This window comes from Scylla paramamosain, chromosome 9 (genome assembly GCF_035594125.1).
Source record: "Scylla paramamosain isolate STU-SP2022 chromosome 9, ASM3559412v1, whole genome shotgun sequence".
Taxonomy (NCBI): domain Eukaryota; kingdom Metazoa; phylum Arthropoda; class Malacostraca; order Decapoda; family Portunidae; genus Scylla; species Scylla paramamosain.
The window spans coordinates 1,464,224-1,535,695 of record NC_087159.1 but is presented as its reverse complement, the minus strand read 5'-3'; the positions used below and the strand labels follow the sequence as shown (position 1 = coordinate 1,535,695).

General features: G+C 43.6%; 3 protein-coding genes across 6 annotated transcripts; 1 reads left to right on the top strand and 2 right to left on the bottom strand.

The window, feature by feature from the left end:
* Positions 1-19,238: 19,238 nt before the first annotated feature.
* LOC135103379 (uncharacterized) lies at positions 19,239-34,196 on the bottom strand. 2 transcript variants are annotated; one of them, XM_064009507.1, is made up of 8 exons: positions 33,588-34,196; positions 29,923-30,009; positions 28,009-28,189; positions 26,443-26,655; positions 24,821-25,091; positions 20,601-20,716; positions 19,773-19,902; positions 19,239-19,309 (listed from the first exon to the last, which is right to left on the bottom strand). In XM_064009507.1, exons 1-7 carry the CDS (start codon positions 33,662-33,664, stop codon positions 19,897-19,899), a joined length of 951 nt encoding a protein of 316 aa, XP_063865577.1. In that variant the 5' UTR covers positions 33,665-34,196; the 3' UTR covers positions 19,239-19,309; positions 19,773-19,896. The 2 variants fall into 2 exon arrangements, with proteins under 2 accessions (XP_063865577.1, XP_063865578.1); XM_064009508.1 differs by lacking the exons at positions 19,239-19,309; positions 19,773-19,902; positions 20,601-20,716 and having other exon boundaries at positions 21,859-25,091.
* Positions 34,197-34,320: 124 nt separating this feature from the next.
* Positions 34,321-41,557, top strand: LOC135103377 (protein arginine N-methyltransferase 5-like). 2 transcript variants are annotated; one of them, XM_064009504.1, is made up of 12 exons: positions 34,321-34,481; positions 35,322-35,440; positions 35,754-35,977; positions 36,268-36,380; positions 36,523-36,609; positions 36,732-36,933; positions 37,372-37,574; positions 37,780-37,939; positions 38,675-38,813; positions 38,940-39,143; positions 39,566-39,747; positions 40,109-41,557. In XM_064009504.1, exons 1-12 carry the CDS (start codon positions 34,393-34,395, stop codon positions 40,259-40,261), a joined length of 1,875 nt encoding a protein of 624 aa, XP_063865574.1. In that variant the 5' UTR covers positions 34,321-34,392; the 3' UTR covers positions 40,262-41,557. The 2 variants fall into 2 exon arrangements, with proteins under 2 accessions (XP_063865574.1, XP_063865573.1); XM_064009503.1 differs by having other exon boundaries at positions 37,366-37,574.
* Positions 41,558-43,137: 1,580 nt separating this feature from the next.
* LOC135103378 (ceramide kinase-like) lies at positions 43,138-69,733 on the bottom strand. Of its 2 annotated transcripts, none has more exons than XM_064009505.1 (9): positions 69,227-69,733; positions 50,624-50,956; positions 48,834-48,967; positions 46,087-46,294; positions 45,865-45,942; positions 45,429-45,745; positions 45,087-45,269; positions 44,509-44,633; positions 43,138-44,233 (listed from the first exon to the last, which is right to left on the bottom strand). In XM_064009505.1, the coding sequence occupies exons 1-9, from the start codon at positions 69,321-69,323 to the stop codon at positions 44,134-44,136; spliced, it is 1,575 nt and encodes a 524-aa protein (XP_063865575.1). In that variant the 5' UTR covers positions 69,324-69,733; the 3' UTR covers positions 43,138-44,133. The 2 variants fall into 2 exon arrangements, with proteins under 2 accessions (XP_063865575.1, XP_063865576.1); XM_064009506.1 differs by lacking the exon at positions 69,227-69,733 and adding an exon at positions 67,604-67,637.
* Between the last annotated feature and the right edge of the window lie 1,739 nt (positions 69,734-71,472).

The following is a 71,472-nucleotide window of genomic DNA, read 5'->3' as shown; positions in this document are numbered from 1 at the left end:
GAAATCCAAATATGTAGCACATACTAATTTCTCATTACTCATGTTTTATTTTTCCTGCTCATTCGATTGTCATTTTCCTCCTCCTCCTTCTCCTCCTCCTCCTCCTCCTCCTCCTCCTCCTCCTTCTCCTCTACCTCTTCCTCCGCCTTTGTGAAGTATTCCTCACACACCTACACAAGTAACACATCTTGTTTGTTTTCTTCCTTTTCACAAACACCAAAAAACTGGTTACACTTCGACATTTTTCTGTTCATCACAGTTCCTGTGAACCCTCCCTCCCTCCCTGTCCCCGGCACTCACTTGACAAACATGTTGACTCCTGTAGGCTCGAAAGCTCTGGATATGCCCTTCCAGGACTTGATGATGTTGAACCTCTGCCGAGCCGTGAGGGGCAGGCGAGGGTCAGGTGGCGGCGGCTCGGGAGGCTCAGGAAGGTCAGGTTCTTTATTTTTGTTCTTACTGAAGAGACAGCCCATTCTGGCGCCGAGGTCGCAGGTGAGATCACCCCGCCACCACTTAGTCGAGCCTTTGTCTCTCTTCTCGCTCCGAGTCCCAAAACCTGCAGGGTGTGCACGTCTCTACCAGCGTCGGTGTCTCGCTCTGAGCCGCCCTGGTGCTGCACCGCCGAGTAAATCCTGCGTCACCACCACCACAGGGGCGGACGGAAAGTTCTCAGAGGATAGCGGCCCCGCACAGTCAAAAAAAGGCCACACAGTGCATCACAACGCGTCCTGTCCCTCGAGCCTCGCCAGCGAGCGAGGAAGGCGAGCAGGTGTGTGAGGAGCGCCGCCGGGAGCGACAGCCGGGCACCACTCGCGCCCACAGCTGAGAACGGACTGACCGCTTGCCCAGTGCCCCAATCAATCTTGCCCTATCCTACACTTTCCCTGCCTCACACTTCCGCCGCGCTCGCACCCCGCCCCCACCACTCGCTCGTCACGTATTCTTGCTGCCACTGCCCGATCGGTTCACGCAGTTTGGCACTACGCGGGTGCCGGTGGTGCTAGTACTAGTGGAGGCAGAGGTGTTAGTGGTGGCTTCTTCTCCCTTTCACGACGCCAATATCGCACAATAACCCAAAGCACGCAGCTGGCAAGAACTTTCAAGTGCCATAAGTCTCCAGTAACGTATGAGGTAAACAGTGCCGAATGGTGCCGCGTCCTGGCGTGTGTGTCGGGAGGGCGGGGAGGAGGGGTCAGGAGGGCACGACCTAAGCCCTGAGTGGTGTGGCTTTTCCTTGAACTTAATAAAGTTATCCACAGAATTATCAGACCACACTCTCCAATGACGCCACCAACAGCCAAAGCAGTGAACGAGTAATTCAAATCTTTTCGTACTTGGTTTTATTTCTATCCAGTAAAAGTCAAATATTCATTCAGTAAGCAGGTGTCATTGTGTCATCAGCGGCTACATAAGGGACCTGTCAACGTGCATGACGCCCACCTGACGCCTACACCCCACCACGCCCGCGATGGACTGGAACAAGCCCAGGTGAACCAGATTCATGTTGTGCTCATTTCTAAACCAGAGCACATGAGCACATTGTAACGAGACGCCGGAAGTGTGGTTTTTTGAAGGCAAACTTCCTTAATGCTTAACACGCTATAAAGATAAATAAAATAAAATAACTAGAAAAAACTAAACGCGTTACGGAAAGAAAAGAAAAAAAGAATAGGAAAATAGCCAAAATATAAAAATATAAACACATAATTTAACCATAACTAAACCAGTACGGAAATATTACTTAGTGGAAACAAACATATACTTTTTTTCTCTCTACCTCTCTATCTCTCTCTCGGTTAGCGGATGAGTCATGGAGGAGCCTCGCAGCGAACACAGCTCGGGCCGCGCTCTCCACACCCTCGTAAATAAGCCATGACGCAACACTCGCAAGAAACACCACAACGCTAGCAACACCACAACATCAGGCAACGGAAGCATCAGTAGCGGGGCAGCGGGTACGTGAGGCGCCGCTGCTGCAGGAAAGGTGACGCGTCCTGCTATATTTAACCGATGACGCCTTCCCGTTGCTAAACACAAATGTATTCTACTTAGATTAATCATACAAATAACAGAGGAATGAAGTAGATCTTTTTTTTTTTTTTTTTTTGTTTAATATAATCCAAAACTTCATTCCTTGTAATAAAAACCACCTTGATTTCCAGAGGGCTTTCAATACGCCCCCTTCCAGACTCAAATAAACACGAGTAGGGGGACAGAAGCTTAGTGCATGAGAGACTGGCTTACTGGTGACGGGCTGCGGGCGGTATTGAGTTGCCTTACTTCGAAACCCGCGACGAGAGAGAGAGAGAGAGAGAGAGAGAGAGAGAGAGAGAGAGACTAGATCACTCCTCATCTATCACCTCCTCTACTTCCATTCCTCTCTTCTCTCTTGAATGTCTTCCTATTATCACATCTCTTTTCCTCTTCCTCCTCCTCCCCCTCCTCCTTTTCTCTCCTTCCTTCCCTCTCTACCTTCTCATCTTAACGCGGCCGAGGTGCAAAATTCAATCAGCCAATCAATGCCTTCCTTTCTCAATACGTCTGTACAGCCTCTCTCTCTCTCTCTCTCTCTCTCTCTCTCTCTCTCTCTCTCTCTCTCTCTCTCTCTCTCTCTCTCTCTCTCTCTCTCTCTCTCTCTCTCTCTCTCTCTCTCTCTTTTCCTCCTCATTTCCATAAACTCGTCTTCTTCATCTTCTTCTTCTTCTTCTTCTTCTATTCCTCTTCCTCCTCCTCCTCCTCCTCCTCCTCCTCTTCCCCCCACATTTATTTATTACAAAGAATACAGTTCAAGGTTCTTTTTCATTAACTTTCAATGTCAGTTTTCCGCAACATTGGAGAGAAGCATTATATTTCATCCCTCCTCCTCCTCCTCCTCCTCCTCCTCCTCCTCCTTGACCTCCACCCCTGCTTGACGGACGCGCGATCCCAAATATAGCAAGATCAGCGAGGTCACCATTATATATTCATAAGTGGGACTCACTATCATCATCATCATCATCATCATCATCATCATCATCATCATCATCATCATCATCATCATCCTCATTATCATCATCATCATCATCATTATCGTCATTATCATTAGAGTCGTCAACATTATACATTCATTAGCAAGAATGATAAAGCCTCCTAAGTCTCTCTCTCTCTCTCTCTCTCTCTCTCTCTCTCTCTCTCTCTCTCTCTCTCTCTCTCTCTCTCTCTCTCTCTCTTCCAGTGGTTAAAAGTTCGAACCTTAGCCAGGCGTGACTCCTCCTCCTCCTCCTCCTCCTCCTCCTCCTCCTCCTCCTCCTCCTCCTCATCTTCCTATATTGCCTACTTTCCTCCGTGTCCTTGTTCTCATCTCTTTCTCCTGTATAATGTCCTCCTCCTTCTCCTCCTTCTCCTCCTCCTCCTCCTCCTCCTCTAACCTAACCTAATCTAATCTCCTTAACTTTTTTTTTTCAGTTACCCATCCCTCTACCCTTCCATCTGCCCATCCTCCCCTTTCCTTCCACAATATAGGAGATGTGTCCTTCTCTTCCTCCTCCTCCTCCTCCTCCTCCTCCTCCTCCTCCTCCTGTCCTATTCTGTTTGAAACTCCATTTTCTTCACCATCAAACAGCCAAGAGGGATTTAAAATGTCTGTTGTTGTTTGTTTTCTTTGTTTTTGTTTTTTTGTTTTTTTGTATTTCTTAGTATTCCTCCTTCACATCCTCCTCCTCCTCCTCCTCCTCCTCCTCCTTATATCTCTTCTATTTCCTACTTTTCTCCTTTTTTCTCACGTTTCCTCTAATTTATAACGTCTCACTTCTCCTATTCTCCTTCTTCCCCCTTCTCCTCCTCCTTATCTTCCCTCCTTCTCCTCTACTTCCTAATTTATCCTCCTTTTCCTCATGTTTCCTTTAATTTATAATGTCTCACTCCTCCTACTTCTCCTTCTTCCTCCTCCTCCTCTCCCTCCTACACCTCTCCCCATCCTTCTCTCCTCTAATTTAGCCTAATCTAATCTCCCTTACCCTCTCAGTCACCCACCCCTCACCCTTCCATCTCCTCAGGCCTCCCTCTCCCTCACAACACAGGAGGTGCTGCGCCAAATGACCGCCAGCCAGCCTGCCAAAAGATCAAGACTAAGAGGACACAATGGCGTAGGGGGAAGGGAGTCCTGTCAGTGTCCTATCATTTGTTATCAGTGGGTTATCAGAGTCCTAGTAGTCGTTGGCTAGTCTGCGGCGCTTGCTTACGTCAGTGTGTGTGTGCGTGCGTGTGTGTGTGTGTGTGTGTGTGTGTGTGTGTGTGTGTCAGCGGTTTCTCTCCATTTAACGTGCATGCGGTTGAGTTATGGAATTTTTTTGCACTCTCTCCTTCTCTCTCTCTTGGTCTCGTTCTCTCCCTCTCTCCCTCTCTCTCTCTCTCTCTCTCTCTCTCTCTCTCTCTCTCTCTCTCTCTCTCTCTCTCTCTCTCTGTATGCATCCATTCAACCATCTTCCTTTCTCTTCCCAGATATCTTTCCACCTTTCTTTCTCTCTCTCTCCCTCTCTATACATCTTTCTTTCTTCACCCAAGAGTCAGTCAGGCGAACATAGTAGAGAGACAAAAGGAAGGGATGCAGAGAAAAAAAAAAGAAAGAAAAAAGGAAGAGGACGAGGAAAGAGGGAGGAGGAGAAGGTGGAGCGGAAAACAAAGGAGCAGCGGAAAGAGACGGAGAGACAGGTGAGGACGGGAGGAACAGGTGGAGGGTATAACATTTTAACTTCCTTTCAATAAGAACATGAGAACACAAGGGGAAGCTGCAGGAAGCCATCAGGACTACACGTGGCGGTCCCTGTATATAACATGCTTACGTATATCCCTCTCTCAATTCCCTCCATAAATCTATCTTGTGTTCTTCCAAAACTCAGTGATGGTGACACACTCTCTCTCTCTCTCTCTCTCTCTCTCTCTCTCTCTCTCTCTCTCTCTCTCTCTCTCTCTCTCTCTCTCTCTCTCTCTCTCTCTCTCTTGTGTTTGTGTTCATATTGCGCCAAGGAGTTTTGTGTTAGTAAATACTAGAGGTGTGTTGTTCACCTGCCTCGTCACTCGTAATGTTTCAATCGATTTTTTTTTTTTTTCGCTTCTTAGGATCATAACTGCTAATGTATTAATTCCAATGCATGCCTTGTATTTTGTAAAAGATTAATTTATTCTTACTGAATGGTGTAAAGTCCGTGGTTGCAACATATATTTATCTCTGTTTATCTATTTATCTATCATTCAATCTATCTATCTATCTATCTATCTATCTATCAATCAATCAGTCAACCTATCTGTCTATCTATCTGTCTATCTATCTATTTATCTATCTATAAGTCTATTTATCTATCTATCTCTCCCTATCTATCTCTATCTATCTATCTATAAGTCTATCTATCTATCTCTCCCTATTTATCTATCTATGCATGGACGTGGCGGCGGCGTCTTTTATCCCTTAAGCACCGAGGGAGAAGGAAAGAAGCACGACTGTCAGGATAAAGATATGCACTGTGCCTCGTCTAGCAGGAACACATGTAGGCTTGTGATGCAACATACGACACACACACACACACACACACACACACACACACACACACACACACACACACACATGAGTTCACAGGGTCCCTAAACAACCTGATAACGCAATACTACTACTACCACCACCACCACTACCCACCCGCACAACACACGCGTCACAACACCAACTGCACACTGACTCACACACACACACACACACACACACACACACACACACAAGGTAACACATGACTTTCTAAACCAGAAGATTACGAACATAAGAGAAAATGCAAACGTGCGGAGGTTAAGAGACACAGGAGGAGGAGGAGGAGGAGGAGGAGGAGGAGTGATATGAAATTTTCTCCCACCTCTCTTCACACGATACCTCATCACCAAGGCATTTACTCCCCTCCTCCTCCTCCTCCTCCTCCTCCTCCTCCTCCTCCTCTTCCTCCTCTTCCTCCTCCTTCATCCAGTCACTAATTCTATTACCGACTCTTTCCTTCAAACTTTTAATCCTTTACATTGCTCATCTTCCTCTCCCTCTCCCTCTCCCTCTCTCTCTCTCTCCCTCCCTATTCCTCCCTTCCCCAAGCATCCCCACTGACCCACAACACAACCTTAATGCTATACACCCTTCCCTTCCGTACCTCACGCCTCGCCTGCTTCCCTACACGTCCTCTTCCCTTGTCCCCTGCCGTCCCTTGTAAACACAGCCACCCTCTCCTACTCATTCCAAAAAAAAGAGGAGAATTTGCAAGGTGAAAGTGGATCAAGGAGAGAGTGGACAATATTACTAAAAAGATGTTCAGTATTACCCTCTCGTTTTCTTCATGCTCGTAAAATATGTAAGTGTCCCCCTTATCCCTCGAGTGGTGGTGGTGGTGGTGGTGGTGGTAGTGGTGGTGGTGGTGGTGACGAAGTGCATATTTTTTTTTCTTCTCTCTCTCAAGGAAAGGAAAATTTTAATGCCACCTATTTGATACAGTTAAGGCTTTGTGCTCTTTAACTTTTCAGCCTATTCTCCTTGCTGGTTGAGGGTATTTTTTTTTCTCTCTCTCTTATTTATTTATCTTTTTTTATCTAGGTGGCTTCCCTTCATGCAAGTATATATATATATATTCTCTCCCAGATTTGTTTCCTTAGCTATAATCTTCTTTATCACATGGTCGTATCCTCTCTCTCTCTCTCTCTCTCTCTCTCTCTCTCTCTCTCTCTCTCTCTCTCTCTCTGTAACTGCGTGATTCCTATCATACCACATACACCACCACCACCATCACCACCTACTACTCCTCCTCCTACTCCTCCTCCTCCAGCAACTCCTATCAACCTTCTCCGACACGCCCGGTCTTCAGCGCCTCCCTCAGTCACTACAACAAGCACTACACACGCCTTCTTCCACCGCCTCTAAACCTTCCCTCACGCCTCCCTCTCCTACCGAGCTGACCATCCCAAACACCCTCCACACAGACGCCGCCATGCATACAGGTCTCACCATGCAGGGGGTGGGGACGGGGACCAGTGAGGCAATGAAGCGGGCGTTTGATCAAGCAGTGGAGAGCAGTGGGTGGTGGTGGTGGTAGTAGTGGTGGTGCATGGGAGGTATATCAGTAGTTTTGCAATATACATGTAAGTATATTGTGTTCTGTATTCATGTATGCTTTAAAAATGACAGTAAACACTTTCTTTACTTATTTATTAACTACTTATCATCCTTATCAGTCTTCTATATGCCAGAATCTACGTGAATAATGTACTAGATCTACATACCTTATGAATATCAATAAACACTCACTCACTCACTAAACACCTACTCATCATCATCACCATCAGTACCTGAATATACTCGTGCAATGATAACAAGAGCCAAACTGAGGCCAGAACAAAACCTGCTGCTATACACGACACACTTCTGGGACAACAGGGCAGCTCCAGCCACCTGTTGCACAATGGAAGGCGAGGGACAAGTAACTGTATTCAGGTGCTGGGAGGCTGTGCTGGCTGCGAGAAGGACGGGATGGGTAAGACAGGGCACAGAGCCTTATGATGTAGGAGGAGGAAGAGAAGGGAGCGAAGATGGGAAAGAGGATATGTGTAGGATGGATGTGGGAGAGAAAAACAATAAGGATAAGAGAGGTGGTACGTCATGACATGTAGGGTAAAGAGTGAGACACATGAAAGGCAACAAGAATAAAGGGGAAAAACGCACCATGATATGCAAAATAACGAACGAGGGAACGGAAAAAAATGAACAGGAGAGAGAGAACACACCGTAGAGAATGAGAGAAGAGAAAGAGCAGGGATAAAGAACAAAAAACACACCGACACATGCAAGATAAAGAATAAGAGACAAGAGAGAATAAAAATAGGAAGAAAACACCACGACATGTAGGATAAGGAATAAAGAAAGAGAACAAGAATAAATAAAAAATAAAAAAACAGAACAACAAAACACACTATGACACAAGAAAAGGCAGCATGAGAGAGTGGGAAGACTGAAGGAGACAGTGTAAAGGCGAGAGGCAAACTACCCCATCATCCTGCCTACCCAGTGGAACTCCATGAACCCTTCTGAGTGCATGCACCTCTCCACGTCCGCTCCTCGGCCCTACGTCATGCACCACTGGTAGGTATCGAGTTTAGCATCTGGCGTGGAATGAAGCTCTTCTTACACACTTCCTACATACGTATACACAAACACGTAGTAGTGGTGGTGGTGGTGGTGGTGGTGTAATAGTAGTAGTAGTAGTAGTAGTTTATTGACAAAAACACAACTAATACAAAATATGATATCTCGTTTCTGTTCAATTTAAATACTCTCTCTCTCTCTCTCTCTCTCTCTCTCTCTCTCTCTCTCTCTCTCTCTCTCTCTCTCTCTCTCTCTCTCTCTCTCTCATACACACACACACACACACACACACACACACACACACACACACACACACACACAGCTGGCCTCAAGGGAGACTTATCACCTAAATATCCCTCCTGGAGCATCCATTAGGTTCCGCCAGAAGATAACTCGAGAGAGAGAGAGAGAGAGAGAGAGAGAGAGAGAGAGAGAGAGAGAGAGAGAGAGAGAGAGAGAGAGAGAGAGAGAGAGAGAGAGAAAAAATATTGGAGGTAATGGAGGGTAGGAAAAAGGAGAACTGGCAATGGAGAAATAGGATGAAAGGAAGAAGGGTCATAAAGGAAAAAGGAGTTAGAGAAATATGAGGCAATTCTGAAGGAAGATGAGGGAAGGAAAAGAGGAGAGGAATGCTGCAGCGAGGACATGACGCAGGAAGGAGATAACGAAAAGTGCAACGAAAGCTAGACAGAGAGGAACACGCAAGGGGATCATGAGGGGAAAAACCAGCTTAGACCACAGAGGTGAGGAGAATGCGACAGTGAACCAGACACACAAAAGAGGCACAGAACATACTTTAGGTCACAGGGAAGAAGTAGGTAGAGGTGTGGAAAAGGGAAGTATAGACGGGAAAAACTAACTTGTGGCACAGAAAGATAAAGGAGAGTGAGATAGAGTGAATCAGAGACACAAAAGAGGCACAGAACATATTTTAGGTCACAGAAAAGAGCAAGGTTACTGAAAATACAGAAAACGAAAAATAGAAGGTAGAGAAGTATAGAAGGTAAGTAAAGGAGAGGAAAAGAGGGAGAGAGTGAACCAGAAGAACAAACGGGGAAGAGAATATAGGACCTTAGGTAAAAGCAAGGAACGAGATTACGGAAAAGAGAAGTACAGAGGAGGGGAAGTTTGTGGGACTGAACGAGGGGAACAAGTGGGCAGAAATGAGGTTACAGAGTGATGTGAAAGGAGAAAGAAGCAAAGAAGCGACTGAACAAGAGGAGAAAAGGGCACTGATAGGGAAAAAGATAAAAGATAAAGGATAATGTGGCCTAGAGAAGATGAGAAAGAAGGGGTAATAAACAGAGAAGGTTACAGGATGATGTGAGAGAAAAGAGAAGCAAAATAAGGAGGAGGAAACAACGACAGAGTAAAGATAGAAGTTAAAGATGAAGTGGCGAACAATGGACATGGAAAGATACAGATTGACACACGAATGGGGAAAAAAAAACATAGATGAACCAAACGCTGCAGGGTTGATAACGTGAGGGAAACCAAAAAGATACAACCAAGGAACAGCATGACGTGACGAAGACAAAAAAAAAATCGACGCAGAAGAAAGATCAAGGACAACATGAGATAAAAACAGAAAAACCAAGGATGCAGCAGACAAACCAAAGGGGAGAAGAGAGAACAAGACTAAAACAAGAGTAAAGAATAACAAAACTGAAAAAAGAAAGAGAAAAAGAATGGGCGGAAGATTACAGAGCAACAACAAAGTAACAAAACAAAAAGAAAAAGAAAAAAGAGCAAAAGATAACAAAAAAGCAAGAGGAATAGAAGGAAAAGAATATAAACAAACAAGAGGAAAGAGCAAGAGGCGGTGAGGCTGGGGAGAGGGAGGAAGTCAGACTGGGGTGAGGGTGGGGACTTGAGGTTAGGGAGAGGGTGGGGAGAAGACGGGGGGAGATTTCATGGGTGGGGGAATGCAGAGATGGATTGCTCTACGCGTTACCCACAATTCCTCCCAGATAACGGTGAGCTGCTCTCCTCAAGGTCACCCTTTGTCGGGGAGATATAGAGAGAGAGAGAGAGAGAGAGAGAGAGAGAGAGAGAGAGAGAGAGAGAGAGAGAGAGAGAGAGAGAGAGAGAGAGAGAGAGAAAGAGCAAAATGGACACAAATGCTGGAAATAATATTGAAAAATTACTTTATTATGGCTGCCACTGTGTCTGTCTGAGTGGTGGTGGTGGTGGTGGTGATGATTGATTATTGTGGTACTGAGGACGGTGATGATGATGGTGGTGGTGATGAGTAACTACAGTGAAAATAGAGATAATAGTGGTGGTGGTGATGGTGGCAGTAGTTTAAGTAGTAGTAGTAGTAGTAGTAGTAGTAGTAATGGTGGTGGTGGTGGTGGTGGTGATATCTCTTATTCATCCTCGACTGACCGTTTCGCAACATCCGTTTATTCTTCCCCTCCTCTTCCTCCTCCTCCTCCTCCTCCTACTCCTACTCCTCCTCCTCCTCCTACTCCTCTCCTCCTCCTCGCGGGCCACGGAACAAAAAAAAGAAGGAGAGCAATAAACATGGGTGTAGAATCTCTCTCTGAAAGCAAAATACAAAGCAATTCTCCATAGCCACTGATCCTCCTCCTCCTCTTCCTCCTCCTCCTCCTCCTCCTCCTCCTCCTCTTCCGTTATCCCTTTGTTCCTCCTTTTCTCTTCCCTCATCTATCTTTTCCAGGGTACTTTTCTTTTTCTTTTTCCCCTTTCCTCTTCTTTCTCTTCTTCTTAAACCTCCTCCTCCTCCTCCTCCTCCTCCTCCTTTTTCTTCTTTCCCCCTCTCCTCATATCTTAACGTTCTGTACCTTCCAGTTCTACATCTCTCTCTCTCTCTCTCTCTCTCTCTCTCTCTCTCTCTCTCTCTCTCTCTCTCTCTCTCTCTCTCTCTCTCTCTCTCTCTCTCTCTCTCTCTCTCTCTCTCTCTCTTCCACATCCAGTTCATAATAATAATGAAAATCTTGTATGATTGAATGGGAGGGATGGGAGAATAAGGGAAAAGGATGAGATGCGCTGGAGGAGGAGGAGGAGGAGGAGGAAAGAAAGGAAAGTACTAACGAGAGGAAGAGGAGATGGATAAAGGAAGGAGGGAGGAAGGAAGAAATAAATAAAGTTTCGTGATATCGAGACCTGTGTAATGATGGAAGGAAGGAAATAGAGGAGGAAGGAAAGGGAGAGAATAAGGGAGGATGGAGAGCAATTAAGAAGTGAAAGGAAAAGAAAACGAAGGAGGAAGGAAAGAAATGGAATAACTAAGGAAACTAAAATAGGTCAGCTTTCTTGAAAATTGAAATCTAGATAATAAATAAAGGCAGGAAAAGACGAAGGGAAAAGAGTAAAGAAAGGAAGAGGATAATGAAGGAGGAAAAGCAAAGAAGACGGACACTGTGAAAGCAGAAACAAAGAAAGAGGAAAATGAGGGAGGAAGAAGCAAAGAGGAAATGGGTAAGCAGAAGGAAGGGAAGAGCAGAATCAAGGAGAAAGGGAAGCAGTGAGAAAGTGATGAAGAAAAAGAAGAAATTGAATAAAGAAGTAACAGACCCATTGAGTAAGCAGAAGGATAAAGAAAAATTAGGAATGAAGCAGACAGACAAAAAAAAAGGGAGAAAGAGAGAGAAAAGGGGGAAAATGAAGGAAAGCAAAGAATAGATCAGCCTTCATATGGTGACGGTAACAGTAATAGTGAAGGTGACGGTAATGGTGATAATGGTGGTGGTGGTAGTGGTGGTGATAGTGGTGGTGGTAATGGCTCGTGCTGATTATGTCTATTGGCAATCAAGTGTTTCCATTTAGCGCTAATGAACTGCACGGTAATGAATCCAAATGTCCCAGTGTTTATTGAAGTTTACCCTCACTTCAATTATTCCAAAGTAACCGGTATTCTTTCTATCATTATTCCATTAGTGTCTCTCGTTGTTATGACCACAGGTAAAGTATTTCAAATGTACTCCTGTTTATTAGATTGATTTAAGTAACTGAGTGGTAAATGTGTGTGTGTGTGTGTGTGTGTGTGTGTGTGTGTGTGTGTGTGTGTGTGTGTGTGTGTGTGCGTGTTTATTCATTAGAGTAGTACCTGTTTTTCTTAATGGTCTGTCCTCGTCAATACTGAATCACCCATAAGTGTTCTCTTCTTGTTATTGTTTTTATTGTTATTCTTGTTATTGTTCGTTTTCTCCTTCGTCTTTCTCTTCTTGTTCGTTGCTTTGTCGTTGTTTTCGTCCTGGTGTTCTTGTTCTTCTTCTTATCCTTCTTCTTGTTCTCACTTTTTCTTACTCTTGTTATTCTTTGCCTTTCTTTTCCTCTACTTCTTCTCTTTCATCATCATTTTCATTCATATCCCCTATCTACATGTATTCCATTTAACACCTCTTGTTTTCTTTACCTCCACTCTTCGTACTAACATTTTCCCTAAAAGTATCGAATCAAAATGTCAACACACGTTCTTATAAATCCCTTTTCGTTTTTTTTTTTTTACCTGTTTCCTTCAGTTCCGTCAGTGATACCCAGTGTTTTATCAGCCTCTCTCAAGCACCATGTTTTTTTTTTTTTTTTTTTCAGCGACGGTTTTAATTATCACACGTCATCACCCAGTCAGTTCTTTACCGGGGCTGCGCAGGAGTGACGGGAGGCAAGGCAGGTGTTTAATGGGGGACTAAAAAATTGTGACGTGAAAGGAAGGAAAGTTGTTGTTGAATGAAATATCTGTGTATCTATTTTGTCTATCTGTCTGTCTGCCTGTCTGTGTGTCTGTCTATTTATGTTTATTTGTATGTTCATCTGTCTGTTTGTGTATGCATGTATAGTGTATGTATATATGTATGAAGTGTATGCGTCTATCTACTTGTCTATCTATCTGTTTGTCTGTCTATCTTTCCGTCTCTTTGTCTATCTGTTCATCTACCTGTCTGTGTATTTATGCCTATCTATCTATCTATCTATCTATCTATCTATCTATCTATCTATCTATCTATCTATCTACCTGTCTACCTACCTTCCTGTCTATCTATCTATCTATCTATCTACCTGCCTCTTTATCTATCTATCTATCTATCTACCCAGCTATCTCTCCATTTATGACCTCCAGTCCCCAGTTCACCAGCACCTTCTATTAACCATCCACACACAGTGCACCAACACGAACCACCACCACGAATATCACATCTAGTCCCACATACAAACAAAAAAAAACCCTATCCTTTTCTTACCATGGAAATAAATAGCTGATATACAACATATAGAGACAGACATGCAGTTCCCACAAGGCATTTCCTCTCTCAGCCTCCCAGAAAAGCCAAAAAGAAGTGCCCAGTGTCCCTTCCCTCACCATCAAGAAGATAAATTAGTAATATACAGTGTTTCTATACAGCATCCTTCACCTGGAGCACCCCTACTCAGGATCCGGGGGCGAGGCACTTGAGGGAGGTAGTGAGGATGGCTGGCTAAGTTTCTGTGCGTTAAGTCCTCAGTAGGTTACCTTTAGTAGTCTCTTGGATTGTAGGAGAAAGTATTATCCGAGCCCTCAGTCTTTTTACAACGGGCGGGATTAGGAGACCCAGCAGGCACGTATTGCTGGCTGGGTCTTGTATTTCCCTGCGTCTAGACTCCAAGCTGCTTATTTTGAGGTGATGGTGAAGGTGATGGTGAGGATGATGATGTTGAGGAGGAGGAAGAGAAGGAGGAGGTAGAAGAACAAGAACAAGAAAGAAACGAACAACAACAACAACAACAACAACAACAACAACAACAGTCACAAAACACAACACGACACCACAAAACAACACAGAACACCTCAAGCACCACTGCACCCACCCGACCCCAACACAACACAACACATCACCTCTCCCCCATCACTTCCTCACCATACACTCCATCACTGAACACCCCCCCCCCAAAAAAAAATCACATACCTAATACACTAACCATTTCTTCCTTCACGTGCTAGTAAGCTTCTCGCCCTGACACGCGGAGCACACAAACAGGCCCATAACTTTGCAAGGGAGGGGTGTGAGAGAGTGTAGATGTTTGTGTTCCTTTACTAGTGTTGAAAGGAGGGTGAGGAAGTGGGTTGATGGATGCTTGGTAAAGAAGAGCGCTGGGAAGACTAACTTTTTCTTCTTTGCTTTTGTCTCTACGGGTTTTAAGTAGCACGAAATTGTATTAGCACGTGACAGGAGGAAGAGGAAGGAAGGAGACAAGTAGAAGTAAAGAGACGGATGGACGAAAGGAAGGGAAACAGATAGAGATAGGAGGAGAGAGACTGGTGGACGAAAGTAAAAGGAAGAGAGAAGAGCGGAAGAGACGAGAGGTATGAAGGAGGGAAAAGAGACGAGAGTGGGAGTAAAGAGACAGGTAAACGGATAAGTAAAGGAAGGAAAAATGAAGATACAAGTCTTTTACCCTTCCAAAGAGACAAATGGGAAGATCACACAATTCCTGCCATAAAAAAAAATGCATGGTTACAATTACGTGACAACATCTCCCCTTAATCTCAGCGTGCCTCGTTAAGGGACTAAGAGTAATGGGTGTACTTGACCGAAACGGGAGGAAAACGGGAAAAATCTGGGGTAATTGGAGTACTTCGAGGGAAAATTGGAGAGGATGCGGCTCTATAAAGAAACTTTCCTGATTTAGGGGGAAAAAAACTGGTGGAAGATTGAGAAGATTGCCTATGTGGGGGAAATTTGAATATTGGATTGAGAGATGGAGAGAGAGAGAGAGAAGGGGGATAAGAGGGAGCGCTCCTGTGAAGATAATAGGCGTAGAAGGAGGAGCGAGGAAGGGAAGGAAAAAAATAATAAACCTGATGGAAATATAATAAGAATAAGAGTCTTAAAGTAGTTTTCTTTTTTAAGGTAGACAATTAAAAGGAGAGGAAATGTCATGGAAACTTCTCTGGCACTGAATTAAAAGGGAGAGACAGAGAAAAAAAAATTTAAAAAGAGAGAATTGCTTTAATGGAGTGGATGATTGAATTAAAAATACTTAAATAAAAAAAAGGGAAGAAAATAATACGAAGGAAACAAATAGTGACACTGATTGAGGCGATGATGATGATGATGATAATGATGATGACGATGATGATGATGCTGATGACGATGATGATGAGGAGGAGGAGGAGGAGGACAAGAAGAACAAAAACAAGAAAAGAACAACTAAAAACAAAAAAGTAGTAGTAATAGTAATAATAGCAGTGTGAGAGAGAGAAAGAGAGAGAGAGAGAGAGAGAGAGAGAGAGAGAGAGAGAGAGAGAGAGAGAGAGAGAAAGAGAGAGAGAGAGACTAGAACACCAGGAAGGAAGGAAGGAGGACATGACTGGACTCACGAACTCAGGCCAGAGGGGAGTGACGTCAGGCGAGGGGCGGCCAGCAGGCACCCACAAGAGACTCTCAGTGTGCTTGGCGGGGCCCCTGCTTGCCTTGCTCGCCTCGACCCCGCCTGCTCCTCAATACTCGCTATTATGACAAATGTAATGAGTATTGATGATGATGATGCGGTGTTGGGGGGTAGAGGAGGAGGAGGAGGAGGAGGAGGAGGAGGAGGAGGAAGAGGAATATTAAAGAGAAGAGGATATGAAGAACATGAGGAGGAAGAGGAGGAAAAGGAGGAGGAGGAAAAAATTAAAAAGTAGACTTGTCATTTGAGTTTGAAAGATTATAACATTACCAGAGAGAGACAGAGAGAGAGAGAGAGAGAGAGAGAGAGAGAGAGAGAGAGAGAGAGAGAGAGAGCATAACAGGAAGAGAAAAGGGGACAGGTGTCAAAAGGCTGGCCAGAGTTTAAAAGTTTTGATTAATGTGTTGTCTCATTACTTACAGCCCCACTAATGACCCGCTGTAGGACCTCGTTAGGGGCTGATAGCGCGGCTTTACGTGCGGCGCGGCGACGGGCGGGCGGGGAGTGGGGCGGGCAGTCGGGTGGTCTGAGGCGCGGGAAGAGGGGAAGGAAGAGGGGAGGGAAGGGAGGCACACGGATGGAAACAAGAGAGGGAGAGAGGTGGAGGGAAGAGGGCAAAGAGGAAAAAGATAGTGGATAGTGATATGGTAGGAGGAGGAGGAGGAGGAAGAGGAGGAGGAGGAGGAGGAGGAGGAACAAGAGTAACTGCTGCACTAAACCAAAATAAACATCCACACTTCACAAGACATATATTAGCAGGCATTCATTATCCCTCATGACACCAATACCCAACCACCCACACACACCCACACACACACATACACATACACACCAGGGAAACACAGCCGCCTATCGCTGCTCACTCGGTTGAGAACAGTTAACATAAAGTCTATCGCCCCACGCCTGGCAGGGTAATATAGCGAGCATACCAAATATTCACGACCTCCCATAAAACTCATATCACCGGCGGGAGGGAGAGGGAGAAGGGACAGAGAGGAAGAAGGAGAGGGAAGGAACCGTGACGCGTTTAATCGACACCCACAGAGAGAGGGAGAGAAAAGAAGGACATGTTGGCAGGATTCACACAGCTATATAGCATGTGTGTAATTGGTTCCTGGTGACATCTTAGCATTATTACAGGGAATGAGTTCACCAGAGAACTTGGAAATCTGGCACAGAATTTCAATCTACCCTCACATCGTTACACTTGAGCTCTTTACTTTTATTATTCCACGTTAAGACAGTGTACGTAGTGTCACAAGCAGCTTACTAAGGGGTCAACACGTCTGCTGCTGCTTGTTCTCCCGTTGTGTTCCTTCATTCTGAGCAGAATTTCTATCTAACCTCACTTCGCTACACTCGAGCACTTAACCTCTCCTGTCTTACATCTCTCATCTTAATTTAAATAGTGTAGCATATCTCAGACAGCTAAGGGCCAATACATCTGCAGCTCCTTGTTCTTCCTTTGTGTTTGTGTGTGTTCTCTGACCTGAGCAGAATTTCCATCTAGCCTTGTATAGGTATACCTGAGCCTTCACCTTTATTATCCCACATCTTTCACTTCAGTCTTAACAACGTAACGTGTCACAGTTCACTAAGGGCCAACATGTCTACTGATGATTATTTCTCCTTCGTAGGGAACTAGAGAGCCAATGACAGGTGTACAAATATTCTCTCCTTCTACAGGTGGTTCTTGGCTTACTGCTAAGTGGTGGAGGTTTCTGGAGGAGGCTGAGTGACTACGCTGTGTAGTGCTCACCTCGCTGCCTAAAGGTCAAGAGTTCGATCCTGGCTGATGGCAATTCTGTACATGCAAACTTGGTACGTTACTGGATCTCGATACTTCAGAGATTTATAGCACGGAAGCTAAAGTTAATTGTGCTGAGGCTCTTCTATGGGCATTGTAAGCTCAGCACTGTAAGGGAGTCAATTTATCGCTGCCTGTACCATTACCACAACAGACCTAAGCACAGTAAACTTCCAAAATTAATAACACGGAAGCCAATTGTGGTGAGGTTTTTCTATGCACCCTGTAATTTCAACACTGCAAGGGAGTTAACCTAAGGGTACCTATCGCTACCATACGTTTAGAAGTCAACATACTAATTTCAACACTGAGCGAGTTAACTTAAGGCACCTCACCATAACAGATATAACCATGGCAAATAATGAGCCTTGTAATTTAAACACTGCAGGAGAGTTAACTGATACGAACCTACTGTGACAAACGTAAACACAATAAACACACAGACTAACACAACACACCACCACCCACACCCCCTATGTAGCACTCACATACACCCTTCCGCTGCGCCTCGCCACACCCACACCCCCTCTTACTACTCAAGCGGGATAGTAGGCCCCTGGAGGCAGTGAGGTCACCGCCCCTGCAGGCCCAGCACACTCGAGGCGCGGGGGACGGGAGATTAATGACACACCAGATTGGCCACCGAGGCTAAATCACATGAGCCACCCAAGAGACGCTGCCATGCATCACCCCAAGCACCCGCCTTCATCCCGCCCACCCTCAGATATTAGTAATGGAGAGGGCAGAGGGAAGGTAGGGGAAGGTATGAAGGAAGCAAGGAAGGCAAGCAATCTACTCTACCCTCAGTCTTCAATCAAAAATATCCTGAAGTTTTTTTTTTTTCAGTGTGATATGCGACACTTCACTGCACTAGAGGTAATGCACGAGGGGTTTAAAAGAATGGATATTGCAATTTCTAGCCAATAAAATGTCTGGAAGTGGGTCTCAACAAGAAAACATGTCTCAGAGTGGTTCTTAGTTAAGGAAAGACGTTAAGGCGAGTGAAGGGTCATTAGTCAAACGGTGACCTGTTGCCGCGGCTTTGCTTATCAAGGGAAGGATCAAAACAGCTTCCACGTAGCCAGGCAGTCGACGCTCCTCAAGTATTAATGCGTTGTTGTTGTTTCCCTAAAGCAACAGGTGGCATATGCGGCGCTGCACTTTCTACTGACTCTCACTCCTGTTTTGTCGACCTTACTAATGCGAGAGTCAATCAGGGCTAGCACTCTCGCATCCCTTTCACTGGTACACACTGGAACACTGCCTGACTGTTTTGCTTGATTTTGGTTTTATCTCCACCGTCCTATTACTATTGCCTGAAGTATCTTAAGAGGACCAAGGCACCTCTAGCACTGAACTGATTGGGTACGAGTGGAATTCTTTTCTATTTATGTTTCATTGGTACATTATGGAACTATGCTTGACTATTTTCACCATCTTCCTATTGCTGTTATCTTTTAGGAGAGGATGGTCAAGGTACCTCTAGCACTAAACTGATCAACTTGAGGGGAATATTTTTGTATCTTTCACTGTTTTGGGGACTGGACGACAAAGCATAATCTGTTCTCCCCCTTTTGATAAGTTTCTGTCTCCCTTCCCCCAGCCTCCTTGACCCGTAAATAATAAACGCAAGTCAGAAAATTAGCATATCATCACCACGTCTCGTCACGTTGCAAACAGTCAAGCATTTTTTAGGGCGTGATGCTAAATGAGGCACCAGGCAAACTAAGCTGCTTTGTCTATCACACACACACACACACACACACACACACACAGCACCGAATACCAAAATACACACCTTGTATGCACATATGTATGAACGTAACAAATTATAATGTAAATGCGTGGACAAAGAACTCCACACACACACACACACACACACACACTCATTAACACATACCCCTCGCCGCTGACGTGTCGATGCATTTCCTCTTCCTCCCTCTTTGGCGTCGAACGGGATGGTGGATGTCCTGGTGGAGACAACACTGACGTCACTCCACCACTACCACCACCACCACCAACACCACTACAGCTACAGTGCTTATTATTCAGAAGAGGTTATGAAGGGAAGGACTTAAAATGATACAATTATTCTGATGAACAGAGAGAAAGAAATAAAATGACACAGACAAACAGACAGACAGACAGACAGACAGACAGACACACATAGACAAAAAAACAAAACAAACGTAGGAGTAAGAGAGACAGACAGACAGACATACAAACAGACAGATACAGAAACAGAGATAAAGACAGAGAGACAAACAGACAGAAACAGACAAACCATAACCAACCTAACACACAGAGAAAAAAAAGACGGACAGAAACTCTCTCTCTCTCTCTCTCTCTCTCTCTCTCTCTCTCTCTCTCTCTCTCTCTCTCTCTCTCTCTCTCTCTCTCTCTCTCTCTCTCTCTCTCTCTCTCTCTACCTACTTAACGAAGGAGGCGCTAATCCAGAAGGCTGAGCTGGTCCCCTTCTTCAGCGGCAGGCTCCAGGTACTCGTTGAGGTCCGCCCGCCGCGCCCCCAGCACCCACAGCCCACGCCCACGCACGCCCTCAGACCTGGGAAGAGAGAGAGAGAGAGAGAGAGAGAGAGAGAGAGAGAGAGAGAGAGAGAGAGAGAGAGAGAGAGAGGAGAGAGAGAAATAAATAAGTAAATAAATAAATAAATAAATAAAAATAATAAACGTGTCAGTCTTCGGTGTGTTATCAGAGCCTGCCAGAGAGAGAGAGAGAGAGAGAGAGAGAGAGAGAGAGAGAGAGTCTCTCTCTCTTTAGTGGTTATCAGAGGCTGCCAGAAAAAAAGAGAGAAGGAAAAAAATACTGCGCCATTCTCTCTCTCTCTCTCTCTCTCTCTCTCTCTCTCTCCTCTCTCTCTCTCTCTCTCTCTCTCTCTCCTCTCTCTCTCTCTCTCTCTCTCTCTGTAACATACTCAGGGGGAGGCTAAACGTGTGTTTAGTCGGCGTAACATGTACGGATCATGAAATATACACTTGCCTTCCTGTGTGTGTGTGTGTGTGTGTGTGTGTGTGTGTGTGTGTGTGTGTGTGTGTGTGTGTGTGTGTGTGTGTGTCTGTGTGTGTGTGTGTGTGTGTGTGTGTGTGTGTGTGTGATCAGTATGTGAAGATCAACCTTTGCTGAAACATTTACATCTTTGCTAACAATGATAATAATGCAACAACAACAACAACTACTACTACTATTACTACTACTACTACTGTTCTCCCTCCTCCTCCTCCGTCTCCTCTCCCCACACTCACTCTGAGACGTAGGTGAGGGGGGTTAAGAGCGTCTCCAGCGAGGACACTGATGGAGGAGGTGAGGCTGAGGTCTGGCACCTGACGCAGAAGTAACCCGCAGCTCTCGTGCACCACAGCTGGGAATGCAAAGGGAAACAAGAGCAGGTGGTAGGATTGATAGGTGTATAGATAGATGCGTACTGCAGGGAGATAGGTACGTTCTAGATAGGGAGGTAGACAGATGAATGGAAAGATTAGTAGATAGATAGGTGGGTCAGTAGGTAGGTGGGTAAATAGTTAGTTAGATTGAGTGATTAATTGATTGACTGAGAAGATAGATAGACAGATAAATAGAAAGATGTAAAGATGCACACACAGCCACACACACACACACTACATTCACCCTGGTATTACGGTACATATTCGTTACATCGGGATGCGAGTCACGGAGCTGATGTCCAAGTTACACATACATGTTCGCCGGTTGAATGTGTGTGTGTGTGTGTGTGTGTGTGTGTGTGTGTGTGTGTTACTGATGTGACTTTGCGGGGGATACGGCTACTGAATCACTGTGGAGGTTAGTAGATTAATGGATATATGCATAGATAAATAAAGAGCTGACTTATAGATTCTCTCACTCACTGACCGACTGGCTGACTGACTGATTGACTAACTACATACATACAGACGGACAGACAGACATACAATACACATGACCAAAACACACGAAACTACAGATTCATGAAAGACAGAAAGACGAAGAGAAATATTGACTCTTACAGATGGAAACACAGACAGACATACGAACACACAGAAGAATGACAAAAACAAACTGACAGAAAATTTTAGTTCCAAGGTTTTAGGTTACGCATGACGATGATAAGAGATCAAGAAGGGAATATGGAGCTGAAGAGGAAGAGGAGGAGGAGGAGGAGGAGGAGGAGGAGGATGCCAATAACTTTATCTACTCTTCTTCCTCACATCTCCCCGCCAGCTCTCATAACCGTTTTTTTTCAACCCCATACCTGGCTTTCTTTCCTTTGTTTAAGTGGGGAGCAAATATTGGAAATTGGAAATAGATTGAGTTATGGCGCCGCGGCAGCAACGGGCTCACATCACGCTGGCTGGGGTTAGCGAGACAGAACGCTACCTCTCCCACTTTGAAATTGCCGTGAGTCAGAATCAAAGTCGCAATTTTTCTGTCTTAATCGTGTGTGTGTTGGGGGGGAAGACTGAAGTTCTCTCTCTCTCTCTCTCTCTCTCTCTCTCTCTCTCTCTCTCTCTCTCTCTCTCTCTCTCTCTCTCTCTCTCTCTCTCTCTCTCTCTCTCTCTCTCTCTCTCTCTCTCTCTCTCTCTCTCTCTCTCTCTCTTATTTGTTGGTTTCATTTTCTTCATTTCCATCCTCTTATCTTCAGCTATTCTATTTACCCTACTATTTCCACATCCTTCCTAATGGCACACCTTACACTGACCTCATCTTTCCCTAAAACCTTCCTCCTACTCCCTTTCATCATGAATGTACTGCTACCTGACACATCACATCGCAAAGCATCCAGACAAATTATCCTTCGTTATACTGACTGGGCAGTGAAAAAAAAAAAAACAGTTCTTTAAATCCCTCGTTTCTTCTTTTTTCATATTCCTAAGTTTTCGTAAAGAACGTACACAGTGCTTTTACTGTTTAAAATCACTGTATATCAAAGTGAGAGGGGTATACAGTAAATCTCAACCTAATTTCTTAATACCATCTCCGTTGACGTTGCAGGGCTGTGAGGGGCGAGCTGTTGAGAATCAGTAAGCTCATCTTGCAACGTGAAGAAGGGAGATCAAAGGGAAGGCAGTACACGGAGCTACTCTTAAGCGGTGGGTGGGGTGGCGGGCAGGGGAGGCCAGAGAAAGGAAAAGAGGAAAGGAATGACCGGAGAAAAAATTGGTAAAAATATATTGTTATTCTTTAGGACTGACTGTGGAAGCTGCAAATAGAATATGACGTGTAAGGTGAGTGACTGTGTGTGTGTGTGTGTGTATCGTTGAGGATGTGAGCTGGTGACGTGTATGGGTAGCAGTGACGTGGGTGGGAGTGATTGAGATGCAGAGACGAGGGTGTCCAAGCTTTGAAGTTGAGTTCCAGGGAGGGACTGATTGACTGAGAAAGGGAGGGGGAACAAAGAGAGACAAACAAAATTATAGAGATGAGACAGAGAATACTGACAGACACTAATAATAACTGATAACTGATTGGCTGACTGACTAACGACTGGATGTACGGAAGGACGGAAAAACATAGAGAAAGAGGAATGAACAGAGAGACTGGCTGAAGAAAAGAGACGAGGAAGAGAGAATTCTGCTACTAACCGACGGACTGACAAAAGGATAGACAGAAGCATACCAATCCTAGCTTAAAGTGACGGACTGACGGAATGGGAGAAGGATATAGACAGGAGAGAGAAACAGACAGACAGACGTACAGAATCCTGAACACTGCATCTATATATGAAAATCGCTCGATGAAAGGAAGCGAAACAGCCAAGATATAGAGAGAGGCACCTTTTCAGACGGGAGAGAGAGAGAGAGCTAGAGAGAGAGAGAGAAAAGAGAGGGACTGAGGGAGAGGGACTGGGGAGGTGAGGCACTGAGGCAGCTCACGTAATGTCAAATAGAGTGTAATATCTTCCCTCCTGCCTTCCCTCACCTGGACTAAGCACTATTCACGCTAAATTAAGAACGTTGTATTTATTCATTGGCTCGTTTGTTTTGGTTATGGAATGATTACTTAAAAGAGGTGGAAATAAGGAAGGGGGAGTCTCTCTCTCTCTCTCTCTCTCTCTCTCTCTCTCTCTCTCTCTCTCTCTCTCTCTCTCTCTCTCTCTCTCTCTCTCTCTCTCTCTCTCCCATTATTGAAGATATACACACATACAACTCTAAAAATGTATTTCACAAAAGTTTTAATCACACCTAACTGACAATAATTAGGTGATTAACTCCATAATTGCGCTTCATCAATTAATTCCACGTACAAGTCCAATCCCCACTGATTGACACGCGCTGCTCCCCTGACACACACACACACACACACACAGACACACACAAGCTTTCCTCCCTCTGTCACGTTCTCCAGTAGAATATTAAATCTACTCATCTTATGTTTACAGCTGCTCGCTCCTTTCCCGCGTTCGCTTATGCCCGTCACGCTGCACACTTGTCTCGCGCGCTAGGCCGAGGCAATGGGATAGAAGGAGGAGGAGGGAAGGGATTGGAGAGAGGGATAGAGGGAGTCGGGACTGGTACAGGGGGTGACAGGAACAGGAGAGGGATGGACTGGTACAGGGGAAGGTATAAGGGAATTTTCAGAGGGCTTTCCATTACGAGGGGAAGAGAAAATAAGATTGCGAACATATATTTCCCACAATTTCCATCAGGTTTTATCAATAGGGAGCGTTTCGTAAGCTGTAGACGAGCGCGGATTCTCGTAGCGGCGCCCGTGAGGTGTTGCCGTCGCAGTGAGTTACGGAGAGTTTGTCAGACACCTCAGGATATTTTGTCTTCAATGGCTTAAAAAAAAACTAGTTGAGGGAAGGAGATCGAGGGGAAGACGAAGTGAGATGGAGGGGTGGAACTGCGATTTAAACTGGGAGGGATGAAACTGCAAAGGCTGGGAGTCACAGAGGACGATGCAATGGACAGAAACAACTGAAGGAGACTCGTAGGGAAAAGGCGAGAGAAAAAACGACAAGTCTCCTCTCCTCAGTCCACGAAAAACGAAGCACATAGCGTCAAGACTAAGATTAAGTGAACTGAGGCCACGAAAGATGGATTCAAGTTACTGACATCCAAATTTTCACTTCAAAAAGACACATAAACAAGGTACGGCGTGAAGACTAAGGGAAGAGTGCCGGGACCAAGAAAGGTGGATACAAGTTACTGAGGTCCAAATTTCACCTAAAAAAAGGGCACAAAAACGAGGTATTGTGCAATGACTAAGACTGGCATGGATGGAAGGAGAGCTGTGAGCAAGAAAGGTGGGTACAAGTTACTGACATCAAATTTCCTCTCAGAAAAGGCCACAAGACTAAGGTCGAAAGAAAACTGTGATCAAGAAGAGTGGATACATGTTAATGACACCAACATTTTTCCCTCAAAGAAAGACACAAGACTGAAACTGGAGGAGAACTGAGATCAAGAAAGGTCATACAAGTTACCAGCAGTCAAACTCCCACCATGTGTTGTGTCCCTCCACTGACCTGACAGCGGCGGGCCCCTCTTGGTCCTTCTCCTGGTGATGGGGGCGGCGGGGGCAGCGAAGGAGGGGTCGTTAGCCACATCGTCGCCCTGCTGGTGCTGCTGCTGCTGGTGGTTGTGGTGGGCGCCGCGGAAGAGCCTGGTGACCTCGGCGTGGATGACTGGTCTGTCCCTGCGCCGGAAGGTGACCCACACCAGCAGCTCGGCCAGCTCGTATAGCCGCTCGAAGATCTGGTTGTCCCGCACCCCGAGGCTCTTCAGGCTGCGGCCACGCTGAGGGAGGGAACAACGCCTTAACACGCTAAGAGGATAGGGACTTGTGACCTTTCACTGCGATATGCAACACTACAAAATCTAAGTAGCTGTAAGGAAAGAAATGAGTTAAAAGATAGGTTTTTCAGTATCTAGCTAGCACAATACCCAGAGGTGGCTGTTGAATAAGAGTAGTTTGTGAGTAAAGCACCGTGTGTTGTAAGAAAGGAAAAGGTAATACTGCAAATGACTCACCTCTGACTGCATTCTAGCAGCCTTAGAGAATTCACAGAGCCAAAATAAAACAACAGTACCCAGAGGATTTGAACTGCACCATTATTCACTCATTTTGCTGTCAGTGGCATCGTTTGAAATTGTCCTATAAACTTGCAACACATTTCATTTAACTTGAGGAAAATTCACGGCAATCAATAGAGAAGGGAATGATTGGTGGAAACAGGTAGGTACGTTTTATAAAGGACGCTAGACTGTAGTACTTAAAATACACGGGTTGATGATAGGTGGTGTGAAGCGGCTCCTCGTAATGATATTTGAATTAGCTGACACTGCCGAAACTCATGTAGCCGTCTCTCGAGGGAGGCAACACATCCCTTTGTCAGCCCAGGGGAAGATATGGGAAGTGGCTATTTGTTAGGAATTAAGATTGGGCGGCTTTTTTTTTAACAGTGTATGGACGGCATGGAGGGAGACATTGGGACAGACTGAGATGGATGGAGCTCCTTTCAGAGCGGCGCACACCCATCACGACGAAGAAAACGCCGCCAAATGGATCTGATGGTTCCTCACAAAGGGTTCCACTTGGGCGCTCTCCATTCCCTCCACCATAACAAATACTTGATCACGAGGGAACACAGACCACAAAGGCCGTCACGCAACGCACACACATACACACAGACAGCACCACAGCTTCAGTACTGCAAGACACGTGACCGAGGAGGGGTGGTGGTGAAGGGAAGGTAGTGAAGGGACTGGTGATACATCTTGGATAGAAACATTGAGGGGGATTGTGTGTGTGATGGATGCGTTCAGGGAGAGAGGGAGTGTTAATCGTGTTAATGTAGTAGTAGTAGTGGTAGTGGTAGTGGTGGTGGTAGTAGTAGTAGTAGTAGTAGTAGTAGTAGTAGTAGTAGTAGTAAGAACAACAACAACAACAACAACAACAACAATAAGTGTGACATTACAAACCATGACAGGCAAAGACACAGTTTTCAGCGATACAAATTGGTCCATATCACAATAAAAGGCCCAAGAAGGAAAAACAAAACACCCACTCCATCAAAGAAGAGGTGGAGGCGTGACACCACAAGCCCCCGGACACAAGCACAGCACCCACCATCAGGGCATGACTCACCTTCATGTGGTGCAGGTGGTTGAGTCCGTGGCCGAGGATGAGCTGCACGTAGGTGGCGGAGAGGGGGTGCAGCACTTGGGTGAGGTGCCGCTCCCACCGTTGCTGCAAGAGACGCTGGTTGGCCACGGCTGGGGGCACGATGGCCTGCACTAAGTCCGCCTGCACGAACAGCTCCGCAAAGTACTCCACCAGACCTCGGAGAAGCTTCTGTACCTGTGGGTGAGCGAAGGTGTTGAGGGGAGGTGTTGAGGGTAAGTGTTGAAGGGAGGCTGTCTGCAGTGAAGGAATAACAGATAGAAGAAAAGATGGATGGATGACTTGTAAATGTGGGAGGGAGCTTGAAATGAAGACGCGTTGGGAAATAAGAAGAAAACACGGCAGACTTCCCAGACCATTCCTACCCTGTGGAGAGAGGTAAGTGAATGAACTTACATGAACACAAAGACAGCTGCTGCAACACTGGGGTCCATCAGCGCTAACATGGGTGAGGGTCGCGTCACTAATGAAGAGCACAACAGCAACTGTGACAATGGTCAATAAACAACTTGATAATCAGGTTAATAATTAATGAAGTGGCAAATAGTTAGTTTCATAATCAAGTTAATAATCAGGTTAATAGTCAATGAAATAGTTAATGATTAGGATAAACAGTAAAATGGCTAATCATATTAATAATCAGCTTGATTATCTTTTCTTTCTTTTTTTCTCTCCTCGATGCAATTCCTTAATCAAATACTGTACTGCACTCTCTCTCCTTATCATCCCACAAAGCACCTCAGCATGTACGTGCAAATGAATATACGAGAATACAGACGTATATTACATTATCATCCTCCCCTTCCTCCCTCCTCGCGGCATTTCCCATGACAACGCGGTGCTTGTTACTGTCCCCCGTCCCCCCGTCCAGGCTGAGTCACGCCGCCATGGTGCCACAGAGCAGGGTGCCAGGGCCTGCTTTGTGCCTCCACTCCACCCAGCACAGCCTGGCGCCACGCTAGCCCTCCGGGGGAAACGTCTCGCCACCGCCACACACGCAGATCTGTGTAGACTTGACGCTTTGTTCTGTTGTGTGGGTGTTGTGATACTTATAGCAAAACAGACCTTTTTTTTTTTTTTTCTTTTCCGGAATGCATGTGTATTCACATCCTAATGTGTGTGTGTGTGTGTGTGTGTGTGGCGCCGATCAGAGATGAGTCACAAATGTGTACAATGAGATGTTTTCAGAGTTGCCAGCCAGTGGGCGTCGATAACGAACTGAACTATTGTTTCGTTTATTGTAAGGCACACAATAAGTTGTTGTGGGGCCGCCGCCCACACCTTTCCTACCAGATGGTCTATATTCCCACACGATTCGGTCTCTTTCTTTCTTACTGTTTATCTATCTATCCAAACTTGCAGTAACAATTTAAAGGAAGAAAATTCTCTCTCTCTCTCTCTCTCTCTCTCTCTCTCTCTCTCTCTCTCTCTCTCTCTCTCTCTCTCTCTCTCTCTCTCTCTCTCTCTCTCTCACAGTCACACACATCCACCCACCCACACACACACACACACACACACACACACACACACCTTCTCCAGCCTGACCACCTCGAGGAACAGCTTGGAGATCGGTGTTTCCAGCGCCTGCAAGTGGAGGGCGACCTTGACGCAGTCCTGGAAGGTGACGGGGGACTCCGCGTCACACTCCCACTCGACGAGATCCAGCCGCCCATACTGCGCCTCCACCACCCGCTTCGACGCCGCCGCCTCCCTGTAAACTTACGTAGTGAGGGAAAGGGAACAGAGGTGATAAATTCTACCTTCTATAATCCATATTCAGAAACCCTTTGCTCTCTCACCACGAGTATTTTCAGAGACTACCGAAATGATATGACGGGTTTTCACTAGTGTTCTCCCTGTTATTAATGTAGAGAAAAATATAATAAAAATAAGCGTACCCGTCTTTGTAACGCTTAACAGTACTTTAAAAAATCTCAATGAAAAACCTTGAACTTATTAACAATATTTCTACATTACTGACTGGCGCAACACTCTTGAAAACCCGACCAGTCATCTTTGCCGTCTTTGAAAATAGTCGCGGTGAGAAAGCAAAGCGGTTCATAATACAAGCCTTTTATATAACCTTCCTTGGTCCCGCCTGCCCTTCTCCGTTTTCTGTGAAGAGCAACACCGAGGTAGAGTACTCAGCCTGCACGTCTCTAAACTGACACTGAACACCTTGCGACTCCCTCCCTAGCTCCTCTCCATTTAGCCTCATATAACTCACCCTTCCGTAGCTGGCTGGATCTTCAACAGCAACACGCGGAGACTCAACCTAGGAACACAAAGCTGGGATACCTACTCCATTAAACGTATGTTGTTATTCTTGGTATAAACGTGGTATGTTCTCTTGTCTACTGGGTATGACAATGGTGAGGCACTTTATTCCATTAAACGTGGGTAGCTGTTCTTGTTATATATGTGTCATTATGTTTTCCCCACTCAGGAAGATAATTCTGGGATACACTACTCATCATTAGAAGCGAGTAATTATAATGGTTGGTATAAACGTAGCATGCGATTAAGTTGTTCTGTCTACTCGGGAAGGCAATGGTCACACACTCTACACCACTGGACGTGAGTAGCTATAATCTTTGGTATACACGTAGCATATGATTCTGTTCTTTTCCTCAATGAAAACTACTACATGGAAATAGGTAGGTATATTTCATACAAGGACTGCCACGTGTAGGTCCGATGGCTTCTTGCAGCTTTCCTTATTTCTTATGTTCTTATGTTCTAAGGGTACTGTTCGTCCTTAATACTTTTCAGCAGGTTATAATGGAAGCTGGAAGGGTTTTTTTCAAGGGTGTTTTCATGATTCCTGAGATGTTAAACTAGGACTTTAAAATATCAGTACGAAAAACACTCATGGGAACCCGACTGATAATGTTTGCCACCTTTGAAGATTGTCGATAAGCCTTACATACATTTTCTAAGGGGATAAAAATTGAGGTTTATTGCCACAAGTACAGTCCTTCCCCTCACTTGCGCCAGCGGGGGATTACTGGAGGGATCCATATTATCCTTTGTGATGCGAGGCTGTGGTGGGATTACTGCCAGATATTAGAGAGTGGGGAGGAAGGGGAGTATTCTGAAACGCTCTAGGCTTCTCAGGCTCTCCAGATCTACTCTTAAAGACCACAGAGATGATAAGCCAGGTTTTCATGCTCGTTTTTCTTACTGATGGCGCAGAATTTTTGTTCAACTATTACTGAAATCATGAAAACACTTGAAAACCTCAATAACTTCCACTAAAGCGTGCTATAAATAGGAGGAAGTAAACGCTGAATACAAGCCAGAGAGCCAGAGAGAGAGAGAGAGAGAGAGAGAGAGAGAGAGAGAGAGAGTTGGAGCGGAATGGCTTTATCACGGATGTTCGATACAAAACAAAAGAAATAATCGAGAGGACGGAAACACACACACACACACACACACACACACCTGCTGGGATGCTTCTGGCCAGGCTGCGGGGAGAGGCGGCGGGAAGTGGAAGACGAGGCTGAGGGACTGGCAGGGCGTCCATCTTGTCTGCGAAGAGAAGGATTTGCGTTACTCAAATTATAATGTATCTGTTGTCATTCATTACTACTAAGACAGTGTTGGAGGGAAGAATCTATCCCTCACGGTTCTGTTTGGTGAAAGAAGGGTTTGCGTAACTCGATTCACAATGCTCGTGTTATCATTCATTACTGTAAAAGGTAGTGTTTGGGGAAGCTGAATCAATCCCTCACTGTTCTATCTGGTGGAGGAAATTACGAGTATTTCTAAGGTAAAGAGATATAGGTTAGAACTCACTCTATTCTATCTTCTCAAGTATGTAGCTGAGAAACAAGGGCTAACAAGAGTCTATCCCTCACTGTTCTATCTGTGGAAACAACGAGTACTTCTAAGGTAAAACCATTAAGATTAGAATTCACTCTTCACTTGGAAAACCTAAGAAGGTAAACTGTGAAGAATTGGATGTCACAGCGGTCTTGCTTCCCGGGACAAGGGACATCACTCACCACCAACTCAAAGGCTAATGAGGGAGATGAGCACGGCGGCCACGCGAAACTGTAGCGTGTGCCCCCAACTTCACACTTATGTTCCCTGGTTAGAACTGAAACCACCACCCCTGTTATTACGATCCGTACCCTTAAAGGCTCGTATTCTCATACCACACTGCTGGTCTCCTTCTTAAACTACTCGTACTCTGAACTAAGGATTATTTCCAAAGGCCAATGATTAGTCAGGTTACCATAGGTGTCCCTTCAATTAATGATGCATGATCTTTGCTATATTATTGCTAGAATCGTACAAACAATCTCGGAAAAAGAGAGAGAGAGAGAGAGAGAGAGAGAGAGAGAGAGAGAGAGAGAGAGAGAGAGAGTTGGACGCCCATCAGGAACAATTACAGAATATGGTACTCGTTAGTGAGTTGAAAGAGTCGATCCATGGAAACGTTCACTGCAGCAACACAGTAACCACTCTTAAATATAGAAAAAATAAATAAATAAATAAATAAATAAACCCGTAGTACATACCACTATATATACAACTCAAAACATTTCAAACTAATAAAAAAAAAGCTATACGTTTTATTTTGACAGCCTGTCGTTTTTTCCGCAGATGTGATGTGTCACCCAATACAGTGAGAGAAAATTGGAACAGCAATACAAAACAAAAAACAAAAACATTTCCTTTGATACACGCCCATCTGCATGCACGCTCAAATTAAACCCCACTCCCCTCATTGCTGACCGTACCCATTACCTCCACCCGCAGGCCTGTTGTGCTTTTACTGATGATGGTGGTAGTGGTAGTAGTAGTAGTAGTAGTAGTAGTAGTAGTAGTAATAGTAGTAGTAGTGGCAGCAGTACATAAGAACCTAAGAAAATAAGGGAAAATGCAAGAAGACGTCAGCCCTACATGTATAAATAATAATAATGTTGTCGTGGGCCCAAGAGGAGAAGTGAAGAAAGAAATGAGAAATTTTGATCCTAGGTAGTTTAAATTATTCTTTATCCCGGTGGCAACTGTCCAAAAGGTATTTAATGGGAAAAGTTGATTGGAAAAGGCAACTTTCGCCATCATACCTGTAGTAATAGTAATCACATCGGTGTCAACTATGTGTAAGATAAAAGGTTAGTGATGTAAAACAATGAGCGAAGTCAAGTGAGAGACTACGAGCAAGCATTATTGGCTAGTTGGGCCGCTAAAGGCTTGTTTGAGTATCATTTCCTGCATGATCCCCCTTACGCAGCCCCTCACCTCCTTATGGCCAGCAGTGCAGTAACGTCATATGACAGTGCACATGTCATGACCCAAACATGGCACCCACGATCCCGTTTAATCAAAGGGTGCACTTATTGCTCAGTCAGTGATGTGCAGGACCTCACTGATCGGGTTCCGGGTCTAATCCATACACGGCACCTTTCTCCTCAAACTCACATTTATCAGAGCCTCCATATATATATATATATATATATATATATTTTTTTTTTTTTTTTTCTAATGTAGGAAGGACACTGGCCAAGGGCAACAAAAATCTAATAAAAAAATATGCCCACTGAAATGCCAGTCCCATAAAAGGATCAAAGCAGTGGTCAAAAATTGATGAATAAGTGTCTTGAAACCTCCCTCTTAAAGGAATTCAAGTCATAGGAAGGTGGAAATACAGAAGCAGGCAGGGAGTTCCAGAGTTTACCAAAGAAAGGGATGAATGATTGAGAATACTGGTTAACTCTTGCGTTAAAGAGGTGGACAGAATAGGGGTGAGAGAAAGAAGAAAGTCTTGTGCAGCGAGGCCGCGGAAGGAAGGGAGGCATGCAGTTAGCAAGATCAGAAGAGCAGTTAGCATGAAAATAGCGGTAAAAGACAGCTAGATATGCAACATTGCGGCGGTGAGAGAGAGGCTGAAGACAGTCAGTTAGAGGAGAGGAGCCGATGAGACGAAAAGCTTTTGATTCCACCCTGTCTAGAAGAGCAGTATGAGTGGAACCCCCCCAGACATGTGAAGCATACTCCATACATGGATGGATAAGGCCCTTGTACAGATTTAGCAGCTGGGGGGGTGAGAAAAACTAGCGGAGACGTCTCAGAACACCTAACTTCATAGAAGCTGTTTTAGCTAGAGATGAGATGTGAAGTTTCCAGTTCAGATTATAAGTAAAGGACAGACCGAGGATGTTCAGTGTAGAAGAGGGGGACAGTTGAGTGTCATTGAAGAAGAAGGGATAGTTGTCTGGAAGGTTGTGTCGAGTTGATAGATGGAGGAATTGAGTTTTTGAGGCATTGAACAATACCAAGTTTGCTCTGCCCCAATCAGAAATTTTTGAAAGATCAGAAGTTCTGTGGCTTCCCTGCGTGATATGTTTACCTCCTGAAAGGTTGGACGTCTATGAAAAGACGTGGAAAAGTGCAGGGTGGTATCATCAGCATAGGAGTGGATAGGACAAGAAGTTTGGTTTAGAAGATCATTAATGAATAATAAGAAGAGAGTGGGTGACAGGACAGAACCCTGAGGAACACCACTGTTAATAGATTTAGGAGAAGAACAGTGACCGTCTACCACAGCAGCAATAGAACGGTCAGAAAGGAAACTTGAGATTAAGTTACAGAGAGAAGGATAGAAACCGTAGGAGGGTAGTTTGGAAATCAAAGCTTTGTGCCAGACTCTATCAAAAGCTTTTGATATGTCCAAGGCAACAGCAAAAGTTTCACCAAAATCTCTAAAAGAGGATGAGCAAGACTCAGTAAGGAAAACCAGAAGATCACCAGTAGAGCGGCCTTGACGGAACCCATACTGGCGATCAGATAGAAGGTTGCGAAGTGATAGATGTTGAAGAATCTTCCTGTTGAGGATAGATTCAAAAACTTTAGATAGGCAGGAAATTAAAGCAATAGGACGGTAGTTTGAGGGATTAGAACGGTCACTCTTTTTAAGAACAGGTTGAATGTAGGCAAACTTCCAGCAAGAAGGAAAGGTAGATGTTGACAGACAGAGCTGAAAGAGTTTAACTAGGCAAGGTGCAAGCACGGAGGCACAGTTTCGGAGAACAATAAGAGGGACCCCATCAGGTCCATACGCCTTCCGAGGGTTTAGGCTTCCTTATTTTTAGGCCCACCTTATCTTGACCAGCTCCCCGCGGTGCTCATTCCACACCCAGCTCTTAGATTTCGGGAACAAGTTGTCAGAAGCCATTGTTGCACATTATGATGCTAACACCCTTTCGTCTTTCTCAGCCCGAGCTCAAACCTTGCCGGTTCCCCGCTGAGAGCCACCACCTGCCTGTGCGCAAGGAAGGTTCAGAGCGTTGCTCCTGCGCCACTCCTGTCTGTTTTGCTCGACGTGGGAACGCTCGCCACCGCGGCGTCGTCACGTGACGCGGTAACCATGGCAATGCTCACTGTTTTCCTTAGCTCACACACACGTTCTTTTTTCTTATCAGATATTTCTTTAGTATTTGAGTAAACCTGGTTTCTTTAAAAAATGGGAAATTGAAAAAAAAAAAAATCTCGGCAGAAGGTTTCAAAATAGATCAGCTATCACTACAGTCCTTGATATCGTGCAAGAAATTGTTTTCATTTGATTTGCCTCTTGATTTCATAATACTGTTACTATGCCATAAAAGTGTTTTGTCTTTAAGCATCTTTCTATATTATAAGTAAAGTTCCATCATAATCATTAATTAAACATCAAACTGCACATTTTCCTTTCACTTACATACGATTTCAAGTTATTTCACAGAATCTTTCATACATCCTACAGATAATCTGAATGTCCATAAAAATATTAAGGATGTTTTCATAAAATTTTGAAGAGGTAAGGTGGAGCAGGAAGTAAGGGTGTGGGAAATCAATAGGGTGGAGTGAGGCGGTGGTGGTGGTTGCGGCAGTGGTGGTGGTGGTGGTGACTGGCGGGTTGTTTACATGATGGCGGCGGGCCGTGTGTCGTGTGGCCTCGAGTACCCCATCGTGCACGAGCTGAGCCATGCCTTGCAGGAGTCCTCCAAGTCAGGGTAAGCAGTTCAAAGGCCTCCCCAGCCACGCAGAGCGACGCAGGGGGCGAGAGTGTGACAGACGGCACGTGACGGGCGAGGCTAGGCCAGCGTGTGGAGGGAACATGTGGGCAGGGGAGCCGCCCTGTCCTGCTTTAACACCACACAGGGCACCACCCAACAGGTGGCCCGGGGCTTGGCGGGGATAACGAGTGAGCCGTACAGCCGCTGCCTACTGTGTGGTGGGGGCAGCTTGTGTCGAGCCGGTCCCGCACTGCCCGCCCCGGTGGTGCTGGCCAGGACTGGTGTGTCACCTTGCCCTAGAAGGAAAAAAATGTATATTTGGTCCATGATGTGCTATTGAATTTGGTTTGGCACAGTTTTCATGATCCTTCTTTTGATCTTTGAGTATTACAATGGTATTTTCTACAAATTCAAAGTTATGTACGAATGTGTGGTTATATCTGGTCTAGAATTGGAAAAAAAATAGGTACGTGTTACGTGCCATAGCACTGTTTGATTGTTTTTTTCAGGTCAGGCAGGGCATCATGAGATTATCAAGAGTGAGTGCCAACATAAAGATCCTAGAACCTATTCTCTTTTGACAAGTTACATAACCACCGTCTTGTATTTTGACACTCATTTATCACAATGTATTTTTCACATTCAGAGTAGGACAGGAGAATTTGTAATCTGAGGCACTGAATACCAACTTGTGGAGTCGGGAATTTCTAGCTCAGCAAATTCTTTTGAAGAGAGGAGTTTTTTTATTTTCCATGTGGCATTTGTGTTCCTTCAGATGAGATGAGAAGTAACTGTAATGTCTTAATAATGCATGGATGTGTCTGTCAATTTTTTCAGATATGACTTCATATCCGTTCCCCTCGCCCACCCTCGCTTCACACGGGAGCATGTGGAAGGCAAGGCCAAGGCGAGGCAAGGAGCCTTCACACGGTCAGACCTTCTCCTCAGCAGTTCAGGTCAGCAGCATACCTGTAGATTGTATTTCCTACTCTGGTTACTGATGAAATGAGTCCAAGCAAATTGTCAAGCAATTATTACTTTGCAGTTCTCAATTTTAGTATTATGGAAGTAAATCAATATGATCTTAAAAATTCATTATACTATCATGTTTGATTTAAATTTATTGATACAACAGTGTTCCTCTATTATATTTATTTTTTTACATGTCATGTATCTTACATAGATAAGGAGTTGCATGTGTCCAGCAGCAGCATAGTGAAGAGCTGCCAGTATGAGTAGATTATTATTGCACATGGAATTGTATTGCAGAATGGAACAGTCTGATTGTTGGCAAGCTAACAATGGCCTCCATCCTGAACCTAGAGTCTCCTGTCAACAGCCTCCGCATGAACAGTGAAGAAACTCTCAATCAGGAACTAACTTTTGCCGCACACTTGGGTTTGCCGGCCATCACTTTCTCCCTCACGTCAGACAGATGCACCAACATTGCCAGAATACTTCACAACAAGGTGGTCCAAGGGGTTTGCTATCAGGTGAGAAAAGATGATTAACTGTGTTTTTCTTAATCAATCATAATTAAGATCAGGAAGGACAGCTATGAGTCAGTTGATTCATATGTGTTTCATGGTAGTTCTGGAGCTAGAAGAGTAACTGAACTTAGCACAGTCCAGGGAATTTTGATGCATTTGTGGAAACAAGGGTAGTATTCTTCCAATGTAACCACAGTGTGCAGCCATACCATGTACTTTTACCACAGATGAAAAATGCTATTGCCTTACAATGTGCCTGATGGGAATGATGCTATAGGAATGTTTGTCTGCAGGTGTGGGTGAGGGTTCCTATGCAGGCACCAGAGGAGGCAGCATCTCAGTACCGTTCAGACAGGAAGCAGAGTGCGGATGGATTTGAAATAGACACATGGACCTGGTGGAACAAGTAAGTGACATCACTCAGATGATGGGGTTGATTCTAGGCCTCAATCCTTGAGTAAGGTGCAAAACTATGTGATTTACAAATAATAATAATTTTCATCACCTTAGGAAGAATGGATGTCTATTTATTTATTACTATTTTTCAGGTTCCACAGTGTAGCCAATATTCAGAAAAAGATTGGCCTGACATTAGAGATTTCTGCTGACCTTCCAGAACAGTGTGTCATTGACAGGTGACCTTCCTTTACTCATTGCTGTAGCTTTTTGATATGATAAGGATGGATGATACATGTGATTTATATGATGCACCAATACCTGTTTTCCCAGTATTAATGAAGACTGCATCCATCCTCAGGTGGTTAGGTGAGCCAGTAAGAAGTGCTGTGCTGCCCACATCCATCTGGCTCAGTAACAAAAAAGGCTTCCCAGTGCTGTCTAGAGCTCACCAGCAGCTAGTCAAGTCACTGGTGAAGCTTCATGCTCAGTTCATCATCACAGGCCCTCTCAGACACCAGCACTACAAGTTTTACCAGCAATACCTTGACTACATTACGAGGGTGAATATCATGCTTTCATTATGACCTGTATTGGAATTTTCTGTCAATCTGCTACATTTCTTTGATTGAAATGTATTTCAATCTTATATTATTATTTCAATCTTATGTATTTCAATCTTATCTTATATTTTTTCACTTTCTTGTTATGTTTGTGGATGACAATGATTTATTTATTTTTGGTACTGGATCCTTTGGCCTTAATGGCAAATGTTAAAGCAAAACTAATAAGATTGATAGGAAATGTAAATTAACAGGACACTGAACTTAAATATTGGATATGTTTTATTATTTTCACTTGATCCTCCTCACAGCTTCCAAGATAATCCCTCTAAAAGTATGGCTATTCATTCCCTTCTGTATTTCCTATCAAGAATCCCAACAGAAGCTTCAGTGTTAGTGAAATTATCTGTTTAACATGACCATTTTTTCCAGACACAGGTAGAAGCTGATCCACTAACAGATTTTGCTCGAGGATATGAGGATTACCTGCAGTGCCCTCTACAACCTTTAATGGACAATTTAGAGTCTCAGACGTATGAAGTATTTGAGAAAGATCCTGTTAAATATCGAGAGTATGAACGGGCAATGTACTTGGCCATCTCTGACAGGGTTCCTGAGGAAGAGAAGGATACCAAAGAAATGTGAGTTGGTCATCATGTTTACTCATTATCCATAAATATCACAAGCTTTAACTGCAACTTTTCATCAAACGTGTGAAATTATAATAGCCTGCTTGAAACACCACCTGTGCCTGACATAATACAAGTTTCTCAACCTCTTCCTTTTTGCAGGAGACAGCCTTGGTATTTGTATGTATACTTATTCATGACCTGCATCCTCCAACAGAGTGCTAATGGTGGTAGGGGCTGGCCGGGGACCCTTGGTGAGGCGAGCACTGGCAGCAGCCCGGGCAGCTCAGAGGATGATCAAGGTGTATGCTGTCGAGAAGAATCCCAATGCTGTTGTAACACTCCAGGCCCAGCAGGATGAGGACTGGGGAGACCAGGTAGCCAACATTCATGACTACTTTTTCTGCTCCTCACATCTCAGCTATATTGTCATTATTTACAGTTTACTCTTTGCTTCTACTTAGTGCTTTTATTTAAAGCCTATAACAGCTTGCTATTATTTTCCTACTGATGAGTTTTATAATTGTCATAATGGATTGAATATACAGCAGTAGTTTAAAGATCATTTAACTAAATGGAGTATTATTTTAAGACTATTGTAGGAATGAGATTTTTTTTTCATAATAAATCTTGTAAATACTGAATCTTTATGAGATGGATCTAGCAATGCATGTGTTGGACTCCATGAAGATTGCTGCCCCTTATTGTTATGCTTAAAAAGTTATTCCATGCTCTTTTTGCCTCGCATATCCTGTATGTGTTTCTCAATTTGTATATTAACTTGCACTGTTATCAAAGGTTGTTTTTGTTCCCTTGTCACATACTTGTTGTATCCTAATGACTATATATGCATTGTGTGTTTATCTCTCTGTATATCTCTTATTGCCTCATCTGTCAGATTCCAGCTTACTACATTCACTATGCCACCCTTTCCACATCATCTTCCTCTTAATGTTGCCTTTCCTGCAACGTCGTCCATGTTGGTTCTCTTTTCAAAGGAAAATGGCCTGCAGTAATTTATCAATAACCAAGAATGCCACTTGATTACCTGTCTTCAGTATCTTGGCCAGAAAGTTAGAGCTGAAGGTACTGACTTTGATCCCCTGCCTCAGGTGACGGTGGTGTCGTGTGACATGAGGGAGTGGGATGCACCAGAGAAGGCTGACATTATCGTGTCTGAGTTGTTAGGCTCATTTGGTGACAATGAACTCTCACCAGAATGTCTGGATGGTGCACAAAAATTCCTCAAAGGTAAATCAAAGAGAAAGAACATAAATGTATATAGACATTGATTTTTTCATGTGTTATATATGCAATCAGTATATATGCTTCATGTTTGTATGTGCATAACATATACCAATGTGTTGTTTGGTGCAGAGGACGGCATCAGCATTCCCAGCAGCTACACGTCCTACCTGAGTCCCCTTCAGTCTCCCAAGCTGTACAACGAGATCAGAAATTGCCGGGAGAAGGACAAGCACTTCCTGGCTCACTTTGAGACTCCATATGTTGTTTATCTTCACAATAAGAAAGAACTGGCCCCCTCACAACCTCTCTTTACTTTTAGTCATCCAAATAAAGGTAATTGTGCTTTTACCTGTGAAAGAAATTCGTTAATTGTTATTCACAAGAAAGTTAGGCTTCAACTTGAATAGCTGGGACACTAGTCTTGTTTTATACACTCTAATTAAGTAGCCTTCAAGTGGTTCCTTAATTTGCTAGAATAATTTTCATAAATTTTATGTTTTATAAATCTGTTGCAATGTTGTAGGACCATCCTGTGACATAGGATGAAAGGGAGAATATTATCTGGTCTTAAGAACTTTTACATACTAGTCACACAGCCAGTGCTTGTGCCTGTGTGTGTGTTTGTGTGTGTTTCCATGCAGGAATATAAGTGGATGTGGCCAGTTAAGTTGCTCCCTGTTACACATTGTTTTTCCTTCAGTCTGAATACCACCACCTGTTCCTCTCTGATTTTAACAAAGATTTTTCTCCTACAGCCAAAGTGATCGACAACACCCGGTACAAGTCACTGCAGTTCCAGATCACAGAGGATAATGTTGTCCATGGCTTTGGAGGTTACTTTGAGGCCTTCTTATATAAGGATATTATGTTGAGCATCAAGCCTGAGACACATTCGCAGGGCATGTTCTCTTGGTTCCCTATACTCTTCCCTCTCAGAGTGAGTATTGCTGCTATAGAACTTTTATTGGTGGGTTAGTCTGTTATAGAAATAGTCTAGATTCCTTGTCCAATCAAAATTATTTATCCACTTCACTAAATAAACTTAAGAAATTCCAACCATTCAAAGGTGTCATTCCGGTTTTAAGGGTCAGGCTGCAAATTAGTGTTTTATGGTATGGATTCAGGAGTAAAATCATGGTAAAGTAGTGCAAGAATCTTAAAACTTATCACTATCCAGTCTTTGCATATATTCATCCCTCCTTTAGAAGCTGCACTGTGTTCATTGTAAACTAGGCGTACCAAGTGAACCATACGTGCTGTAGTGAGCAGACCTTAGCATGCATCACCTTCTGTTGCAGGAACCAGTAGGAGTGCATCAGGGGGACATCATGGAGGTGCACTTCTGGCGGTGTACGAACAGGAAGAACGTGTGGTACGAGTGGTGCATCACTGCTCCTCAGATCATCTCTATCCACAACCCGAATGGACGTGCCTACACCATTGGGCTATAACAGCTCATGTATTAGGAGTTTATTTTCAACATTTATTTGATGTTGCTCTATGGAATCTGAAGTGTGATAATAGCTGCTTATTGCACTTGTAGCTTTAAAATCACTAAATTTCCCAACAACTGCAAAATTGCCATTGAAGCATAACAATTCAAGGCACTGAAAGGACCCAAGTACTAGCATCTTTTTCAACAAGCTTTTCTAAATACTCATGTTCATGTATAGGAATGCCTACCGGTGTGTGTTGTGGGTGAGTAAAGCCTCTCGTTGGTGCAGCAGGTCTGGTACAGTGAGGCTGCATGGTGCCATCCAGCAACAGTATCTCACAGTTGGTTTTAGACAGTGTTACTGTCCACAGTTTTTCCTTCAGGTTGTAAGTATTCTTTTTTGTATTCTCAAAAACTGCATTTAACATGATTTGTTTATTGTTTGTGTTTGTTTGTTTTATTTTCCATGTTACATATTATATGGGTACTTTACCAAAACATGTCTTTGGTATATTACATATAATTACTAAATTTTCACTGAAGCATAATGGCAATATAAAAAACAAATGTCTTTTATAGTGTGTTTTCTATTTCCATATTTTGAGGAGAGTAACTGAATGTTGTGTTTGTGTGATGGAAAACCATCTCCTTGTGCTCACTGCAAACTGGTAATGTTGGTGAGTGAAGCTGCTGCAACACTCTTAGTGGTGAGTGAAGCTGCCGCAGCACACTTTCTGGTGGGAGAAGCTGCTGCAGCACACTTTCTGGTGGAAGTTGCCACTCCTCACTCAATGTTTGGCTCTCTACACTTTTTTTTTTTTTCTCCATCTTTCAATGTGTTCCTAAACTTTTCTTTGGTATTAAAATTGTGCCTATTATTTGGTATACTCTATAAAGTTTATTAATGTTAAATGTGTAGAAAATATCAGTTTGTCTATTGAAGGGTTTTCCATATTACTATTATTTAGGTAATTAAGTTAATTTTGGTTGTAATATCAAATCAAGAAAATTGTTTAATCCCATTGGTTGAACAGACCAAAATGTGATGGAAAGTGATCTTATACCATATGAAGACTGGGTGTCACTTTAACCAATTACTGTGTTTGAAATGAAAGCAATATTTGTTATTATACGAATTTATCCAATCCTTTTCTGCACATCCAAGGAGGTGTCTTATTTTCACAAATAAAGAAACTAAAGGCCTTATTTTTCAAACATTACTGACAACCTTTGCTTCTCCTTTGAAATTTGAGAAGCTTCTTTCCTCCTAATGTACAAAAATATATTTTAAGACAATAAAAATATAATTACAGTTCTGGATCATTTCCCAGGTGACTACAGTAACGAAGGGAAAAATGTCTGGTACAGCTTTATGGATTTCAGATTACACTAATGACCATCATAAAAGATATTAGTTACAGGAAGAAATATGTTGACTCTCTCTCTCTCTCTCTCTCTCTCTCTCTCTCTCTCTCTCTCTCATGTGCTTGCAGTTACAGATCCTTTCACACTGGAATAACCAGTGGTGGCTACTGGTGATGTGAAGCGAAGCACGAAGCAGACATACACTGGAGTGATGTGTCCTGCACCTACTTAAATCAAGATTAAACAAAACAATTCAGATAAAAATTGTTCTTTTCAGAGAGAAATTTGACTACAGAAAGGTACAGCACGCCAAGGCGCAGTAATGTTTGCTGGGCCAAGGCTGCCAAGAGGGTCTGGGAACAGGCTCGGTAGTGGGCCGCCAGGCGATGAGCAGTCCATGCCCACAATGGGGTGCACGCCCCCTCAGGACAAGACTCCCATGGCCAAATTTCACATACCTGAGTCTTCTAATGGCCAGTCTCCCTTTGGTGAATACAATCTTAGGGACTATTACACAGAATACTATGATAGGGAATCCCTCATCATCAGTTCATTGCCGGAGAACTGTATGATGGGGAATCCTTTGCTGCACAGTTCATCGTAGCCCAGCTCAAGGATGGTGACTCCCTCAGACTGTTCCTTGTGAAGAAACAAGTAGGACCCACAAACGGAGTCACCTGACCTGACTGACCTGACATGACCAAATCTCCCTGGGCCAAACCTGAAGACAACCAAATCTTCCCAGGCCACACCTGACAACAACCAAACATACTCTGCCCAAATTTAACATGACCAGACCTATAGAATAAATATAAGTAGCAAGGGTGAGGAGTAAGTGAAGAATCAGAGGAAGAGAGGAGGTTGTGGTGAATATTTCTTTTACACACCTGTCTCCTACTCCTTTTCATCCTTCCCCCATTCAATCCCTTCCCACTTCTGTTCCCTCCATTCCCTTGCACCTGGACTCCTTTTCATATGTTATGTCTGTTTCTACTTTCTTGAAATATAAGAGTATTATACATTTCTTACTTCTTTCATCATATCACCTTTTCTATTTATCTGTGTTTTATTTACTTCTCTCTCTCTCTCCTCTCTGAAGTTTTGTGTTGCAGATGGCAGAGGCTTTATCCGTCCATGTATTCTAAAGCTTTTCATGTCATCAACTCGCTCCTAATAGATTGTCTTGATTGTCTCACTCATTACCACAACATTGCATCTCTCGCTATCTTCTACTGTTATTTCCATGTTTATGTGAACTTGCTGACTGCATACCTCTCTCCCTTTCGTGGCCTCACCACAAAAGACTTTACTTTCATCCCTATGCTGTTCATCTCATTATTTAAGAGTTTAACTGTATTTTTACTCTTTTATATCCCTTTTCTGGTAAATTCTGGAAATAGATGAAAAAATAAATAAAATCAAAAGTTTACTATTGGTAGTGGTGGTAGTTATTGTTGTTGATGTCTCTGCAATTACATCATACTAACTATCCAAGTAGTCCATGCAGGTAAAGGAAGGATGGAAACATTTTATCTTTAACACACATATATTGTTTTTTATGTTGGAGAGGGACAGGATTAAGTAGCAGATTACAGTCTGTGTTTTGGACCTCACAGTGATGCAAGGTGTTTGTTTCTACAAGTATTGTGACAGGAACATCGTGCAGTACAGTACAGTCATAGCGTCAATCAAGTGTGCTGTTGTTGTGCAACAGTTACGTTTCTGTGTGGCATTGGTCCTGACGCTATCGGGTTTAGACACGTATGTCTCATTTAATTATAGTGAAAATATATATATATATATATTTGTCATCTGTGGGAAGCTAACATACATACATACATACATATAAATACCAATCTATATCATCTGTGTGAGCAGCGGCACCTTGCTATCACCAGGAATGTTGCTGGGCACCCAAACATTCCGTCACTCACTGCCAACTTAACAAAATATATAGATTTGCTATTTACAGGCTCTATCTATCAATCAGTCTATCCCTACACCTATACATCTATCCATTTATCTGCTTGTCTGTCTGTATCTATCTATCCATCTACAGAAGTCAGTAGATACACATATTTTTGCCAGGGCAGCTCAAACACTCAGGAGAGCTCCTGCCTCGGGAGCACGAGCTCTGAGATGCAGCAGGCACATAGTGATTCAATCTTAAAATCCAAGCTCCAATGGCACGTATCTTATGTTCTGTCATGGCAAAAATACATCTACTTGTGTCTATCTATCTGTCTGTCAATTTGTCTATCTTTATCAGTCTTTCAGTTTATCCATTCATATATTTAACTATTTATATATCTCTTGTCTGTCAATCCATCCATACACCTACCTACCTCCCTACCCTAACCTATGCATCTAGACAGACAGCCTGGAATGTATATGACATGTAGTAATTCAAAACAGGCAGCATTCTGGTAACAGCGATCTATGTTGAGATTGCTGGTAGCAGCCTTGGCTGTGAACCAAAACCAATACAAGCTTATCACTAAGATTTGGTCCAGGAGGGATGTGTTACACTGCCACAGTCTTAGCCGGCGCGGGGGTCTTGGAGGGGTCCTCATTGACGGCCTCCACGCCCCTGCTGAACAGCCCCACCCGCTGGCAGTGCACTCTGTCAGGGAAAACCACAACCATTACTTGCACCCCATTTTTGACATTCAAGTATTTCTTTACATTATCAGAATCCTGGGTTTAGTTTGTGTGTGTGTGTACGTGTTCAGTCTTTTTGACCTAAGAAAAAGTTAAAAGACTTCATTAAGAAAGACATATGAGAGGCAAAGGAATCAGTGAAATACAATACAAAAACACCTGGAAAAGACTCATGAAAAACAGCGACCTGGAATATGGTTCAAACCAAGAAATAGTGAGGACCCGACTCAAGCTTACCTCAGCCTCAGTTTTGGCTCCGTCAGCAGCTCTCCATCACAGTTCCAGGAAGACTCCGCGGCTCCTGCCTTGGGTGTAAAGACCACCTCCTGCGCACGATGGAAGGTGACATGATCCAGACTCAGCTGTGGAGAGAAGAGGGCGTCACTACTGTCTCATTTTGGCTGTTTCAGACAATGCAAAAATGCAGGCAGAGGAATTTGGAATAGGATATTATGAGTGGATGCTGCTGATGGAGAGAGGAGTGACTCAGCTGCTGTTTGTGGATGATTCTGCAGTGTCAGTTAATCAAGAGAAGTGGAGACAGATGGTAAAGGAATTTGGAAGAATGTGAAAGGAGAAAATTAGGAGTGAATAAAATAAAGAGACTGAAAGATAATTGTAAGTAAATGAGATGAGTGTGAAAAAAGGATCTCGACAGTGAATGAAATGAAGAGGGTGAAAGGAGGAAATCATCAGTGAATGAAATGGAGAGTGAAAGGAGTTAATTATCTGTGATTAAAATGAAGAGAGCGAAAGAAGATAATTGTGAGTGAATGAGATGAAGAGTAATGGCGTGTATGCAGAGAGGGACTCACAGCATTGCCGGTGAATGCGGTGCGGAAGAGGTAGCTCAGCGTGTGGCACCTGGATCTGCCCGCCACCAGCACGAGATCTGCGCAGCCGTCCCCGAGGTGCGCCGCCGGAGACACACCGTGAGGACTCAAGCGACATGCACAAGATGTCACCGCTGACGTCACGATGCTCCACCGACCTGTGAACTGTAGAGGCAGCGAGGCGCGATGTCATTAAGTGACAAAATAGAATGTCATTATTTGTGGTACAGTAGCTCTGCTGCTGACAGCCTGGCAAAAACATAAATTACACGGGAGCAATATTACATACAATGCCCTTTCTGAGGCATGGGCGGTGGGCCTCACCTGGAGCCATTCTCCGGGCGTGGGTGAGCACGCCGCCGCCTTGGTGCACACGTTGCATCGGTCGCTGCAAATGTTCACGTCGTAAGGTTGTGCCAGAGGCGTGGCAGGTGCACGAACCTTCAGCTGGCCCTCATAGAAGCGGTTCCGGAACAGCTGAAGCACGCCGGACAGCAGGTATCGGGTCGGCCCCAATTTGCGCCACCTCTCTGAAGTCCTGAGGAGGTCCCCGAAGTAGCCGTAGGACACCATAGTGGTGGCCACGTGCTGCAGCTGGTCGTCGCGGTGCACGGAGGCCACGTCCACCTGCCGGCTGTCACCTGCACAGAGTGATCATGCTTTAGTCGTCTGAGTACAAACACAGTAAATAGTACAAGTCTAGCACACATGACACGCCCTTATGAGTACACTGAAGAGAAGAGAAGCGACGGTGACCTACCCATAATAATGTGCAGTGCTGCTGTGACCACATCGCTGGTGCCGTGCGTGCTGTGGCAGAGGGCATCCGTGCTTCCTCCTGCGGCAGAAACACGAGTTGAGGGACAAGCACACAACGAGTCATTACTCTATTCTGGCTACAGGCAAACCATCATCTAGATATCATCAGAAATAAGACCCAAAGTACAACCACGCTAGGCGGCTGTGCCTTGCGGGGCCTCACCGGGAATGATGCCCAGCCTGAGGGGTGTGGCGGGCAGCTGCACCTGTGGGTCATGAGGATTGATGCCCGCCCTGCGGCACGCCACCAGCATGAGGCCCATCACCACCTCGTTGACCAGCCCGTCGCCCCCCACCGCCACCACACCGTCCATGCCCTCCAGATTGGCCTCGTCCTCCATCAGCTCCTGAGCGTGGCCGCGGTGCTCGGTCTGTGTAGGGAGGAGAGAGGAGAGGGGAGATAGAAGTGTGCCTCTTCAAGGTCACCAAGCAGCAGTGCCAGGCTGGGGCTCGCAGCTGGCTCATCCCGAGTTTGTTTGTTCTCACATGCCGATGGAGAATTCCTCAAGGCTGTGCAGCGCCGTGCTTACTTTGGCTCACTAACATTATAAAAAGTGCATGATTTATTTCCTCGTAATTGGTTTCACTGTTATAATTTACCGTTAGTTTGAGAAAGCTTACATTCTTAGCATAGGCTCATGTTTCACACTGAGTGCACAGTTAACCCACTGAAGGGGTGTCTGTGTGTCAGTGCAGTGAGACGCGTGGGATGACGGCAAGATGCTGTGCGTGGCGTGGCGTGCAGCGGCCAGAGAAGGATCTGTGGTGATTCATGCACGCGCCAGATCAATACGAGACTCTCCTCTACTTGTGAATAATGTATTCCGAAGGGGCACCGTGTTTCATACCCACACTCACCATCACACTTATCACATAACCTAAAAATTACACAAAACACTCAACCTGGAAACAGACACGAACATCTGAATCTTAGTAGTTATTTTCAACATAACAAAGTAAAATAAACAAATATCTACCTTTATTTCACTACATTTCACCGCCGTTATTTCTCTTTCTCTTTTCCAGCCGTTCCATTTATTTGCCAAAAACAAACGGGCAGAGCGAACACCTTGACACTGCTCTTAAACCTGAAGGTCACGCTCCCCCGACGCTGGCGCAGGACTCGCCGGGACGAGGTTCAATACCGGGCCGGCAGAGTGACCCTCAGCGGCGGGTTCACTCACACAAATCACGCTTCTCAGGGAAAAAAAATAACTTGAAAGGCAGGACACTCAAGCAGCACGACACACGCGGCGATGATGTTGGGCGGGTAGGTGAGGAAGAGATTTTGACTCGAGTTAAAATGTAGGAGGAGGAAAGAGTGTCATGGAGACCGTATTGTGTGTGTGTGTGTGTGTGTGTGTGTGTGTGTGTGTGTGTGTGTGTGTGTGTGTGTGTGTGTGTGTGTGTGCCGTTCGTTGATTACTACCGAGTATTTCGTAGATAGATAGAAATATAGAGATAGACAGATACGTAGATAGATAAATAGGTAGATAGATAGATAGATAGATAGATAGATAGATAGATAGATAGACAGACCTTGCCTTTATGAAAAATTAAGCTCTCATCCTCAACAAAAAAAACTAAAGCAGCCATGAAACAAACAACCCCCGTAAATCTCTCTTGCAGCCCAAGGCACTCCGGCCACACACTCCACGGTGGCAGTGCGCGCAACAACCTTTACTTATTGAAAAATTGGCTACATAAATATCTTGCAGCGGCGGCGGGAGTGGCGTAAACCAATAGTGTCATTCGTGTGAGTTTCCTAACCAGAGACACAGGCACGCACATACCGGAGAATTTCTTGTTATGTTGACCTTTTTACTGAAGTCGTATTTCTTTTGTTAACTTGGTTTTGCATGGATGTGGACAAAAGAGAGAGTCAGTCTTGTATTTTAAACACATAAAAGAAAATGAGAGAGAAAAAATATAAGTACGTTTTTTTTATCTTCTTCTCGACTATATAACTATTTCATTAAGAGACTCTTCAACTAACATAAAAAAAAAAAAAAGTACACAAAAAAAAGATAATACAGACCAATTTTGTATTTTTTTTTCTCGACATGTAAAAAAAAAAGAAAAAGAAAAAGAAAGAACAGGGGAGAAAAAAGGAATTAAATTTTTTCATTACCTCTATTACATAACTATTAAAGATAGGTGTCCATAAAGTTGTTAAGTGATAATGAAAAAATAAATAAATAAAAATTCACGCAAAGTATAACAGTAACTTCTCGACGCCACAGGAAATCGACAGCTCCTCTCATCCTGACGCCTGACTGGCATGTGTTCATCGTCACATCCGTCAGAGCTTCCATAATTTTCATCTAGCCGAGTAGTCCACGCAGCTGATTGTTACGTAGGCGGTTACTCACCCTACAGAAAAACAACACATGACCGCGGGAACGATTTCCAGCCACTAAGGTTTCTTTTTTTTTTTTTTTCATATTTTCTTCTTCCTTTTATAAGTGCACTGAGACCCTTTTTACGTCAGTTTTTTTGGGGGGGAAAGAAGTGGCAATCAAACGAGATTTTCCCTCTTTTCTTCTTATTATTATTATTCTTCCCATGTTTTAAGTACTCCTTCCTTTTTCCTTTTTTTTCACACAGGAAAAAAAATAAGAGAAAAACTTAAGTATACCAAAAGCCAGAGGAGAGGGAGAGAGACAGAGAATGAGGCAAGCAGGGGAAGAGAAAACAAGCGAAGGGAAGTCACGAGATAGATTGAGGACAGGATGAGTGAGGAGACAGAGGAGGCAGAGGAAGGAGTGAAGGAGGAGGAGGAGGAGGAGGAGGAGGAGGAGGAGGAGGAGGAGGAGGAGGAGGAGGAGGAGGAAGGAGTGGGGCAAGAGGAGATAGAGGTGAATGATGAAGCAGGCAGGAGCGTGAGGATGCACCCACTCGCTCACTCACCTTCACCACTCTTGCCTCCACCTCAGCACGTCGGAACAGCGGCATCACCTTCCTCTTGTATATGCTCGAGGCCTGCTTCTTGCCGCCTACTGGGTTGATCACCACCAGCAGCCGACGGGGGCGCTGACGAAGGCCTGGTGACGAGGGAAAGGACGAGGAACATGGTTAGTTAATATTTTTAGCTATTACTCTTATACTTTAGCATGAATTATTTTGAAGTTCTTTTTAATAGTGTATGTAGGGGTCTTTGGTGGTGATGGTGGCGGTGTTATAGTGGTGGTGGTGTCAATAGAAAAGAGGACGTGACCTGTATCATAATGAGGACAGTGATGGTGGTGGAATAATGAGAGAGAGAGAGAGAGAGAGAGAGAGAGAGAGAGAGAGAGAGAGAGAGAGAGAGAGAGAGAGAGAGAGAGAGAGAGAGAGAGAGAGAGAGAGAGAGAGAGTCCAGACACGACTTCCTTAGGGTCATTACCACCTAAAATCTTAATTTTCTTTCTGGGTTTGTGCCAAAAAATGTGGAAATCAATACGAAGGAATCTTTGAGTGTGTGTGTGTGTGTGTGTGTGTGTGTGTGTGTGTGTGTGTGTGTGTGTGTGTGTGTGTGTGTGTGTGTGTGTGTGTGTGTGTGTGTGTGTGAGCGCGCGTTTGTGTGCAGTTCATTTTTTATCATTCTCATCACAATTCTCTCTCTCTCTCTCTCTCTCTCTCTCTCTCTCTCTCTCTCTCTCTCTCTCTCTCTCTCTCTCTCGTCTTACAAAATTCCTCTGAAATCAATAGACAACAAAGGGGAAGAGAACACACACACACACACACACACACACACAGTTGCCACCCTCACTCAACACCTATGAATGATAAGAGGAAATTCCCTTATCTTTTCATCTTATTGGTTTTCTCCTCCCCCTCCTCCTCCTCCTGCTCCTCCTCCTCCTCCTCCTCCTCTTCCTCCTCCCCCTCCCCAATCCCCACTTAAGGCAGAGAGAGGGGGAGAAAAAGGATCAATACAGAGATGAGGAAAGGAGACGAGAAGAGAGGAAAGGAGAGGAGAGGAAGTAAAAGAGAGAAGAGAGGCGAGGAGACAGAGAAACTACGACGTTATAATCTAATAAAGGGAATGAAAATAAGGCGATACACGATATGGTACAGAAGAGAAACATGAGAAGGGAAAAGAAGAGAAAGAGAAGTAAAGCATGACGTGATAAAGTAGCGGAGACTAATAAGAACGAGGTGATAAGGGAGACGGAATAGAAAGGAGATAAGAGAGGTGAGAAGCTGGGATAATAGAAGGGTGGGCGGGTACTGTACTGCAGATTATAAAGATAAGAGATAAGGGGCAGAGCACGGCGCCGCTGAAATAAAGAGAGGGCCGCGGGATGCAACAGCAGTGTAAGGAACACGCGATAAGACTAGTGAGGTAAGAGGTATTCAGTGCAGTTATGTAGTGGCAGAGAAAGATAAGGAAATATATAAACAGACACACGGAATGGAGATGATAAGGTGGGATTAACGTGTTAAAGGATTTTTTTGTTATTAGTTTGTTATGATTTTCTTTCATTTTTTTTTCTTATCTTCGTATGACTGGAATTTTCGGTGTGTGTGTGTGTGTGTGTGTGTGTGTGTGTGTGTGTGTGTGTGTGTGTGTGTGTGTGTGTGTGTGTGTGTGTTCATTCCTGTATCCTCCCTCTTTATACATAACTTCTTTTGTTCTGTGTGCAAACTTTTCCCTTCACCTCTCACCCCTCACTTCCCATCCCTCCCTCCTCCCCCTCCCTCACCCCGACACCCACCACTAAGCAGGCCGCGTATCGCCTGGTGCCACGCCACGACCATCTCGTTGGCAGGATGCATGAGGGCCACCGTGCGGGTCCTCCAAGTGGGTCCCGCGCGGCCGCCCCCTCGCTCGCAGTACTCCAGCGTGAGGCCAGACCCGCTCATCTTGGTTACCGGTTGCGGCATGGGGAGGACGGGCGGCGCTGACGAGGCGGGCGTGAGCGGGGCCGGGGATGGATCATGGCGTGCTGGGGCGTGGGCGGAGGAGTGAGGGCGGACGCGGCATCGTGATGACCCACAAGGACACAGCCACGTGCCCACCACCTCTGAGATTAGGATGCGACGGTAACCTGAGGGAGGAGGATACGGGTTAGAAGTCATGAACATAAGAACATAAAGAAAGCTGAACTTGAAAGAGAAGGAAGAGGAGGATAGGGGGGTCAGGAAGAGAAGCTATAGGAAGTCACTAAGTCTACACTCCCTGTCTAAAACATACCGAGATCCATCAATCATCCTTATTCATAAATTTATCTTATCTTCTTTTAAAAATTCCCTATTGACTCGGCACTAACAGCCTGATTACGGAGTCTGTGGCTGTGATCGAGCTCTCTGTTTGAATATTAGTTTCTTCATGCTTCTACCAAGTCTGACTTTATGAAGCTTAAGCCGGACACCGTTTAGCCTATCCTGTTTACTATGGGCCTGCATCCTGATTGCTAACCATCGCCTTGTACGGTATTCAAGTTAGTCTTAATGTTAGTGTTAGCACTGATTAGGACTGTAAACGTTAGTTCGTAATTAATGTATTATTCCTTTTTCTTTTATATGAACTAACAGACGAGTTTTTCTGTCAAACATATTTTGTAGAACGTGGTAATATATTTAACACTGCATACTTTTCCTTTATGTTACTTTCTCTCTTATTGAGTTTTTATTATTGTAACTATGGTAACTATGGTTCATTCACTTCTCATCTCTCCTTATTGACTTTATAATAGACCGTATGTTCACAGGATTATTATTATTATTATTACTAATGTTGTTGTTGTTGTCGTCATTGTCGTCATCATCATCATTATCGTCGTCTTTGTCATGACTACTATTTCTATCGTCATCACCATCATCATCACTATATCACCACCATGGCACCCGCAGCTCATGTTCTTTGCTTGGTAGTGGCAACCTTCCCTCCCTCCCTGCCTCGCCCCTCGCCCCGTAATGGCGTGAATGACACAGACTTGCAGTAAATAGTCGTAACTTTTCTTCTACTTGTGCACATCAACACAACAATACTTCAATGCTCTCTCTCTCTCTCTCTCTCTCTCTCTCTCTCTCTCTCTCTCTCTCTCTCTCTCTCTCTCTCTCTCTCTCTCTCTCTCATTTTCATTCATCTCCATTAAGTTATCACATCATTATTATCTCTCTCTCTCTCTCTCTCTCTCTCTCTCTCTCTCTCTCTCTCTCTCTCTCTCTCTCTCTCATACATATAGCTCAACTTTTTCTCTTTTTTTATCCATTAAAGATTATTTCAACCTTCATACTCCGAAAAAAAAGGCATTCATTTTTTTATACAAACATCCTTACGACTCAACACACTTGTAACATGTCCTTTTTAATAATGCAAGACTGTACAATAATTCCCTCGTTTAACTCTACACCACCAGAGGTCTCAAGTTACGTACCTAAACCTTTCCCTCCCCCCTAACACATGAAAACCAACACTGCCAACACCAACGCACAGATAGAACATAGAGAATCATTACCCACTCTCTCCCAACAACACAAGAGCACCTTATCTCGAGTTGCAAGCAGTTACGTAAAGGTCAGACTTGTGGATCTTATGGTTAGCGAGACTGACTGAGGCCCGTACTCTTAAACACCTCATCCTTTCATCTCGGCTACGTTTCACAGGCTCTAATGGAAACTATTGTAATTTTATAAGATGTTTTCATAATTCTAGTGATAATCTGACTAGGATTTTACAGCACTAAGTGGAAAAAATACATGAGCACTTCATCTGGTTGCGTTTCACGGAATCTAATGAAAGTATTGGGACTCTAAGGTGTTTTCGTAATTGTAGTGATAGTTTAACAAATTTTTACAATGTTAAATGGAAAAACACCTATGAGAACCCGACTAACACCTCTGAGACCTTTGAAAACAGTCCTGATGAAAGCCTAGTGTTTCAGAATAGGAAGGTGAGGTGCGTGGTGCTGTCAGTCAGTCAGCAGAAGTGCTTTGAAAACAGTCCTGCTGAAAACCTAGTGTTTCAGATAGGGAGCTGAGCTGCGTGGTGATGTCAGTCAGTCAGTCAGCTGGAATGGTGAGGTGCGGGATGGACAAGACCACGCCAACAACACCATGGGGCTGCGTCACCACACATTTTTTCTTTCCTAAAAGGTCAGCCCTCTTGAAGATGAAACACTCCTCTCCACCTGACTTTTACACACACAGGTTTATTTATTCATATCTGCAAATTACAGCGTTTCCGTTTCCAGTTAAAGATTATATTTGTTTTGAAGTGTTTACATTATTTTCTTAACTCTTATTAATAATAAATTTATGTAGGTCTCTCTCTCTCTCTCTCTCTCTCTCTCTCTCTCTCTCCTCTCTCTCTCTCTCTCTCTCTCTCTCTCTCTCTCTCTCTCTCTCTCTCTCTCTGTCCGTGACTTCGACGTAAAGAGACTCGTATAAATCAACATAAAATAAAACTCCCTTAAACCGAGACCTCTTGCTGAAGATCTGCTTGACTTGGCGTGAAGACAGATAAAGAGATGCCTGGGTGTAACACAGTTTACATTAAGGAAGGAGTCGTGTCAAAGATAGCTAAGCCCGCTGAAGCAGATAAGACGAAGTGAGGGAGTCACTATGGATAAGCATGTCTGAATAGATAAGACTAACTAAAATTTACGGATATTAATCCATGCTAATACTAGGATCAAGACTAATCCTAATATTAATCCAAATACAAGGCGAGGATTGGTAATCAGGATGCAGGATTAGTAAGCAGGATGGAAAAAGAAGTAATCGGTTCAAGCTTGATAAAGTCAGGTCTGAGAAAAAATAAATAAATAAGAAACTAGTCCTCATAAAGACTGATAGATGACTGAAACAGACTCATTAATCAGGATATTAGTGTCAAATGGAAACTTCTGAAAGATTGGGTGAATTTATGAATATTGGTGATAGGTGGATATAGATAGGTAGTGTTTTATATAGGGACTGCCACGTGTAAGCGAGGGACGGAGAGACTCGCTGCTTGTGCCAAAGACGTGTGTTGCAAAGTGTGTGACGATCGTGAAGACGTGTCATTGCAGAGATTGTTATCGGTGAGGCAAGACTGGCACACACACACACACACACACACACACACACACACACACACACACACACACACACACACGTATTTCGCCAACACACTTCATGGTAATAACAACTCGAGACATGGGAAAATGTGGGAGCTTATATAAGGCAGCAATGTGACCGTAGTAAACTGCGCACGTACTGGGAGAGTCCAACAGGAGGCCCGTCTGAGAGAGAGAGAGAGAGAGAGAGAGAGAGAGAGAGAGAGAGAGAGAGAGAGAGAGAGAGAGAGAGAGAGAGAGAGAGAGAGAGAGAGAGAGTCGTACAATACCAAGACTACACAACAAACCTTCCTTATAACAACAACTACTGAAGGAAATTTATGCAACGCACACATAGAGACAAGGAAGACAGCAGGAGTGAGTATGCGTCTCAAATTTACCAAACAAGACAAGACCTTGAGGCAAGGCACGACTGAGGGAAAACCGGAAAAGGTGCGCGCAATGACGAGGAGGAAAAACAGCAAAGGCTTATACACACACACACACACACACACACACACACACACACACACACACACACACACACACACACGGATAGAAGTCATGCTCTCCAATGTCTAAAAAAAAAAAAAAAAAAAAAAAAAAAAAACATTATTACATTATTAAAAGATGGAACACACATTTAGGTAAGAATAATCAAGTACTAACACAAACCACCATCTCACTAAGCTTAGATACAGTCTTCTTCTCAGCTTAAATTCCTATTCATGGTCACTGTTTTCAATGAGCCTCCAGGTGTTTGTCTTGTGCATCCTTTCGTTTATTCCTTTGTCCCTCGTGGTTTCTTTCAAATCAACCCCAGTGTTTTATTCGTACGGAAAACCTACCACTGCCTTAAATTAAATTTGCATGAAATAAAACTGTAAAAGAATAGATAGAATAGACAGATTGATAAAGAACAGATAAACAAAATGCTGGCAGTTGTAATTATAAAAGAAAAGTACATTAGTTTAGCCAAGGTATAATGCACTTTTCCACATTATCCTAGGCAGGTCTTCCTCTTCTTTGCATTCCTATTACCTGTATATACTATCTGAAACATCTAATGACGTACTTCAACACGCACGTTCCTATAATAAGACTTCCGACGGATGTTTACTAGCATACCGCTCTGAAATCTAGGTGAACATAATGACGTCACGCTCTCCTGAGGGGCATAAGGTGCATTCATTAACATTTAATACCAACACAGGAAGCAGGATTTCCTTCTATATCTCCGTCACATTATATTTTTGTCCTATTTTCTTTACAATCTACTTTTTGTTTACTTCTCCGATTGTAAAACGTGAGGCTGTAAACCAGTTCCCTGAAGGACGAAAGAGACAGACGAGGCAGGTGTGGTGAGGCAGGGAGAAGTGTTTGAGGGAGTGGTGTGGATGAGTGTTTGAGGCAATGTTGAGAGGCAGGTGTGGTTTGGAGAGGTGTTGGGGGTAATGGAGTGAGGCAGGGATGATATGGAGAGGTGCTGGAGGCAATGGAGCAAAGCAGTGATGTTAAAGAAGAGTATAAGACATAAAAGAGAAGTATAAGGCCATAAATGTAGGGTAACAAGTCTATATCTTCCCTGAGAGTGAGAAGCAAGAGGCTCGAGAAAAGGGAACGAGATAATACGAAGCAGGGGTGTTAATGAAAGAGATGTTTAGACAGGGGTACCGCGGAGGGGCGTCGTGTGGGGCTCAGCAATGTGATGAGTAATGCTGGAAAGGGAGAGGAGAGAGGAGGGGGGAGATGGAGCGAGGAGAGGGAGGAGGAAGACGGCCATGACTCAGGGGCAGGATGGAAAAGTTTCTTCTTGACATTTGCCTTGACTGGAGTAAGCTGGCTTCGTGGTGGTGGTGGTGGTGGTGGTGGTAGTGACGATGGTAATATTAATGGTTATGAATCAACGGATGAATGAGTTAGTGATTCCACGTGTCATTATTATCATCACTTCCATTACTTGTATCGTTAAGTCACTGTGGTGATTTACAAGGAAAGCCACAGTGGGATAGAGAACGCATTATTTTTTACTTCACACTGACCATCATGAGTGCAGCGTGTAAAGGCATGTGGTGATGGTTATGGTTACCGAGGGCGGGGGGGGGGGTGGTTAATGGCAGTAGTGGTGGAGGAGGAGGAGGAGGAGGAGGAGGAGGAGGAGGAGGAGGAGGAGGAGGAGGAGGAGGAGGAGGAGGAGGAGGAGGAGGAGGAGGAGAAGGAGGAGAAGGAGGAGGAGGAGGACAAGAAAAGCAAGAACAAGATCAACTGATTTTTGAGGTCGAAAGGCGAAGAAGAACAAGAACAAGAACAAGAAAATCAAGAACAAAAAAAGATTGACTGGATTTAAGGTCAAGAGGCACCGTGTTAGTGATGATGACATACAAAACTCCTTACTTAATTGAAACCACCACCACCACCACCACCACCACCATCACCACAAGAAACTTAACCAGACAGACTCTTACATAAGAAACAATCCCACTTTATTACCACTTCACCACCTGCCTCAAACTTTTCCGCCTTCCTGAGTACCGTTTCTCAAAAGATCTTTCCTATTATCCGCCCCCAGGTAAGAAAGAAGGTTCCCCAGTTAGGCTCCCGTCAGTAACCTATGCATTCAGCCCCATTCAATAACCTACAGATTATAGAGTGACTGTATGATTCTTGGCGCCAATACTGTACATCATATGGCGCCAAAATACACTTTGTAGTTATAAAATTAGTGGTTTGATTTCTTGCGCCACTAATACAAGATAATCGAGAAATAAAGCTCCAAAACACACGTCATAAAGCTAGTTGTTTGCTCTCTGGCGCCACAATAGCGAAGTCATATGACGCTGGACACTCTTATTCTTAAACGTCTCAGCGCTTTACCTTGATATCATTTTACAAGCTGTTGTGGAAGTGACTGGAATGCACAAGGGTGTTTTCATGGTTGACAGGCTGCAGTGAAAGTTATTTTCGAGTTTTCAAGGGTGTTTCCGTGATCGAAAGACTAGTTATTGGTGTTGCTTTTTTTATTTTTTCAATTATGTTTTAATGTTTAATGGGGTGTAGTGGAAGTTACTGAGTTTTAAAGGGTGTTTTCATGAATCGTATGTTATAGTGAAAGTTGTAAGAGTGTTCAATTGCATTTTCGTAGTTTTAGTGACAGTTTGACAAGTACCATGCATTATCAACTGGTAAAAAAAACAAAAAAAAAAAAAAAAAACAATGAAAACTCGACTCATGATCTGTGGCGTTTAAAAACTGTGCCTATGAGCAAACAAAGAACTGAGACGGACCATTGTACAAACCCAATCAACTGTGCATCAGAAAGTCAGGCCTTCAGCAGGCAACTCACAGCTAACACCACTCCTCGTGCTTGTTAATTCCAACCTCAGGGACTGACCGCTCAACTTTCACCCCTTCTGCAACTTCCACTCCCTGTTCCTCCTCCCCTCCCACTCTCACAAGCATCTAGTACACCCCCCTACCTATCTACCCGCTCCTCCTCTCCCCACTCCCCCCAAGCATCTGTCTACCCCAGCACTTGTTCGCCACAATCACCCCTAGTAAGAGTTAGAGCCAAAATACCTAGACCTAGACCTGTATTCAGAAACGCTTAACTCTCACCACGACAATTTTCAAAAGGCCACAGATATGATTATCCGGGTTATCAAGACTGTTTCTCATGTTGATAATGTAGAAATCTTGCTAATCTATCACTTGAAGCATAAAAACCACCTTAACAATTCGGGTCACGTCAACTGGAGCATTTTGAAAGTAATGGAGATGCAGTGCAGTGTTTCAGAACATGGTCGCTATTCTCACAATGCACCTATAAAATGAGGTCAGCATATTAACACAGCCCTCACATTTCCCATTCCTCGTTTTCTGTGATCAGTGCTCTTATCTCCCCATCTATTTTCACATCCCCCTGTCTGTCTTATCTCTCCTTGTCTCTTTGTCCAGCTGTTGACGGGATCACTAATTTCAAGCTTGTGTTTGTAGTCACTGAAATCGTTTAAGTGAAGCAAGTATTAGTGACGGTAATGTTGATGAGGTTAGTCTTGTGAGGTGAGCTTCTAAAATTCTCTCTCTCTCTCTCTCTCTCTCTCTCTCTCTCTCTCTCTCTCTAGGTACTGAGGGATTGATGTATTGAATAGACAGACAGACAGACAGCCAAGGTTGATTAATGAAGAGAGGAACCACTTGGCGAGATGATGGAACAAGGGAGTTGAAGAAAAATGATAATAATAATTGTATCTACTACTCGTATAATAGAAAACAGCTAATTACAACTACTTTAACTTCATTATCATCATCATCACCATCATCCTCATCATCATCCTCTTCTTCTTCCTCTTCTGGCAGGAGTATTGTAATCAGTCTAACGAGAGCCTGGAGGTGTGGGTGGTGCATGCAACAACACACTCCTTCGTGATTTCAAAACTCGAAGTGGATTGAAGCACAAACACAAGACATGACACAAGCTTGGTTCACCGTCTCTCTCTCTCTCTCTCTCTCTCTCTCTCTCTCTCTCTCTCTCTCTCTCTCTCTCTCTCTCTCTCGTGCAGACCCCGTATAGCCACGTCCCCAGCTCCGTCTCACACCCCAAGGCCTGGTGGTGGTGTGGCTGTCGTGTGCCTGTGGGCGCCACCCGGGGTGCTGACCGAGCCACCCTGCCTCCCTCCCTCCCTCCATGGCTCTCCCTCGCGTGTGTCCCGGAGGCTGCTGACGTCACGGAACACCTGTTGCCGGTGGGTGCTTCATCGTGAGGCACTACATTTTGCCCATTTGAGGTTGTTGTTGTTGTTGTATGATCACCACTGAGATTGCTGTTATCATCATTACTGTTGCTGTTATTGGTGGTGGTGGTAGCTGTGATGGTGTTTACGTCTGCCTTCCAGTTGATGTTATACCTATTTTCACTGCAGGAATCACTGTTATTACTATCGTTGTTATTGTTATTGCTTTTGGTGGTGGTGGTGGTGGTGGTGTTTACTTCCCACTTGCTTTATGAGAAAAAAAAATCCACTCGATGCTTTACTGTCCATGCTGAAATTACTATTATCATTATCATCGTTGTTCTTGTTATTGGTAGTGGTTCTCGTTATTAATAGTGGTGGCGTTGTTGTTGTTGGCGGTGGTCGCTATAGTGAAGATGGAGGTGGAGGAAGAGCTTGTGGCGGTGGTGATAGTCATGTTGTTTACTCCTGCCCTGCTCAGAAGACACGAAAAAGTTCCCAGGTAGGCAGATGTCACCAACCTTCCGCCCTCGTTTCATCTGCTATATATACCTTCCCCTATCCGCCACGCACCATACTCGGTAACAGGGTCACCACTCCCCGCCACTTCCCCACCACCTGCACCCCCATCAACCTCCAGCGACCTCAGCCTGACTGCAACCCCCCTCGAGCCATACCGAGGTGGGGAAAAGCCGTGGGGAGTAGGGGGTTCTAGTGGAGGGGAGTTTAGCAACAATGAGAGACAATACAAAGTGCAGCGAAGCAAGGAGTTGTGTGGAATGGCTGTCTTGCATCAGAGTGGCGGCGAGCGGCGTGACAGGGGACGGGAAAGTTGCTAGCAGGGAGTATTAGTTGCTAGCAGGGAGTATCAAAGTTCATAGCAGCGAGTCAGTTGACAGTAGGAAGTTTTAGTTGCTAGTAGATGTATTGATTAAGTGGGAGGTATTTAAGTTGTTAGCAGAGAGTATTAGCATTAGCAGTGTTACAAAATATATATGGTAGCGAAGAGTATTACATTTGATAGCAAAGAATGAAAGTCGTTAGCAGGAAATAACACAATAGAGAGTATTTTAACCGCTGACATGGACTATTAAATTATTACCCGAGCAGAAACTGTCTCACTGCTAGCCAGATATCAGAGTCCCTTCTCACACAGCCCCCTCAGGTGAAGCTCACGCCAGGGACTCCAACGTAATGTAACCAAGCTGCTGAAATCACTATTTATTAACTGATTGCTGACGTCCGGCCAGGCTGAGCAGTCCGCCACCCTTCCAGCGCTGGTTTGGGGGCCACGCGCAGCCACCACGGACACGGACGGGGAAGATACCGGGTGTCCTTGCCGAGTCTCAAGGTAAAAAATAATCACATACTTCTACCTACTACAGAAAGAACAGTAAAGAAGTCCTGAAGTCATGCCTTACCCTGAGACTTTCACCTACAGAGAGCAAGTAACGGTTTCATGAGGCATTGCATGGGAAGTGCTTTGTCTGAATCGATTAAATAATCATACGTATGAGGCCCGAAGGGTGTGGTAGTGTGTGAGATAAGAGTAACCGTGATGTGAGGAGAAAAAGTAACGTATACAGTGTTTAGTCTGAGTTGTCTTAAAAACTGCGTGTGAGGTGCGAAGGGTGGGAGGTACGCTAATGTGCGGAGGGAAAAGAAAACGTGTTGGACAGTCATAGTGATGCTGCACCGGCGCCTCAGAGCAAGTCCTTCACAACGGCCACCTCATCGGGACACGCTATCTTCGGTGCTCGTAACAAGATAGATGTGCCTGCAGCCTCCCCCAACCAAGCCGTCCACCAGCATACATTCCTGCTGGCACAACTTGAAAGTGCATACCGCCGTGTGTCTTTCCCTTACAAAAACAGAAGAATATAAGGAAATCGGGAAAAGAATGTAAAAAAATTAGGGGAAAATATGAGAAAATAAGGAAAGGAAGTTAGATGGGAGAGTATGGGTGGAATAAGACAAAAAAAAAAAAGCAAATGAGGAAAACAGCACAATAAGAGAGCACAGGAAAACAAGCAAGAAGAATGTAAAAAATGAGGGAAAAGAATGAAGAAAAATAAGAAGAGGAAGTTCATTAGAAAAGTAAATGAAAGAACATATTAATTTAAAAGGAAAAAAAAACTGAAAAATAAGAGGAATATACGAAAATAAGAGGAAGCACTGAAAGAAATATATAAAGGGAAACATAAAACAATAACGAAACAGGAAAATAACGATGAAAAAATAATTAGAAAAAGCTTTACCAAGAACACCAACGGCAGACAAAGCGAACCACATCCTGCACCGGCCCGGACCACCACAGACACCAGCACCAACAAGCACAGGAGTGGGAAAGCCCCAAGAGCCCGGCCATGCAACTCACCTATTTTTTTTTTGTCTAACACCTCGCGAGCACGACACACCCGCGATCCTCCACTAGGCGCTGCAGTTACAACACAGCACAACATTCGGCAACCCTCACTGACCCTACTACAGGTTTCCCCACAATTGATTTCTGCTTGGCGCCAGTCGCTACTCCTGCACATCCCTAACTAAGCCACAGCTCCCTCCCTCTCATGCCGGCGGTTATAAGGGGCGCAGGCTGGTATTGTACACTCGAAACATTCGCGCCACATCTCCACTGCATTCAAAAGGCTATAACTGAAGTGACACGGGTTTTAAGGGTATTTTTTATGGTCCAAGTGATAGATTAACGAGATTTCTACATTATTAACAAGGGAAGCACTCTTGAGAACCCGACTAATCATCTATGTGGCCTTTGAAAGTAGTCGTGGTGAGAGAGCAAAGCATTTCTGAATACAGGACAGAGGCAGGAATTCCGTTCCTCATAACACACGGGGGGAGGTTTGAGAGAAAGCTGGACACGGGTGTATGAAGTGTATAAGGAGAGCTATTACCTTCTCACTGTGACAGGAACAAACCACCGCCACACAATGCGATGAGAATAATGGTTGTGTGTGACTGCTAAGCGATTTTGATACGAATACAACAACGAGATAAAGTGACGTCTGTCTTCTTACTTGTATATATAGAGTTACTGACATAATTGACATATCAAAAAAAGAGAAAAAAAAAAAAAAAAAAATATATATATATATATATATATATATATATATATATATATATATATATATATATATATATATATATATATATATATATATATATATATATATATATATATATATATATATATATATATATATATAAGATTTTCACTTTTTGCCTCACTACGAAAGCAAGAATAAATAAATAAACATGACCCAGATTTATTAATTTCTCAGGCAAAGACTCAGACAAGACAGAAAACTTGTATCACACGAGAAATATAGAGCACTCATATTAGCAATCTTGGAAACCACTATTCATCAGTTTCAAAGAGAAAAAAAATACATAAGTTGACTCAGAAACTGGTGAGGGAGCCCCGGTCGGAGGGGTGGCCGAGGTGGGACTCACGTGTTGCTGCTCAGCTGGACAAAGTAAATCATTCGCGTACATAAAGCCGAGAAGTGACGGGCGTGAATCAGGGTCAGGTGAGACGAGGCACGTCCCACAACACTCTCAGGCACCACGCAGAGCCACAATCAGGGCCAGGGGAGACAAGACACGTCCCTATACAATATACATTCACAGGCACCACGCAGGGTCATGGGTCAGGAGAACTTTAGAGCATAAGAATATAAGAAGATAAGGGAAGCTGCGAGAACCCGTCAGGCCTACACGCTGCAGTCCCTGTGTGAAACATACTTGCCTACCTAGTACTTCTACCCATCATGTTCATCCATAAACTTGTCTAATCTCTTATGGCGCTCCCTAATTTATGTGTACATTCAGCATACAGTACAGATCGCTACGTCTGTACAAGATAACTTTAAATATGTTAAAAAGTTTGACATTTCAGGAATCCAGTCCGCAGTGTTTCTTGTTCTTGCTGAGCCTGACGCACGAACATCTCCAGCTACTGAATAAACAAAAGCCAAGCCAAGAATGCCTGCATGGGGCTTCTACAAGGCGAGTTCCGCTGTTTTGCCGTCAACACCTCTAAGCGAAAATATCCGAAACCTTGAAATCTTCGCAGCTGACGATGCCACTGGTCTGACGGCTCCCAAGGCACGAGACCTGACAATGCCCCTCAGAGCGCCCCTCCCTCTCTGCCAGCCTCCCCCCCCCTCACGATGCCCTTCAGTCCGCCCGTCCCTCGCTACCACTGCCAGCCTGCCTCACCCGGACAGCGAAGGGCCAACAAAGGGAGCCAGCGTGTCAGGCCGCATATTACTGACTATTTGTTGTGAAGGGAAGGGAGCGTTAAGTAAGACACTGCGTCAAAACATCGAAATTAAGAGTGCGAGCGCCAGATGGTTGTGGTTTCTCTGCAAGATGCGCGTGGCTGATCTGACAGACGCGGCATCAGGAAGAGAGGAGGAAAGAGGGAGCTGGTTTGTACGTTCTCTTGCATATTAAGTGAAAATAAGAGTAAGAATAATAGCAGGAAGACATTAGAGTAACGTGATTGTCCATATTTTTGTTAGTTAATATCTGACAGTAAATTCAGGTTGTCACAGATAGAGAAAACAATAATGTAAGCTTTTGAAATATAACAAACTAAAATAAAAGCAAAAATAGGAAGAAGAAAACACTTAAGTAACGTGACTATCCATATTTATGCTAGTTAATAATATCTTACAATATATTAAGATGGTCACTGACATATAAAAAGAAATATAAGGTTGTTTATATATATATATATATATATATATATATATATATATATATATATATATATATATATATATATATATATATATATATATATATATATATATATATATAACAAGTATAAGAAAACACTAAAGTAACCATCTATATAAGAATCAATTATCATCCTACACTAATTTCTGGCGGCCACTGATATAAAAACGTAAGACTTTTTTTTTAAATACAACTACGCAGCACAGACCTCTTCTTTTTACCTCACTAGCAACCATTGATGGAGAAATGTGACCGTTTATATTTAACTACGAAGCGCGGGTTTCCTTGCGTCACTGGCACGAGTATTTCAGCCGAATGTGTAGCAGTAGTGAGTGATGCGCCGCGGTGAGGGATGCGGGGGATTGTTTATAAGGGACTGGTAGGTGTCGTAGGGGGTGAAAGTCTGGGAACCGCTGCCACACGCTCACAAAAAACTTGCTCTCTCGCCCCTTCCCTGCTTAGCTCACCACTATGTACCGCTACACCAACACTGTCCACCACACACACACACACACACACACACACACACACACACACAGCTACACGTGCTATCTATTTTTCTTCAAGGACGAAGACAACAACAGCAGCAGTATTAACAACAACAACAACAACTACTACTACTACTACTACTACTACTACTGCTACTACTACTAGTACTACTACTACTACTACTACTACTACTACTACTACTACTGATGCTGCTGATGCTACTAATACTATTATTATTTCTACTGTTACTACAACAATAACAAATACTACTACTACTACTACTACTACTACTAACACATCCTCTCTCCAGCACAGAAGCAAAACACCCTTCTCACTACTCAAAAAAAAAAAAATTCCCACACACTTTTCCGCTCTCTCTCCTCACTAAGTGGTAATAAGGCTATAACATTCTCTCTCTCTCTCTCTCTCTCTCTCTCTCTCTCTCTCTCTCTCTCTCTCTCTCTCTCTCTCTCTCTCTCTCTCTCTCTCTCTCTCTCTCTCTCTCTCTCGTACCCTACGCCCCTACCTAAAGAGAGAGTTGGCCATCCCTATTAGTGGATACCCTATTCTCCCTCGTATTCTCACCCCCTCTCCCGCTCCTCCACTCTTCCCTCCACGTACATTATCGTCTAATAAATCAACTGGCAGTACGTTGATTCATATCTATTGAATAAGTTGTACATCTATACTCAATATATGTATACGTTTATATCTATCGAGTGGTCTATATATTTATGTTGAATGTTTAAGTTTATGCGTCTTTACACACGTTTGTCGATTTATTTATTCATGAATGGATCTGCCTATATATATATATACTTGCTAGATCTGCCTGTCTTTAAAGGTACTTGTTTGTATGTGGTCAGCTGTGCCAATCTCTAAACTAAACCTTCTTTTTATATATGGATAGCAATATATTAACCAAAATATGCAATATATAACTTTAGTATAGTAAGATGTAGGTACGTAAATGCAAATAATAGATACTTTTTTTTTCTAAACCAGAGAAACAAGCTAAACTGAAAAGGCCATTCATATATCAATCCCACTGTATTTACTAGTTTTGTTTTGCTGTTGCTGTTGTTGTTTTTCCTTCTTTATTCTTTAATCATAAGCCTTCTAATCTGCTTACAGTCTTAAAGAAATATATAGTTATATTTCCAACAGAGGACGTAAGACTGAAACGCCAAACCCAGTGGGAATAAGTGTCTGGCTACATTAAGTTCTGAACACAACTCTACATTACTGAACTATTATCATTATCATTCTTACACTAATCATTCATTGTCTTATATTGACCGTCCAAGCATCTCATCAATATTCATCAGAAGACAAGACAGGCAAGCAAGGTTCCCCAGTACACGCGCACTCAAGTCTATCAGCCTATTTTATGCTATGCTACCTCAAGGCTGTTTCCGTCACCACCTCCTCCCGCGCCTCGCCCGCACACCCCTCTCCGCCCCGCCCACCACGCGCGGGCCCCTCACACCACCATCCACGTCACCGCCACACCCACCACCCACAGCCTCTCACTCTCTCTCTCTCTCTCTCTCTCTCTCTCTCTCTCTCTCTCTCTCAACTACTTTTTTTTGGTGTCTGATGCGTTGTTGAATCTACAATTTAATGTCGCTTTTGATTTTACTTAATCTATTGGCTCTCTCTCTCTCTCTCTCTCTCTCTCTCTCTCTCTCTCTCTCTCTCTCTCTCTCTCTCTCTCTCTCTCTCTCTCTCTCTCTCTCTCTAACGAAAGAATCGTGCAGTTTATTTTTTTTTTCTTCTTATGCTTGAAACAATGATACGAACAAAATTGAATACCACAGTTCCAATGTAAAAAAGGGAAAAAAAAAGAAAAATGCGGTTTGGTGGGAACTAAACAGCATGGGAAGAGAAGGAGAGGACGGACAAGAAGAGAAAGGAAAAAGACGAGAAGGACTTGATATAGGTGGAGAGAGAGAGAGAGAGAGAGAGAGAGAGAGAGAGAGAGAGAGAGAGAGAGAGAGAGAGAGAGAGAGAGAGAGAGAATGTTAAAGTAATCATAAAGTCACTACATGTGGGTCATTTATATAATATAGTGGTAGTTAAGTATGTGTGTGTGTGTGTGTATATATATATATATATATATATATATATATATATATATATATATATATATATATATATATATATATATATATATATATATATATATATATATATATATATATATATATATTATGTAGAGGAGGCAGGTAAATATATATGAATACGTGGCTCTTTAATGCATTACTGATCACACGCTTCATACAAGTGGAATGCAAGTTGTTTAGTTTTCGCTTCTGAATAACAACTGTGTTTCCTCATGACCTTTCATTTCCTTATCTTTTCTTGCTTTCGATAGTGGTGATAATGTAATACCAACACACACACACACACACACACACACACACACACACACACACACACACACACACACACACACACACACACACACACACACATTTTCCAATGATTCAGCTGGAAGTATACACCTTTTTTTTTCTTAGTAAATCTACTGACTCTTGCCGGATGCATACATTAATACATACTCACTTACTTAGGACTGATAGAAAACAGGATGTCACGAGCATGACTGAGGCATCTATAAACATAATTAGCTACCAACGCATGGACAACTAGAGAAAAAAAATAGATAAATAAATAAATAAATAAAATGGGTAAATAAATAGATAGGTAGATAAATAACAAAGAAACAATTATATTAATGGATAAGTAAATATATAACTAAATAACAAAGACACCTTACAAATGTCTACATGGATTATATCATAAAGAAAAATATATAATTTAACACTTTATTTCTGCTAGACTTTCCATCCCATACACCCGTTATTCCTCCTCTCAGTAGTGTATTCACTCTTTCTTTTCTTTGTTCTTCTTTCTACTCCTTTCCTCTACCATTCCCAGACTAAGACACAACATTCCAAAAGTACAATGTCGCTCCCGTAATACTTTGACCATCTGGCCCCGGGGAATGTCAGTGCCCCTCTAGTGTTAAAAGTTGCTGATAACGCACAGTCCTCGTCTTACTATGTGGCGCGTTGGAGCTAAGGAAGACCAAGCAAGTCATTTTCAAGGTACCGCCCTCCGATTACCCTATTTTCTATTTATCTGCGACGCCTTAGGAAAAAGGAAAGTCAAACAAGGCAGTTTCTAAGCAGTACTGACCTCCGATTACCGTACCACAAATTATCGTCGAAATGCGATGGGCTCCTCTGCTCCGTATTGGTGTTAATGTAATCACAGATGGTAAAGTTCATTACCGGAATCAGGAAGTGTTTTCTAACCATATTTCGCTTCCGACAGCCACTATTATCTTCTTTCGTAATTGCTGTAAATTGATTTCCAATATGATTTCCGTGGAAAGGGACCATACTGTATTTTAAGTCCCCAGTACGGAGCAAATTTGTAGGAATTTTGTAAAAAGCTTTGTTTAGTATAAATTCTTCGGTGTCTTAATTTCTGTCACTGGATAAGCCATCTTCACCATCTGCTTTTCTCATGTCTTTAGTGCTCTCGTTATAAAGCTTGTGTCTTCCTCGTGCATTGCAACTTTTATTCTTCTTGTACTGGGGTCTGAGTTTAATTTACGTATTGTTCATATTACACAATTTTCTGTAACTTTTTTCCTTACCTTCTATTAACCCATTCATTCAGCCTGTACCATTGCATTCTTTGCAGCACTGACAGTCACATGAGTGTTTCGTGTCAGGAATGCAGACCAGCACTCAGGCCGTGCAGGGCTCCAACACAACACAATGGTCGCTCTTATCTGGGGGCCGCCCTAGCAAGACCTGCAGCACGACACGATGATTCACTAACACGTGGAAATTTTGCCGGGAACTTTGAAGCATGGGTTTTTCCATCTGTATGAATGAGAGAGAGAGAGAGAGAGAGAGAGAGAGAGAGAGAGAGAGAGAGAGAGAGAGAGAGAGAGAGAGAGAGAGAGAGAGAGATGCCCACTTCAGGCAGGACAGAGGGACACGTAATATTCCAGCCCGCAGTAGTGTATTCCATGCAGCCCCTTAAACAGCTGCCGCCGGGTATGACTGCCTCTTATTATCAACATAAAGAGAACATAAATAAATAAATACATGATCTAATTAGTAGATCATTAAATCAAGCCCCAAGCCTAACTTAAGTCAGCGGCAGATTAGGGTTACGAGTGGGGTGGGGATTTCTCAAGCATGTCCGGAGGCCTGAGGCGACTGACCTTCACGCGGCCTTCTCTGCGGCCTCCTCGGGGGTGCGGGACGATGCAACATTGGCCATGACATGTGATTTTTTGTTGAGGCAGACACTTTCTCAAGACGCAGAATGTTGCCGCAGTCATAGTACAGTGTAATCAGTGCCAGGAAGATCATCGCAAGTTACACGAGAGACAAGATGCTCGTTATTCCAGGGATGGAGGATGCTGCAAACCGTTCCAGATGTTTGCTCGCACCGTCATGACACAGCGTTAACGTGCATGTTTTCTTCTGTAAATACACCCCACCTCCTCATGCATCTTTTTAGCACCTACGGATTGTCAATCCCTGTCTCACAGTCATCTTCATTTATCTATTGTAGAAGCAGGTTTGCTGTACGTACAGTACACAAATGATTTCCAATGTTTTGTTATCATCCATTGAGACATGAGATTCATGGACAGAAGAGGGGAAAAAAAAAAGATCTATTACATGTTAAACTATTTTACAAACGTCAAAATTCCCGTCACTTTTAGGAGTGTTCGCAGGTAAGCTGACTGGTGATATGTCACGGAGCGGAAGGGGCGTGAGAGATGAACAGGTGTAAGTATCATACTAAATTTACGTCCTATAGAACCTGCACAAATCTTAATAAAATCATGGCAGGTAAAGGGACGTGCTTCTATGCAGCCTCCCGTGTAGTCTGGCTCTGAGCTGTCAACGGCACGGTGGCCAGCAGACGCTTTCACCCTCCCCAGCGTGGAGGTGGTGAGTTTATACCTCCATGCTGCCCGGCCCCCACGTCCTGCCCACCCTACAAAGTGGCGGCAAAATGCCTCTTTCAAAACATTTCCCATTCCTCACCAAACAAGACTTATATATATATATATATATATATATATATATATATATATATATATATATATATATATATATATATATATATATATATATATATATATATATATATATATATATATATATATATATATATATATATATATATCCCCAAAGCATGGCGAGGCGCACACTCCCCGCCACCGCGTGTGCAGCAAGACAGTACTACTCACATTCTGGACTTCCTTCAGGTATCCAGCTGATGCACTGTTCCGTTAGAGTCACCTTGCACCTCTTCTTGAGGATGTAGAATGTTCCCTGGAGGTGCATGGCGGCGGTGGGAGTGTCTTCAGGTGGGCATAGGCCTGCCAAACACAAGCATTATTTTTTCTTATTGAATCATTCACGAAGGATTCCAGGAAAGAATTCGAAAACGCCTGGCCGCCTCTTCCTCCTCTACGTCATTGCTAGCAGAGGGAGGGTCTTGCCTTACGCTCTTCCTTGGTGTTACATGGTGCAGGTGGCGCGAGTTAATGCTTGCCAGGTGCCCATCAAGTCCCAGACACTCGAGTAAAATTTTACACGCTTAAGTTATTTCACTACAGTCCAGAATACTTCACGAGAGCTGTAACTTTGTCCACAGTGTTATCTTATGACATCCACCCTCCACTGCGGCCATTCCCACACTGGTGAGTATTTGTTGAGTCTGCCACCCTGCCTCTCACCACGCGGGAGGGAGTCTGGGGGACGGCCGCGGCGGCGCCCACCAAGCGATAGTTGCCAGCAGTTTGTCGTTTCTCCGACTCAACATTCTGAATATTGTGTCAACACCACCCACTGCAGATAGTGAGGAATGAATAGTGACCACGTGTATGAATTGAAATGTATGCATGAGGTCACTGTGAAATTGACCAACGGTGTTAACATTACCTACATAAAAAAAAAAAAAAAAGCGTATTTCACCAGGTGAGTCTGGTCTTGACAGTTTGTTGCCGCGGTGCGTGTCAATGGGGTGGAGATCACCATAGAAACCATATTTTTTAAACTCTTTAAAGCGTTTCCAGAACATCCTAGAACAGGACAAACTGCGGAAGGGTGGTGGAGAAATTATAACATCAAAATTATTAAAGATAAATAAATAAACATGTCTGTAAATTTATAAACTGAACAAATCAAACCGGAAATGAAATACAAACCATCAAGTGAAAAGTTCTATCACTCAGTACACCTTTATTATTAATACCGAAATGCATTATTGTACAGAATTACGATGGATACGTGAGCGCGCCACAGGAGCGGCAGATTACGCGTCAAGACCCCTCCTTTCAATACTGTTGTTCTCAAGAGTCGCCAGCAAGCAATCTTATGGCTGGCGGCCAGTAGGACGTAATAAAACACCTCTCTACAAATTTATAGCACTATCCTATAGCCCAAATATATATATATATATATATATATATATATATATATATATATATATATATATATATATATATATATATATATATATATATATATATATATATATATATATATATATATATATATATATATATATATATATATATATATATGTTTAGGTTCAAGAACTCCCGTTGTCAGTGACATTGACCTGTTGAAATAGTAAATAGTGATCGCACTTATAAGGAGCCTTCCATTAAAGGATGCATATATCAATAAAGAATTTTTTTTGTTAACAGTCAACGTAAGGATAAAGAAACGTCTGTTAACAATAAGCATAATAAGGACCTTACATTAATTAAGTGGAATCTGACGCTAACACATTAGTAAGCGCCTTCCTTCACCAAGAACACCCTAATGACATCTCCCGCTAACAATAAACATATTAATAAGACATTTCTTTTTTAAAAGTGGACGCACTGATAATTTATACCCAATTAACAGCAAGAGCATATGTCATTGCAACTGTAAGCCATAGATCCACCCTTGGCAAATGTGAGATTATTTAAGTATTCTCCATTTATCTTGCCCTGCAGTTTCCTATTCTAAATACGTAGATTTTTTTTTTCTAATTCTGCAACGAAGAATTTAAGGGAAACGCGTCAGTTTGTCAGTGTCAGTTAAAAGTATAGAGGCGAAACTGAAGCGGTTTGGCTACGTGGAGACTTGGAATATACTGGAATACTTGAGAGGGAAGATATGCTGGAGGTGGGCACGCCAAGCTAAGGGAAGAGCAGAGAACTAAAAAGAAGGGCTATGAATTCATTGAAGGAAGACGTGGGTGACAGCCGTAACAGTAAGGTGAGACTGGAGCAGCCCTAATGCCGGGGGTTCACACTTATCAGTTTTTAAGGATTCTGTCTCGGTTTACCGTCTAACAATGACACCACTATTTCCGTTCGAGCGACTGTAGTGGAAATGTGTTTTCCTTATCGATGTCTTGTGATACCTGGATGTTTCCTTTACCCATGTATTTCTTGAGTGCCTTCTTAACTAACGATGTTTCTACGGAGTTAAA

Coding starts and splice junctions, on each gene's coding strand:
- LOC135103377 (XM_064009503.1), top strand. CDS start 34,393: ATGATGGCGGCGGGCCGTGTGTCGTGTGGCCTCGAGTACCCCATCGTG. Junction 34,482..35,321: donor CAGGAGTCCTCCAAGTCAGG/GTAAGCAGTTCA, acceptor CAATTTTTTCAG/ATATGACTTCATATCCGTTC. Junction 37,575..37,779: donor GAGAAGGATACCAAAGAAAT/GTGAGTTGGTCA, acceptor ATCCTCCAACAG/AGTGCTAATGGTGGTAGGGG.
- LOC135103378 (XM_064009505.1), bottom strand. CDS start 69,323: ATGCACCTCCAGGGAACATTCTACATCCTCAAGAAGAGGTGCAAGGTG. Junction 46,295..48,833: donor TGGAGGCAAGAGTGGTGAAG/GTGAGTGAGCGA, acceptor CTCCCTACACAG/ACCGAGCACCGCGGCCACGC. Junction 44,234..44,508: donor GAGCCAAAACTGAGGCTGAG/GTAAGCTTGAGT, acceptor TTTCCCTGACAG/AGTGCACTGCCAGCGGGTGG.
- LOC135103379 (XM_064009507.1), bottom strand. CDS start 33,664: ATGGCTTCTGACAACTTGTTCCCGAAATCTAAGAGCTGGGTGTGGAAT. Junction 30,010..33,587: donor GGGGAGCTGGTCAAGATAAG/GTGGGCCTAAAA, acceptor TTCTCTTCGCAG/ACAAGATGGACGCCCTGCCA. Junction 28,190..29,922: donor GGCCAGAAGCATCCCAGCAG/GTGTGTGTGTGT, acceptor GTAAGTTTACAG/GGAGGCGGCGGCGTCGAAGC.